We start from the raw sequence: 72089 nt of genomic DNA on the forward strand, positions 1-72089 counted from the left end.
AGCCGGGAGGACTCCATGCCCGAGAGGAGGCGGCCAAGAGGAGTTACCCTACGTCCGAGGTCAGGAGCAGCGGCCGAGAGTGCCAGGCTGCAACGGTGCAGGAACGACCGAGAGGAGCTACCCGACGTCCGAGGTCAGGGGCGGGAGCCGGGAGGACACTGCCATAAATTACTTCAAACTCAGCAGTTTAAAAGAAAAGAAATTTTAAATTTATTATCCAGGATCCTTGGTCAGAAGTGTATGTCAGGCTCTTTGTCTTACCAGACTGAAGTCACAATCTGAGGCTGTAATTCACATCAAAGGGGAAAGATCCTCTCCCAAGCTTGCTAGATGTTGGCAGAATTCATTTCTACCTACTCAGTTTTTCCCTCCATTCTGATAGTCCAGACTTTCTTGTGCTATCATTTCCTTTCCATATGAAAAAGCTCCTGTAGCCATTCTTTAAGCATGGTATTGCTACCAACATTTTCTTAGTTTTCCCTTGTCTAGAAATGTCTTTATTTCCCCTTAATTCCTGAAGGATAATTTTGCCAGATATAATCCATAATTGATAATTCTTTACTTTCAGCACTTGAAAAACATTGTGTCATTTGTGTCTGGCCTTTGTGGCTTCAAGTGACTAAGCCACAGTCATCTGTCATGTAATTTGATGCTTCCTTATTGGCTCAGGTGGTAAAGAGTCTGCCTGCAATGTGGGAGACCTGAGTTTGATCGCTGGGTCAGGAAGATCCCCTGGAGAAGGAAATGGTAACCCACACCAGTATTCTTGCCTGGAAAATCCCATGGACGGAGGAGTCTGGCAGGCAACAGTCAATGGCATCACAAAGAGTTTGACATGACTGAGTGACTTCACTTTTATCACCATGTATCACTTTTCTCTGGCTGGCTTTAAGACATTTTTCCCCTTGCATTTCACAAGCTTAATAATCCGTGTCTCTTGTTGTGAAATTCTTTTGGTTTATCCTATTTGGATTTTTCTCAGATTCTTTGAAACTGTAAGATTTTTATGTCTTTATTCAAATTTGGGAATTTTTCATCCATTATTTCTTGGAGTGCTTTTCAACCCTAGACTCTTTTTCCTCTCTCATGATTAAAATGTTAGATCTTTTGTTATTATTTAATAAGATTCAGGGTCTTTGTTTATATTTTTGATCTAGTTTCAGTCTATTGTTCAAATTGAGTAAATTCTATTCATCTATTCACAAGTTCACGGATTCTGTTCTCTGTCATCTCCAGTCATACACACATGTGAGAAGACTCTGATTTAACATCTTCCTTCCTTTCATATAAAAATCCCTCACATCCACTCAGAGTGGAGGCTGCATCAGAACCAGGGGATTTCCCAGTTCCTTCAGCCCCTTAGTACAAAGTCTTCAACAGGCAACTGAGGTGTCAACATAGGGGATTTTTCTGATTGGCCAAAACCTGACCCAGCCGAGTGTGGTTTGTGTGCTTTAGAGTTCCTTCTCAGGTCAGCCCTCATCATTGCTCTGCAACTCAGAACAGCAACTGCCAAGACTACCCTGAGTAGAGGATGGTCCTGAACAGAGCTCTGATTCTGGGAACCCTCGCCCTGACCACCATGATGAGCCCCAGTGGAGGTGAAGACATCGTGGGTGAGTGCACAGTTGAAGGATGTGGGGACTAGAGATGTGGAACAGGGAATCAGAGGAAAAATGAGATTGGCCTAGAAATAGTAGAGACTCCTAAAGTGTTCCCAATATTAAGTAAGTCTAAAAATTATAGTCATTCCTCGTTCAGGAAATCGGAGTCCAGATCCACTCTCTTTGCTATCCGTGCTGTTGCAGAGTTCACCAAGGTCATTACTCAGTTTCTGATATTGGATCCAGGGAATATGTCCTGGAGAGTTCTAAGGCATTCATTCACAATTGCCTCCAAGACTAGAGATATTTCCATAAGTAGATGCTTTGTTATGAAAAGTTCATGAACTGTTGCTCCTAAATATCTCTGAACAACTTTTGAAACTTTTTATATATTTCTCCCAGAGTTTATTTGAGGTAAATAGTTTCATGAATTATGAATACTGTGCAGATACAAAGAAGGGTGACCTTTTCTTAGTCTCAGATCTACATACGCTTCCATGCTGAAATCTGGCACAGGTAGGGAGGGGTAAGCGGGGCCAGCTGAGTGCCTTTACACAAGACATTTTACCACACAGTCATCATTTAATCTTAGTTTGCATATGTCACCTCACAAATAATCAAATAAAATAGGTGTATAGAAATGATTTCTAAGTATTGAAGACACATAAATATCAATGATTATTCTTATTTTTAAATTGCTAGTATCACAAGTGTATCTTCATATTTTTCTTTAACAAAGTAGAGAATATCTCTATTTTTATTTTAAAATTGAGAACTTTATGATGAAAACTTGGTGAATTAAATTATATTATTCTCAAATTGTCAACTCAAATTACTTATCTTTCAATTCTTCTAAGGAAGACCTGTAGGAGGGAAACTGATTAAGGACAAGTTAATTACATAGTCCCTTAGGCCCCTCTAGTCAAAGCTATGGTTTTTCCATGTCATGTATGGATGTGAGAGTTAGACTATAAAGAAAGCTGAGTGACGAAGAATTGATACTTTTGAACTATAGTGTTGGAGAAGATTCTTGAGAGTCCCTTGGACTGCAAGGAGATCAAAACAGTTCATCCTAAAGGAAATCAGTCTTGAATATTCATTGGAAGGACTGATGCTGAAACTGAAACTCCAATACTTTGGCCACCTGAAGCAAAGAACTGACTCTTTGGAAAAGACCCTGCTGCTGGGAAAGATTGAAGGCAAGAGGAGAAGGGGATGACAGAGGATGAGATGGTTGGATGGCATCACCGACTCGATGGATATGAGTTTGAGCAAGCTGGGGGAGTTGGTGATGGACAGGGACGCCTGGCGTGCTGCAGTCCATGCGGTCACAAAGAGTCAGACGCAACTGAGCCACTGAACTGACTTAGACCCCTCTGCCTTTGCTGTCTGCCTCTTTCCACCCTCTCTTCTTATATTCCTTTATCCTCCTTTCTTTCCAGGATCTATCCCTGGCTCATACCTCTGTTGTTTCATAGACAGGAAGAGTGGTTTTGTGAAAGACCAAAGTAAAAAGCTAGATAATTCAAAAGGAAAATGAAATGGAGTTTAATCTTCAACAACTTTATTAATCATGGCAGCTCCCATTCTAATTTTTGTGGTCGTGAAGGTTTCACCTGCTTCTCCAGAGCACTTCCGCATTTCCTCAGCATCACACAAAAGTGCCCTTGTCAGACTCAACTTACACTTTAGGCACAATAGGCACAGTGCCGAGAGCCTGCGTTGCTTGTAGGGCCCCATAAATTTATTTTTCTTTTAAAATTAGAAGAAAAAGCTTTAGGCTTGGGGGAAATATTTTAGTTTTTAATCCAACCTAAATTATATATTTTTTTTACCAGTATGGTTTTAAAACACATTTTTAATATTTGTATAAAAGTAGGGACTTACAAAAACAATAGTGCTTACAGCTCACAAATCATAAGGCCCCTCTGGTCCCCACTGATTCTGACTTTCTTATGGTTCGCTACTTTTATGTCTGTCAGATTTTCCTCAAATCTCTTTAATTCTTGAGAACATCATTTGATATTCAATACACATTTTTGAGCACACAGTTCAGCTCAGTTCAGTCACTCAGTCGTGTCTGACTCTTTGCGACCCCATGGATTGCATGCCAGCATGCCAGGATTCCCTGTCCATCACCAACTCCCAGAGCTAGCTCAAACTAATGTCCATCGAGTCGGTGATGCTATCCAACCATCTTATCCTCTGTCCCCTTCTCCTCTTGCCTTCAATCTTTCCCAGCAGCAGGGTCTTTTCCAATGAATCAGTTCTTCAGATCAGGTGGCCGAAGTATTGGAGCTTCAGCTTCAGCATCAGTCCTTCCAATGAATATTCAGGACTGATTTCCTTTAGAATGGACTGGTTGGATCTCCTTGCAGTCCAAGGGACTCTCAAGGGTCTTCTCCAACACCACAGTTCAAAAGTATCAATTCTTCAGTGCTCAGCTTTCTTTATGGTCCAACTCTCACCTCCATACATGACTAATAGAAAAGCCATAGCACAGAGCAAACTAAATTTGGGAGATTCAAAGATAAAAGATGCTTCCCTAGTGGCTCAGATGGTAAAGAATCTGCCGGCAATGCAATAGACCTGGGTTCAGTCCCCAGGTCAGGAAGATTCCCTGGAGAAGAGAATAGCAACCCATTCCAGTATTCTTGCCTGGAGAACTCCATGTACAGAGGAGCCTGGCGGGCTACAGTTCATGAGGTCACAGAGAGTCGGAAAAGACTGAGCTACTTTCACTTTCAAAGATAAAAGATGTGCTTTCTGTCCCCTACAGGGTGCACAGATTAGTGATAGAAAGAAATGGTGCAGGAAGCAGAAGGACCATTGCTGAGAAGGACAGTGGATCTATCTGAGGCTGAAACTAAAACTGACTTAGTTCCAGTTGACCCAGTGATGAGATGTTCTTTAACAACAGCTGGCAGCCCAGGACAAGTACCAGACAGAAAGGATATATGTTCATGCTCAGTCGCTCAGTCATGTCCAACTCTTTGCAACCCCATGGACTTCAGCCTGCTAGGACCCTCCATCCATGGGGATTCTCCAAGCAACAATACTGGAGTGGGTTGCCAGCCCTCCTCCAAGGGATCTTCCCAACCCATGGATTGAACCCAGGTCTCCCGCATTGCAGGTGGATTCTTTACTGTCTGAGCCACCTGGGAAGCCCATATTACATATATATTACTGTCTGCAAAAGGAGTCAAGAAGGTGAATTGCAGAGATAAGGAGGATTCATTGCAGGGCCTTTTAACTAAGTAAACAACTACCAACACTGAGCAGAGAGGAAGCAGGTGCTGGGAATTTTATCTAAAGAATGTGCCACAGATGAAGCCCACAGTGTTTTAAAGTCAATTTGTCATGTCACTTTGTTTAATAAGATTTTTTTCTCTCTGTTTTTCCACTTTCCTGCTCCTCACCCCGAATCAGCTGACCATGTTGGCATCTATGGCGTAAACATATATCAGTCTTATGGTCCCTCTGGCCAGTTCACCCATGAATTTGATGGAGATGAGCAGTTCTATGTGGACCTGGAGAAGAAGGAGACTGTCTGGAAGCTGCCCCTATTTAGCAGAATGTTAAGTTTTGACCCACAGTTTGCGCTGAGAAACATAGCTATCATGAAAGGTCACGTGGACTTCCTGACTAAATTCTCCAACTCTACTGCTGCTACCAATAGTATGTGTTCACCATTCTGCCCCTCTTTGTTGATCTACCACTTTATATCAGGCCTCACTCCCTTCTTCTTTAAGCATAGACACCCTTTACTACTTTATAAAACTCCTTTCCAAGGAGTCTCTAGATTTTCTCACAGTAATTGCTGAACCTCATCTTCTCCTATTTTACAAATCATTAGGTTGGCCAAAAGGTTCCTTCAGTTTTTTAAGTAAAAATAAAAGACATCTATTTCATTTTCACCAAAAACTTTATTGAATAACATGTTCTCCATTTTGTTGCACTACCTTCTGCCATTTTTCAGGCAAACTTCATAATTCCATCTTCCCAAAGCTTTTTATTTTTGAGCAAAGAACTGTTTCAAGTGCCTTTAACAGTCTTCCAGGGAACTGATATTTTTCCATTAAAAGAGTTTTGTAAAAACCGAAATAAATGGACATCTGAAGGCACAATGTCTGGTGAGTATGGCAGATGAATCAGAACTTCTAAGCCAAGCTGTAACAGTTTTTGCCTGGTCATCAAAGGAACATTCAGTCTTATGTTATCCTGATGGAAGATTATGCATTTTCTGTTGACTAATTTTGGTGTCTTTTCCTCGAATGCTGACTTCAGTTGATCTAGTTGGGAGCACTACTTGTTGGGATTAATTCTCTGGTTTTCCAGAAGGAGCTCATAATAGAGAACTATCTTCCAATCCCATTATATACAAAACATCACCTTCTTTGGATGAAGAGTGGCCTTTGGTGTGGTTGGTGATGGTTCATTTCACTTGTCCCACAACCTCTTCCATTCCACATTATTATACAGTACCCACTTTTCACTACCCATCACAATTTGTTTTAAAAACAGAATGTTTTCATTACATTTAGATAGAGAATCACTTGTGGAAATACGGTCAAGATTTTTTTTTGCTTATATGGAACCCAAACATGAAAAGCAACAAATGACATAACCAAGCTGGTGCAAATTATTTTCAAAGCTTGATTTGGATATTTCTAGTATATTGGTTATCTCTCAAATGGTATAATGTTGATTGTTCTCAATTAATATCTTGATTTGATCGCTATCAACTTCAACTGGTCTACCCAACTGTGGAACATTGTCTACTGAGAAATCTCTAGTACAAAACTTTGCAAACCACTTTTGACATGTTCAATCAGTCACAGCACCTTCTGCATATGCTGCACAAATATTTCAGTTGTATTTTTACCATTCTTGAAATAATCAAGCATAATACATTAAAAATGTTGCTTTTTCCCTTCCATCTTCATTATCAAAATGGCTACACAAAAATTCACCAATTTTGATAAGTTTTTTAAATGCACATTGATATGACAGCTCTTGAGAATCCCTTGGACAGTGAGAAGATCAAACCAGTAAATCCTAAAAGAAATCAACCCTGAATATTCATTTGAAGGATTGATGCTGAAGCTGAAGCTCCAATACTTTGGCCACCTGATGCAAAGACCTGACTCAGTGGAAAAGACCCTGATGCTGGGAAAGATTGAGGGCAGGAGGAGAAAGGGATGACAGAGGATGAGGTGGTGGGATGCCATCACCGACTCAATGGACATGGGTTTGAGCAAGCTCTGGGAGATGGTGAAGGACAGAGAAGCCTGGTGTGCTGCAGTCCACGGGATTGCAGAGTCGCATACAACTTAGGGACTGGACAACAACAATGACAGCTGTCACGATACAATCTAACAAAATTGTTTTGAATGAGACAACTGAGCACTACTAGAACCATGGTACAGAAAAAAATCAAATGAACCTTTTGGCCAGTGCAATATATATTCCTATGATCTCTACTCTTATAATGCAATCTTTGACTCTTTCAAAGAGAGGTCCCATAGAGTTTCTACCCCAGAAGCAGGTCCTCAAAAAGAAGAGGACAGGGATAAATCAGGGACAGTGCATACTGGCTCCAAGCAGAAGGGAAACAAGAACTCCTCCACTATCAGTCTGGGAAACATTAGTGGGAGGGCTCCCCCAGGATGCAATACAAAATCACATCAGAGCTATTCCTATTTCACATCTGTGCTGTTTCCTCACCATAGAGGTTCCTGAGGTGACTGTGTTTTCCAAGTCTCCCGTGATGCTGGGTCAGCCCAACACCCTCATCTGTCATGTGGACAACATCTTTCCCCCTGTGATCAACATCACATGGTTGAGGAACGGACACTCGGTCACAGAGGGAGTTTCTGAGACCAGTTTTCTCATCAAGAGTGATTATTCTTTCCTCAAGATCAAATATCTCACCTTTCTCCCTTCTGATGATGACATTTATGACTGCAAAGTGGAGCACTGGGGCCTGGATGAGCCACTTCTGAAACACTGGGGTATGTACAAGTTCCACCCCTTTTGGTACCTTCTTTTCTCTGTCAGGTCCAGAATATCATGTTTGTTATCCCCTAATCTTCATGGACTTAAACTTCTAGGGATTCTAAAGATAGACCTCACTCTCTTCCCTAAGCTCCATGCCCCAAGTCTGTAGAACCAACCCCTCTTCACCCCATCCCATATACACACACAGAAACACTGTATTGTGACTTCCACAAAACTTCACTTTTGCAGAGCCTGAGATTCCAGCCCCTATGTCAGAGCTGACAGAGACTGTGGTCTGTACCCTGGGGTTGACCGTGGGCCTCGTGGGCATTACGGTAGGCACCATCTTCATCATCCAAGGCCTGCGCTCAGGTGACCCTTCCAGACACCAGGGGCCCTTGTGAGTCACCCTCCAGAAGAACAGGTAAGAATTCAGATGTGTTAAGAACTGAAGACTGTACAGCAGGAAGGAAAGTGAGAGGAGGTTGTGGACACAAATGTGGTTGAAAAGTTGTAGAATAGGGAAAGGGCAAGATGATGGCACAGAAGCCACTTAGGACCCACAAATCTTGATCTTATGCCTGTCTTATTGCAGATGCACTGCCCATCTATGTGGATATGCCAGAAGACTGGATATGCCAGATGACCTAGAACTATTTTCGGGCCAAATTCATCATATACCTTCTCTCCTCCTACACTTCTCCTCCCACTTTTTTCCTCTGGGAGTTAAGATGCTATATCATCTCACATACCCTCAGAATTCTCTCCCTGACCTTCTAGTACTTTTTCTTTTTTCAATTATCACCTCCTATGGAATCTCTGAGATATCCCACTCAGCAGCCTAATTCTCCAATGGCCTTTAGCTAATGTATCTATGGAAGCAATAAATCTCTTTATGTGGTCTTTACCGGTGGTTTTTTTTTTTTCTGTCTCTCATCTCAGGGCTGACTAGGACCATGCCTCTTATGCTTTCAGTTCAGTTCAGTCACTCAGTCGTGTCCGACTCCTTGCAACCCCATGAATCGCAGCACGCCAGGCCTCCCTGTCCATCACCAACTCCCAGAGTTCACTCAGACTCACATCCATCGAGTCAGTGATGCCATCCAGCCATCTCATCCTCTGTCATCCCCTTCTCCTACTGCCCCCTCCCAACATCAGAGTCTTTTCCAATAAGTCAACTCTTCGCATGAGGTGGCCAAAGTACTGGAGCTTCAGCTGTAGCATCATTCCTTCCAAAGAAATCCCAGGGCTGATCTCCTTCAGAATAGGCTGGTTGGATCTCCTTGCAGTCCAAGGGACTCTCAAGAGTCTTCTCCAACACCACAGTTCAAAAGCAGCAATTCTTCGGTGCTCAGCTTTCTTCACAGTCCAACTCTCACATCCATACAGGACCACTGGAAAAACCATAGCCTTGACTAGACAGACCTTTGTTGGCAAAGTAACATCTCTGCTTTTCAATATACTATCTAGGTTGGTCATAACTTTCCTTCCAAGGAGTAAGCGTCTTTTAATTTCATGGCTGCAGTCACCATCTTCAGTGATTTTGGGGCCCAAAAACATAAAGTCTAACACTGTTTCCACTGTCCCCCCATCTATTTCCCATGAAGTGATGGGACCAGATGCCATGATCTTCATTTTCTGAATGTTGAGTTTTAAGCCAACTTTTTCACTCTCCTCTTTCACCTTCATCAAGAGGCTTTTTAGTTCCTCTTCACTTTCTGCTATAAGGGTGGTGTCATCTTCATATCTGAGGTTATTGATATTTCTCCCGGCAATCTTGATTCCAGCTTATGCTTCTTCCAGTCCAGCATTTCTCATGATGTACTCTGCATATAAATAAGTTAAATAATATCCCACTAAAAACCCTGCAAGTTAAATAAGCAGGGTGACAATACACAGCCTTGACATACTCCTTTCCCAATTTGGAACCAGTCTGTTTTTCCATGTCCAGTTCTAACTGTTGCTTCCTGACCTGCATACAAATTTCTCAAGAGGCAGGTCAGGTGGTCTGGTGTTCCCATCTCTTGAAGAATTTTCCACAGGTTATTGTGATCCACACAGTCAAAGGCTTTGGCATAGTCAATAAAGCAGAAATAGATGTTTTTCTGGAACTCTCTTGCTTTTTCGATGATCCAGCGGATGTTGGCAATTTGGTCTCTGGTTCCTCTGCCTTTTCTAAAACCAGCTTGAACAACTGGAAGTTCATGGTTCACGTATTGCTGAAGCCTGGCTTGGAGAATTTTGAGCATTACCTTGCTAGCAAGTGAGATGAGTGCAATTGTGCTGTAGTTTGAGCATTCTTTGGCATTGCCTTTCCTTGGGACTGGAATAAAAACTGACCTTTTCCAGTCCTGTGGCCACTGCTGAGTTTTCCAAATGTGCTGGCATATTGAGTGCAGCACTTTCACAGCATCATCTTTCAGGATTTGAAAGAGCTCAACTGGAATTCCATCACCTCCACTAACTTTGTTTGTAGTGATACTTTCTAAGGCCCACTTGACTTCACATTCCAGGATGTCTGGCTCTAGGTGAGTGATGCCACACCATTGTGATTACTTGGGTCATGAAGATCTTTTTTGTATAGTTCTTCTGTGTATTCTTGCCACCTCTTCTTAATATCTTCTGTTTCTGTTAGGTCCATACCATTTCTGTCCTTTATCGAGCCCATCTTTGCATGAAATCTTCCCTCTAATTTTCTTGAAGAGATCTCTAGTCTTTCCCATTCTGTTGTTTTCCTCTATTTCTTTACATTGATCACTGAGAAAGGCTTTCTTATCTCTTCTTGCTATTCTTTGGAACTCTGCATTCAGATGCTTATATCTTTCCTTTTCTCCTTTGCTTTTCACTTTTCTTCTTTTCACAGCTATTTGTAAGCCCTCCCCAGACACCATTTTGGTTTTTTGCATTTCTTTGCCATGGGGATGGTCTTTATCCCTGTCTCCTGTACAATGTCATGAACCTCTGTCCATAGTTCATCAGGCACTCTATCTATCAGATCTAGTCCCTTAAATCTATTTCTCACTTCCACTGTATAATCATAAGGGATTTGATTTAGGTCATACCTGAATGGTCTAGTGGTTTTCCCTACTTTCTTCAGTTTCAGTCTGAATTTGGCAATAAGGAGTTCATGGTCTGAGCCACAGTCAGCTCCTGGTCTTGTTTTTGTTGACTGTAAAGAGCTTCTTCATCTTTGGCTGCAAAGAATATAATCAATCTGATTTTGGTGTTGACCATCTGGTGATGTCCATGTGTAGAGTCTTCTCTTGTGTTGTTGGAAGAGGGTGTTTGCTATGACCAGTGCCTTTTCTTGGCAAAACTCCATTAGTCTTTGCCCTGCTTCATTCCGTATTCCAAGGCCAAATTTGCCTGTTACTCCAGGTGTTTCTTGACTTCCTACTTTTGCTTTCCATTCCCCTATAATGAAAAGGACATCTTTTTTGGGTGTTAGTTCTAAAATGTCTTGTAGGTCTTCATAGAACCGTTCAACTTCAGCTTCTTCAGCATTACTGGTTGGGGCATAGACTTGGATTACTGTGATATTGAATGGTTTGCCTTGGAAACAAACAGAGATCATTCTGTCATTTTTGAGATTGCATTCAAGTACTGCATTTTGAACTCTTTTGTTGACCATGATGGCTACTCCATTTCTTCTAAGGAATTCCTGCCCACAGTAGTAGATATAATGGTCATCGGAGTTAAATTCACCCATTCCAGTCCATTTCAGTTTGCTGATTCCTAGAATGTTGACATTCACTCTTGCCATCTCTTGTTTGACCACTTCCAATTCATGGACCTGACATTCCAGGTTCCTATGCAATATTGCTCTTTACAGCATCGGACCTTGCTTCTATCACCAGTCACAACCACAGCTGGGTATTGTTTTTGCTTTGGCTCCATCCCTTCATTCTTTCTGGAGTTATTTCTCCACTGATCTCCAGTAGCATATTGGGCACCTACTGACCTGGGGAGTTCCTCTTTCAGTATCCTATAATTTTGCCTTTTCATACTGTTCATGGGGTTCTCAAGGCAAGAATACTGAAGTGGTTTGCCATTCCCTTCTCCAGTGGAGCACATTCTGTCAGACCTCTCCACCATGACCCGCCCGTCTTGGGTGGCCCCATGGGCATGGCTTAGTTTCATTGAGTTAGACAAGGCTGTGGTCAGAAGGGGCGGTGGTGAGGAGATACCCCTCGTCCAAGGTTAAGGAGCAGCAGCTGTGCTTTGCTGGAGCAGCCGTGAAGAGATATCCCACGTCCAAGGTAAGAGAAACCCAAGTAAGACGGTGGGTGTTGCAAGAGGGCATCAGAGGGCAGACACACTGAAACCATAATCACAAAAAACTAGTCAATCTAATCACACTAGGACCACAGCCTTGTCTAACTCTTATGCTTTAAGTCTGTTTAATCTCTTTTCCCAGATTACGTTGCATACCCAGTAAGAGGAGTGACCTGTATAGACTGATATTTTCCTATCTTGTTGTTGTTGTTTAGTCACTAAGTCATGTCCAAATCTTTGCAACTCTATGTACCATGCTCTTCTGTCCATGGAATTTCCTAGGCAGGAATACTAGGGTGGGTTGCCATTTCCTTCTCCAGGGGATCTTCTCAATCCAGGAATTGAATTTGTGTCTCCTGCGTTGGCAGGTGAATTCTTTACTACTGAACCACCAGAGAAGCCCATTTTGCTGCCTTAGCTGAGGTAAATATTTCTGTCTTCCTTTTGTTCCCATTCTTGGTCACTGCCACCCACCCCCCAATTTGGGCATCGGTGAAAGTAATATATACCCTTTGCCTTTGGTGTAGATTTGTTCAAAATCAAAAACTATTAAGTTCATTTGTACTGATTTTAATATTACTTTTAAAGTTATGATAGAAGAATGTTAGGAGAAAGGAATCTTGAATCTCAAAAGTATCAAGAGTCAAAATTAGTTTCCAAAACTTTTAATTTTTAACTAATGAATAGTGATAGAAGAAGTTTTCTTCTCCCCTCCTCACACTTGAAAAGATAAGAATTATCTAGGCAGGCAAACAAATGCAAGTTTGTTAGGAAAACATTAGAATAAGACAATAAAGCAGGTATCTGAGAAGGACCAAATATATTGTCCTTAGTTAGGGTTAGTAACAACAGGAAAAGGGATGGGGTAGAAACCACAGACATATTTAAGAACACAGGTATAGTTTGCCTTATCTCTTACATGAATTCCTGCTAGAAAACCACATAGACTTCCTGACATGGCATGTGCAGGACAGTAGTGTGAATATGGCTGCAGAATGTTCCTAGGAAAATAAGCCTAAGCCTGGTTCACTGAATCTCTGTGCATTGCTTTGAACCTGAAGAACAACAAAACACCCCAATATCTCCAGCCCCTGCCCCTCACCCCTCCTGGCTGAGGGAAGCATAAACCTACAAGGGAGAAATCCCAGGAGGGACAATACAATTGAAGAAATGTAGCAGCGACTATGGGCACTGCATCCTCCTCTAGAGTCTCTGCCTCTTAGTGAAACTCCATTCTCTGACTCTCCTGCATGTGTCCAAGACCTCACTCTTGGGAGTGTATGTGACTTGGCTTGAAGTCATTTTTGCCCTTGAAAATGTTATAGGCACTTGCCTCAGTCTTTCCACTCTGCAGTTACTAATTTCATATTTTGCATTGCAGATGGTATTGTGAAACAGCTATGAAATGTATGAGACTGTATCTACCCATGTCATCTATATCAGTGAGCTTAAAATATAAATGGGAACTAAAGACACAATATGAACACAGTAATTGATACAGCAGAGTTTGGTACATGCTGCATGAGTACTAAGTTGCTTCAGTCATGTCCAACCCTTTGCGACCTGATAGACTGTAGTCCACCAGGTTCATCTGTCCATGGGATTCTCAAGGCAAGAATACTGGAGTGGGTTGCCATGTTCTCCTTCAGGGGATCTTCCCAACCCAGGGCCTGAACCCACTACTCCCTGCATTGACAGGTGGGTTCTTTACCACTAGTGCTACCTGAGAAGCCCAGAGCTTGAAGCAAAGAAACCTAAATCCAAACCCAGGACTCAGTGCTTTATAGCTAGTATTTAAAAACACTGGCAAAGTATCTAACATGAGTCTTATTTTTTCATATCCATAAGGTGAGAATGATAATACTGATACTTTCTTTGCAGAGTTATTAACAGGATTTAAATAATCTTGTTATGTAGGAAATCCTTTACACATAGTATACAAATACATTTTAAACATTGCTAGTTATAATTAATTTATTTAAAAGAATGGATTATATTACACGAAACGCATTTTTGTTTCTCCGAGTCCTTTAATGACTTATGAGATTCAAACATAGAATTAAAGATGAATTTCTTTTCATATGTTATTGGAGAATTTTTTCCTCTCCAGAATGAGGGAGGCTGAGAGAATAGATAGTGTATAGTGAGTGATCAGTGATATATCATTGGTCAAGGGGTTGTTAAAAGAACTCTTAGGGCAAGTTGTAATACTTTATTTTGAATTTTTACTCTCTAATAAAAGATACGTACTTTCCTTATGCTTATAAAGTTTTAGCCAAGCTATTTTATTTTATTATTTAGTTAAGCTATTTTATATGCTTTATAAAACAGATCTTTATCCATGCTTACTTTGAGAAGCAGGTGGAAGATTAAAAGCTTCCTGTGAGGTAGAAGCAAGAGAATAATTCAAAATACAGACCAAGAATTAGTAAACACAAGGAACGTGAACCAGAGGTCATCATGAAAATGTAGGTAAAAGAGCACAGAGGATTTTAGGACAGTGGAACTATTCTGCATGATACCACAGTGGTGGATCCATGTCATTATACATTTTTCCAAACCCATATAATGTACTATATCAAGAATGAACCCTAATGTAAACTATAGACTTTAAGTGATAATGATGTGTCAATGTAGGTCCATCAATTGTAACAAATATACCACATTCTCTGTTAGGAGATGTTGATAAGAGGGGAAGTTATGCATAGTAAAGGCAGGGGATATGTGGGAAATCTCTGTATCATCCATCTAATTTTGCTGTATACCTAAAACTGCTCTAAAATAAGTATATTTAAAATAATAATATAAAATATTATCAATCATGATCCTAAATGTATAAAATAAAAATTTTAGCATGAAATGAAAAAAATGTAGGTTACCTAAAAATACATAAATTTGCTGAGAATTATTTTGGCAATAGAATTTCAAATGTTATGTAAATGGAATGACTCATGAGGTAATAACCCATAATTTTGGAGACGGCATTGTATATTTATGTATGTGTGTTATAGTAATATAAAGTTATATTGAATATCACCAGTGTCCCAGAAATATACAAGTGCTGTCCTTCACAGATTCCTTCCCCAGAACATACTAAGAAAAGCAAATTTTTGGTAAGTGCATTTTATTAAAGAGATTTATTCAAGAAGTCTTTATGTAAGTTTTAAAATAACAAGAAAGAAAGTGAAAGTCACTCAGTCGTGTCTGACTCCTTGCAATCCCATAGACTGTAACCAATGGAATTCTCCAGGCCAGAATATTGGAATAGGTAGCCTTTCTCTTCTCCAGGGGATCTTCCCAACCCAGGGATCGAAGCCAAGTCTCTCGCATTGCAGGCAGATTCTTTACCAACTGAGCGTCCAGGGAAGCCCAAGAATTCTGGAGTGGGCAGCTTATCCCTTCTCCAACAGATCTTTCCAACCCAGGAATCAAACTAGGGTCTCCTTCATTGAAGGCAGATTATTTACCAACTGAGCTATCAAGGAAGCCCAAGTTTAAAATAGCAAAACTAAAACTAAGTCTAAAAAATAAGAGTAAATATTTAATTTTGTCAATCAAAAGTTAAAAGTGGTATCACCACATGACATTACTGTAAAAAAGCTCATAATCAGTCCTCATGGTTTAAATTTGTGATTTTTGAACAATCATATGATTTATTTAAATTATTTCAGATTGCATGCATGAAGTATGACTATTATTATTTAATATGCTTCTATTTTCAATTTACATAATTGAAAATTACATAAAATATCTCAGGTTTGTAGCTACTACATACAAAATAAGGATTTTGAAGGACTTAATTTTACAAATCAAGCACTTTACACACAGCCTGGCACAAAGTAAGCAGTCAGTGTGTGCATACTCAGTCGTGTTCAACTCTATGAGACCTCAAGGACTATAGACCACCAGTCTCCTCTGTCCATGGGATTTTCCAAGCAAGAATACTGCAGTGGGTTGCCATTTCCTCTTCCAGGGGATCTTCCCAACCCAGGAACAGAACTCATGACTCCAGTGTCTCTGCATTGGCAGGTAGATTCTTTACCACTGAGCCACCTGGGAAACCCAAGTAAGCAGTCAACAGATGCTAACAACTGGTGTTACTGCCATTTTCTAGAACCTAAACCACAAACCTCATGGTGAATTACATTACAGGGATGCAGCCCACAAAATCCTGCATAAGCGAAGTACAGCTGGACAAAAAACTGCACTTCTTTAGCAAATAATTAGAAAAGAAAAATTGAGATCAGAGAAACTATACATTAAAATAATAAAATATATCAACTAAATGCTAGGTTTTTTTCATATTCATATTCAAACAAAACAACTGTTAAAAAATTATTGTGAAACAGTCAGAAATGTTGAATACTGAACATATTAAGGAATTATTTATCTGATTTTAGGTGCAGTGATGACATTATTATAGTTGTGTTTCTAAAGTGTCATTATATTTCATATTTTCATAATAAAATATTATGAATGAAATGATAAAACTTTGAGATTATCTTCCAAATAATCCAGTTTGCATGTGAGATTAAGTAAATGGGTTTACAAAATTTCCCATGACTTGATAATTCTATTTACTTATTTTTGGGCTGCACTGGATCTTCACTGCTTTGGGTGAGCTTTCAGTAGTTGCAGCGAGTGGGGGCTCCCCTTCATTGCAGTGTTCAGGCTCTAAATGCTTGCACTTCAGTAGTTGCAGTATGAGGACTCAGTGGTTGCAGCTCCCAGGCTCTAGAGCATGGGCTCAGTAGTTGTGGCGCACTGGCTTTGCCTGGGCTTAATTGCTCCATGGCAAGTGGAATCTTCCTAGGTCAGGGATTGAACCCATGTCCCCTGAACTGGCAGGCAGGGAAGGCATGTCCCACTGCACCACCAGGGAAGTTCCTTGATAATTTTAAAACTGGACTATTGATACAGGATACTTTTCTCCCTTACCACTGAACAGAGTTGAAATTTTCCATAATACAAAGTTTTTTTTTTAATTATTTTGGGAAAGTTAAAAAAAATAAAAAGTAGGCCAAGAAGCACACTCTTTGAAGTTATATTGGCTTTTACAGTTTTCCTCAGGTTTACAACACTGAGGAAATCTTGAGTATACAAATGCTAATCCAAACTATAGGAAACTCTCAGAAATGTAACCCTAAAGAATATGTATGCAGTAAGGAATAATAGCAAAAGAAAGCAAAGTAACATTTCCTTTATTATTGGTTGGATTAATCCCCAAACTTTGTCAATATAATAATTAATTCAATAAATAATGCAAAATGGCCAAGTACAAGTGTTGCAATACATACCCCACTATGTTCTCAGTGTATTAAAATAATGTAAAAACAGACATATCCATTGTCTTCAAAGAATGTCCAGTCCACTGGGAGGAAATGTACACATATAAAATAATTCCACGAAGCCATAATCACAAGCTCTGAAGAATTTACAATGGAAAATAAAAAGATAACACAAGAGAGTATTCCACAGATACCAGGTTTAATTTGGTAGGGTTTAGGGAAGACTTTAAGAAATTTATCTTGAGATGAAATAAGATGATGGTGAACTATGGACGGAGGTCCGTGACATTGTACAGGAGACAGGGATCCAGACCATTTCCATGGGAAAGAAATGCAAAAAAGCAAAATGGCTGTCTGAGGAGGCCTTACAAATAGCTGTGGAAACAAGAGAAGTGAAAATCAAAGGAGAAAAGGAAAGATTTAAGCATCTGAATGCAGAGTTCCAAAGAATAGCAAGGAGAGATAAGAAAGGCTTCCTCAGGAATCAATGCAAAGAAATACAGGAAAACATCAGATTGGGAAAGACTAGTGATCTCTTCAAGAAAATTAGAGACACCAAGGGAACATTTCATGCAAAGATGGGCTTGATAAAGGACAGAAATGGTATGGACCTAACAGAAACAGAAGATATTAAGAAGAGGTGGCAAGAATACACAGAACTGTACAAAAAAGATCTTCACAACCCAGATAATCATGATGGTGTGATCACTCACCTAAAGCCAGACATCCTGGAATGTGAAGTCAAGTGGGCCTTAGGAAGCATCACTATGAACAAAGCTAGTGGAGGTGATGGAATTCCAGTTGAGCTATTTCAAATCCTGAAAGATGATGCTGTGAAAGTGCTGCACTCAATATGCCAGCACATTTGGAAAACTCAGCAGTGGCCACAGGACTGGAAAAGGTCAGTTTTCATTCCAATCCCAAAGAAAGGCAATGCCAAAGAATGCTCAAACTACCACACATTTCACTCATCTCACACGCTAGTAAAGTAATGCTCAAAATTCTCCAAGCCAGGCTTCAGCAATATGTGAACCATGACCTTGCTGATGTTCAAGCTGGTTTTAGAAAAGGCAGAGGAACCAGAGATCAAATTGCCAATATCCACTGGATCATCAAAAAAGCAAGAGAGTTCCAGAAAAACATCTGTTTCTGCTTTATTGACTATGCCAAAGCCTTTGAATGTGTGAATCACCACAAACTGTGGAAAATTCTGAAAGAGATGGGAATACCAGACCACCTGACCTGCCCTCCTGAGAAATCTGTATGCAGGTCAGGAAGCAACAGTTAGAACTGCACATGGAACAACAGACTGGTTCCAAATTGGGAAAGGAGTACATCAAGGCTGTATATTGTCACCCTGCTTATTTAACTTATATGCAGAGTACATCATAAGAACGCAGGGCTGGAAGAAGCACAAGCTGGAATCAAGATTGCCGGGAGAAATATAAAGAACCTCAGCTATGCAGATGACACCACCCTTATGGCAGAAAGTGAAGAGGAACTAAAAAGCCTCTTGATGAAGGTGAAAGAAGAGAGTGAAAAAGTTGGCTTAAAGCTCAACATTCAGAAAACTAACATCATGGCATCTGGTCCCATGAATTCATGAGAAACAGGTGGGGAAACAGTAGAAACAGTGTTAGACTTTATTTTGGGGGGCTCCAAAATCTCTGCAGATGGTGATTGCAGCCATGAAGTTAAAAGACGCTCACTCCTTGGAAGAAAAGTTATGACCAACCTAGATAGCATATTCAAAAGCAGAGACATTACTTTGCCAACAAAGGTCCGTCTAGTCAAGGCTATGGTTTTTCCAGTAGTCGTGTATGGATGTGAGAGTTGGACTGTGAAGAAAGCTGAGCACCAAAGAATTGCTGCTTTTGAACTGTGGTGTTGGAGAAGACTCTTGTGAGTCCCTTGGACTGCAAGGAGATCCAACCAGTCCATCCTAAAGGAGATCAGTCCTGGGTGTTCATTGGAAGGACTGATGTTGAAGCAGAAACTCCAGTACTTTGGCCACCTCATGCGAAGAGTTGACTCATTGGAAAAGACCCTGATGCTGGGAGGGGTTGGGGGCAGGAGGAGAAGGGAGGACAGGGGATGAGATGGCTGGATGGCATCACCAACTCGATGGACATGAGTTTGGGTGGACTCTGGGAGTTGGTGATGGACAGGGAAGCCTGGCATGCTGAGGTTCACGGAGTTGAAAGGAGTCAGACAAAACTGAGCGACTGAACTGACTGAACTGAACTGATAGTATATGGAGAACAAGGGTAAGGAGGACAGAGCAAATGTTTGAGAAAATCTTGCAATATGAAAGAGAAGATGAGAATGAAATGAAAATTATCATAGACTTAGTAGAGGAAGTTCGTGTAAGAGCAAATAAAGTTGTTTAAAACTTTAAAGTCTTTCTAATTAGAAGTATTAGAAGGGAAAATTATCGCATATATAAAAGCAATAATGATCGTTAAAATGAAAAAATTAGTAGAAAACTTAGAAAATTAAATTAAGACAATCTCTCTGAAATTCTTCTTAAAAAGTCAAAGAAATGTAATGTATGGTAGAAAAGATAAGACATAGAAAATAGACCCAGGAAATCTATTGTTGTTGTTACATCAAGTAACAAAGCTAGAGAGAGAAACAGAAAATTAAAAGGGAATATCACCAAAGCAAATAATAAGGGGAAATTTTTTAGATATAAAGGAATAAAGTCTTTACATGAAAGAGGACTGTCAGACATATAGCAAATTTAATGGGAAAAGAAAAAGAAAAAAACCTCTTTCCTAAATACATCATTAAAATTTTTTCAGAAGCTCAAGCTTTAACAGAAGACCATAAAATATCCTAGTGGAGGCAAAAAATTAAAACAAACTGGCAACAGACAAAAAGTCAGACTGCCAGATACTTCTATCATTAAAATAATGAGAAAAATCAGAAGGTTCTAATTGAAAATTATTTTCAATTAAAAATGTATACTTTTTTCAAAATCATAATAGGCATGAAGAAAGAATAAAAATACTGTTAGACATGAAAGGATATAAATTAACCTACCAATCATAATTTTACTGATGTTGATTAAAAATATGACTTAGTAAAGTGAAATTTTGGTTCAGGAAATAGAAAGGCGAGGAAACCAAGCAACAGTGGATTCAATCCAGGACGTTACTGAAAAGAGACCCTACTACCGCAACTCCACAGGAAACCCAAGATACTAGACCACATAAATGATTATAAAGTGATTAAAAAAAAAAAAAACTTGCAACTTTTAGGATTAAGCTAATAGCAAGGCCCAGAGATAATCATTGTTACCATAGAATGTCAATATTTTAGAAAGTGCAGACACCTTCATTTGACAAGTGGAAAAGTAAAGGAGGAGAAAGGAAGGATAGTTATGCCAATATCTTCATCTTTTAAGAAGGGGGATGAGAAACACTCTCCATATTGAAGGGAAGAAGATGCAAAAACAAATATATTTAAATTACAATAGAAACTGATAGAAGAATTACATGACTCATGATTTTAGAAGTTGGGCTGTTATACAGTCATAAAAATGTCCACAGTATAACCCACAAGGAGTTCTGACACTGCAAGAGCCCTCCAGAGTTGACCCAAGTTCTAGCAGGGCTCAGGAACTTTATAGTCCTGCAATGAGCAATCATTGAAGGTGAATTCCCCTGGGAAGTGGAATGAAACTGGATGAAACAGTTCTCCTCACCTTGAGTGAGTCAGTGTTAGTCACTCAGTCGTAGCCAACTCATTGTGATCCCATGGACTGTAGCCTGCCAGGCTTCTCTGTTCATGGAGTTCTCTAGAATACCGAAGTGGGTTGCCATTTCCCTCTCCAGGAGATCTTCCCGACCCAGGGATTGAACCCAGGTCTCCTGCATTGCAGGCAGTTTCTTTTACCATCTGAGCTACCAGGGAAGTTCTCCTCCCCTTAGGTAATTCCAAAGGAGAACGAACAACTGAGGGCTGTCAGACAGGAACATTCCCAACAACTGAAGCAACAAACTCTTCATTCCCAAAGGGAGGAGACTAGGTGGGTCAGGACAGCATGCCCTGCAGAAGCACTGTTCTAGTCATTGGGAATACTTATATTGTCAGGTGGAAGAAAACAAACAAATAAATAAACATTTTTAAAAATTCATCACCTCTTAATTTCCATTAACTCCACTGACTTGTCTTTCAACTTGTGAACTCTGTTCCTTCAGTTAAACATTTCAGTATAGTCAGGAAGGACAAGGTGATGTTGCAGTCAGATCTTCAGTTCAGTTCAGTTCAGTTGCTCAGTCATGTCCGATTCTTTGTGACCCCATGAACCACAGCACACCAGGCCTCCCTGTCCATCACCAACTGCCGGACTCTACCCAAACCCATGTCCATTGAGTCGGTGATGCCATCCAACCATCTCATCTTAAACTGCAGTAAAAGTTTAATCTCAGTGGCTTAACTCACTAAAGGCAACTCAGTTCCACAGTCATTCAAGAGATTCAGTTTATGGAGTTTCTAATACCTTGCAACACCATCATATCAACAATGGTTTCCAGGCTTGCAGTAGTAGGGAAAGCAGGCAGAGCTTATATTCACTTTTAAGTTTCATTGGCTGGTGCCAGTCACATGACTCCAACCCAACTTCAGAGGAGGCTGGGAAATATACAGAAGCTTATGGAATATTGGTGTACACCACTGTCCTTGGCTGATATGATCGAAGGTAAGATCAAGTGCTCATGACAAGCAAATTGTTTTCTAGTATACCCATACACTTTAAGGTACTTGGCTACTAAGACTTGAGGGTTTTGTGAGTACACTTGTTTATAAAAGATGTACTTGCTATTTTTAACTAAATTCTCAGTAAATGATTATATTTCCCAGTGAAATCTGGAGGCCCTGGAAGGATGGAAAGAAGACTTTAACTTCTCATTAATAAGGAATCTTTGAGCACTGGGTCTGTGAGACAATGTTGCACTATAAGAATGTCATAGAATATGCCTGACCTTTCACTCCTATAATGTCTTATATTTCAACTAGAAAAGTCAGATCTTAACGTCTCCCTAAACTCTGAACCTGGTTCAATCACCAGTCCTGCCTCTTGTCTTTGCAGGGTCAAAGTCAAAGAACTACATATAGAGGCAAGGGTTCCCTGGACACCCAGCACAAACCCTCCCAATTTCCCCATGATGTCATTCTCTCTTTACTCCTATTGTGAGTGGCAATGCCTACCTTGAGGAAAGTGACAAAGTCAGCACAAAACCTCTGACTCCATTCAGCATCTTGCTCTGGAGAGTTTCAGACTATGACCTTGGGGAGCAAAAACTGGAGTCCTCACACTGCACAACATCCCTGGATGATGACCTGTAGTACAGCCTGGGAGATAAAGGTCCCAAGAAAGCCTACTTCCTCAGGTTCAGTGTGTGGCTGAGAGAACAGGGAAAAGAGGATGCTTGCTCCTCGGTGGCATAGCCATCCATGACCTCAAAGATAAGCTCCCAGCCATTCATCTTAATGACAAATCCCAGAGACTGGGATGAAGACCATTTTTCTGGACTGGGTCAATGTCTAAGGAGTCATAATGTATAGTGATAATGTCCTTAACACCTGAGAAGAGAGTGTCATCATGAATCAATAGGTCATTATGTTCACAGACAAGAGGAGCTCCATCCTCTGAGAATTCCAGCTCAGTAATGCCATCAGGTGGCCACGCAGGAGACAAGGGTTGGGATGGTTGTGAGATGGCACCCTCAATGAGGGACCCTTAAGCCAGAGGGACCTTTGCCATTCATCCTTGTGAGGTTCACAAGAACAAACTGCCCTTTATGCCACTCCACACTGAGGGGTTCTGGAGGCTGGGATGCTCCATGTGACATCTCCATGCTGGGAATTCATTTTCAGTAACAAGGATCTGGGAAATCCAATCCCTGTTTCCAGTAAGGGGGTTGGGCAGATGCCAGATTTCTGCATGCCATGCTCAAGATGATGTTGCTGAGAGATGTGCATGTTACCCAGGCTGAGCCACTCAGAACCTTTCCTAAAATGATTAAAACTCTGGTAGACACTCTAGAAATATACAATAGAGATGGGATCATACACACAAACACACAGATAAGCTGTGAGGTAATGAGAAAGATGCAGAAAATAGAGATGCAAAAAAGAAGTGCAGAGAGTTAGAGATGCAGATAAACATTGACAAAGATGCAGATAGAGAAAAATTGATTTTATTTCTCTTCTATCCATGCTTACATGGCACACCATGATGCTTCTAGTATCCTTCAGGGAATAACTTCTCCTTCTAGTTGCCAATTGTCTGGGTCACCTTAAAATGTGTTCCTTCATTCTGCAGTGGTTTCCTACCTCCATGCATTTAAGGAGCTTAAGAATACAGGTAACTCATAATCATGTTTAATCATGATAAAAAATTCTATAGCCAGGCAAATTGTTTCAATGTGCTTCTCTCCCACAGTCTGCTCTGGAAAAATGTAAACAGAAAAACTCTTGGGGTCTGAGTAGATGCAGCTAGAAGAGGCTCCAGGGGTCAGTGCAAGAAGCAGCCAGATCATTGAGGCAGGGGTCACAGGAAGTGACCTGGTGACTGCGTCAGAGTCACTGTAGGACCTGATTTCAGTGGAACAGGATGGCAGGCAGCTGAGAATTCTGGACAAGAACAGGCAGCTATTACAGAAGAGCAAAACCAATCCCCATCAAAGCATCCTCGGGAGTCAGTGCACGAGCCCTGTAGAAGAGAGAGTGATCACACACAGCACCCTGAGAGACTACCCTCCCTCACCTCCTCTCAGATCCCTGCAGTATCAGAGAAAGCTGAGCTCCAGGGCATGTCATCAGCAGCTCCCCTAACATCCCTGTAAAGCTGAATCTGCTCAAAAGGACACAGCACTCCAGCCTGACACAGATGTGTGGGAAGCTGTGGAGTAGCTGTTATTCTTCTGGGAGATATGAAGATTTCAATCTTTTTAGTAAATTTAATGATAAATCACTTGCTTTCCACCACTAGTAGCTTATATCAGTCACTATAAATGCCCACAGGCAGTAGCCACCAACATGTGGCACAAAGTGGGTGCCTGCTGTCTACAACCAAGATGTGGTTCCAAGTTTCACAGAAAGATGCCACCAAAGCTGTGGTCTGGTTCTGGGGAACAACTTCAGGAGCTTCTGACAGAAACTGGGTAATCTCTTTCCCCTAACTCTTGATCCCATTGAGAGAGTTAATTCTTAGGTAGATTGATAAGGAGTCTGGGGCCCTAAGGAGGAGAAATGGGTCTGGGGCTCTCAAGGAGGAGAAAAGGACAGATGTTTTTTCCTACATTGCTTTGTCTATGACACATAAGTCATTTTCTTTAAGCCCAGAGCTTATGATCACACAACAAAACAATTCCTCTTGCTCAAAGGGTTTGTCTTTCCTTAAATTCTGTACCAATGATTATATAACAACAATGTATCTTGCTCAAGGACATGTTTTTCCTTAACAAGAACCTTCTGGCTAATCTTGTTATCTTAAGATACCAACCATCTCATCCTCTGTCATCCCCTTCTCTTCCTGCCTTCAGTCTTTCCCAGCCTCAGTGTCGTTTCCAGTGAGTCAGCTCTTCCCATCCATCAGGTGGCCAAGGTACTGGAACTTCAGCATCAGTCCTTCCAATGAATATTCAGGACTGATTTCATTTAAGATTGACTGGTTTGATCTCCTTGCTGTCCAAGGGACTCTCAAAAGTCTTCTCCAGCACTGCAGTTCGAAAGCATCAGTTCTTCGGTTGTGGGAGTGGGTCTGGTAAGACCTTTCTATTGTTAGTTCTGATCTTGTTAATTTAAGATATATGTTGTGGGAGCGAGTCTGGTAAAAGTATGTAAGGCCCTGATAAGACTAGTGAGGGAGGCACTCTCCATCCCCCTTCTGATGTCTATATCAGAAGCATTCTCTGTCCTTTTTCACTGTAATAAAACTGCCACACAAAAGCTCTTGAGTGATCAAGCCTGGTCCCTGATCCTGAGCTAAGTCTTCTTCGGACATCACAAATCTGACATCGTTCACCGTACGCTATCACCATAACCAGAAATAAGGCATGAATGAGGCCACTGTGGTCAGTCACACTCACTTTGCACCCCTTTCCTTTTTTACCTGTTCCCATAACCTCCAATGACACAGAGCAGAAATATAGCACCTGGTGCAGAGGCCCACTACAAAAGCTCCTACAAAAGGTCTCATAACGCAAACAGCCAGTGCCTCACTCACCCTAAAGGGAAATGGGATACACAACTTAATGGGAAATATATTTCCTCTATATGCATTGGCCACAATGCACTAATTGCTGTTCAGTCTCTCAGTCATGTCCAACTCTTTGTGACCCCATGGACTGCAGCACACCAGGCTTCCCTGTCCTTCACTATTTCCCAGAGTTAGCTCAAACTCATGCGTGTCCATCAAATCAGTGATGCCATCCAACCTTCTCATCCTCTCCAATCCCCTTCTCTTCCTGCCTTCAATCTTTCCCAGCATCAGTGTCATTTCCAGTGAGTCGGCTCTTCCCATCAGGTGGCCAAAGTACTGGAGCTTCAGCTTCAGCATCAGTCTTTCCAATGAATATTCAGGATTGATTTCATTGAAGATTGACTGGTTTGATCTCCTTGCTGTCCAGGGGACTCTCAAGAGTCTTCTCCAGTACCTCAGTTTGAAAGCATCAGCTCTTCAGTGCTCAGCCTTTTTTATGGTTCAGCTCTCACATCTGTACATGACTACTGGAAAAACCATAGCTTTGACTTGACGGATCTTTGTTGGCAAAGTGATGTCTCTGCTTTTTAATACGCTATTTAGGTTTGCCATATCTTTTCTTCCAAGGAGCAAGCATCTTTGGAAGAAAGACTTGGCTGCAGTCACTGTCTGCAGTGATTTTAGAGCCCAAAAATATAAAGAACTATATCTAGAGACAGAGGTCACTAACTGCTCTAAGCTAAAATCCCCCCAAATGAATGAAACTGTTGCTAGAAGGAAAGGAAGCAAATGCTCTGACCCTCTTAATGGAGGAAGCTCTTGGAAAGGAGCCCCTGAGACAAAGATGAATTATAAGGAACCCCTAAAATAAATTCAACCTGTCACCTCTGTGGCAGGGCTACCTTTCAACCAGTAAAATCAGACTCCAATGTCTCCCTAGATTGTTCCATTTCCTCCCAGCACCAGTCTCACCTCTTTCCTTTCAATGTCAGGAGGAAAGAGCTACATCTAGAGACAGAAGCCTCCCTGAACCGAGGTCTCAGTCACAGCTCATTTTCCCATTTCCCCAGAGTTCCTTACCCTTCTGACTCCTGCGACGGATGATGAGGCCCAGCCCAAGGAAGATCAGACCCAGCACAAAGCCACCAACACCACTCAGCATCTTGCTCTGGGCAGATTCAGACTGAGCCCCTGGGGAGCAGAACCTGAATGTTAGTGTTTATCCCCACAAACCACAGTGTCTCTTTGAGTAGCCTGAAGTCCAGTCTGAGATACAGGATGTGGAGGCACCAGGGGAATCTGGTTATCCATTCTGACCACACTCAGGGGAGGGACACACCAATAGGTCCTTGGACACAGTGGGCAAGTGGGAGAAGGGAAAAGTGGATCCTTGCTCCTCGGGGACATTTCTGTAACCCTAGACCTTAAGACTCTGGTCATTAGTCAATCCTAAAGAGCTACCAGGGCTGGGCTCTGGGACCATGATGTATAGAGTGAACACAGGAAGCTCTGTCTGCCCTGTCCTGTAGGGCCTGCAGTGAAAGGAAACCAAGTGCCCTTACGCCACTCCACCGAGATGGGGCTCTGGAGGCTGGGGTGCTCCACGTGGCAGGTGTAGACATCTCCTCGCTTGGGGGTCATCTCCAGCATCACAAGGATCTGGAAGGTCCAGTCCCCATTCCTAATAAGAGGGGTGGACACAATGCCGGCTGTCTCTTCCTTGCCATTCTGGAACCACCGAACCTTGATCTGGCCTGGATAGAAATCTGTCACCGAGCAGACCAGCAGGTTGTGGTGGTTTAGAGCCTCTGTTCTGGACAGGGAGATGGTCACTGTAGGTTCCACTGAGGGAGAAACAGACAGGAAAAGACACAGTGAGATGTGAGACCACACAGCACATCTCCTCATAAGGAAGAGACCTTCCTTGGTTCTAGAGTGGAAAGATCCCTAGATTCCAAGTCTTGGATTTATTGGCCACTTTATTTGCTTGAATAAATAAATTAGTCAGTTTACTCTTCAGAATCTCAAGAGATAATTCTAATCATTCTATGAGAGCTATTCTGTTTATATTAATTGATAAAAATGAAGTATTTAAAAATTATAAATTGCTATATTTACACTGTATAGGTACAGTCTGATGTTATAAAAAACAATATTGCATAGGAATCTGGAATGCTAGGTCCATGAATCAAGGTAAATTGGATGTGATGAAGCAGGAGATGCAAGAGTGAACATCAACAGCTTCAGTTCAGTTCAGTCGCTCAGTCCTGTCCGACTCTTTGGGACCCCATGAATTGCAGCACACCAGGCCTCCCTGTCCATCACCATCATCTTAGGAATCAGTAAACTATTTAAAAAGTAGGTAAGAGCTGGTGAATTTAATTCAGATGATCATTATATGTCTACTATTGTGGGCAAGAATCCCTTAGAAGAAATAAAGTAGCCCTCATAGTCCACAAAATAGTCTGAAGTGCAGTACTTGGGTGTAATCTCAAAAATGACAGAATGATCATGGTTCATTTCCAAGACAAACCATTCAACATCACAGTTACCCAAGTCTATGGGCCAACCACCAATGCCCAAGAAGCTGAAGTTGACCAGTTCTATGAAGACTTGTAAGACCTTCTAGAACTAACACTCCAAAAAAAGATGTCTTATTCATTGTAGGGGACTGGAATGCAAAAGTAGGAAGTCAAGAGATATGTGGAGTAACAGACAAGTTTGGCCTTGGAGTACAAAATGAAGCAGAGCAAAGGCTAACAGTTTTGCCAAGAGAACGCACTGGTCATAGCAAACACCCTCTTCCAACAATACAAGAGACAACTATACACATTGACATCACAAGATGGTCAATACTGAAATCAGATTGATTACATTCTTTGCAGCTAAGGGTGGAGAAGCTGTGTACAGTCAGCAAAAACACCTGGAGCTGAAAGTGGCTCAGATAATTAGCTCCTATTGCAAAATTCAGGCTAAAATTGAAGAAAGTAGGGAAAATCACTAAGCCATTTAGGTATGTGCTTAGTAGCTCAGTCATGTCCAACTCTTTGCAACCTCATGTTTGTAGTCTGCCAGGCCCTTCTGTCCATGGGGATTCTCCAGACAAGAATACTAGAGTGGGTTGCCATGCCCCCCTCCATGGGATCTTCCCACCCCAGGGATCAAACTCAGGTCTTCTGCAATGTAGGTGGATTCTTTACCATCTGAGCCATCAAGGAAGTCCAATTCAGGTATGACATAAATCAAATCCTTATGATTATACAGTGGAGGTGACAAATAGATTCAAGGGATTAGATCTGGTAGAAACAGTGCCTGAAGAATTACAGACAAAGGTTCATAACACTGTATAGAAGGCAGTAACCAAAATCACGCCAAAGAAAAAGAAATGCAAGAAAGTAAAGTGGTTATTTGAGGAGGCTTCACAAATAACTGAGAAAAGAAGAGAAAGTAGGGCAAGGAGGGAAAGGAAAGATATACCCAACTGAATGCAGAGTTCCAGAGAATAATAAGGAGAGATAAGAAGGTCTTCTTAAGTGAATAATGCAAAGAAATAAAGGTAAACAATGAACTGGGAAAGAACAGAAAATTGGAGACGACGAGAGAACATTTCATGCAAGGATGGCACAATAAAGGACAGAAACAGTAAAGATCTAACAGAAGCAGAAGAGATTAAGAAGCAGGATGAATACACAGAAGAACTATACTCAAGAGGTCTTAATGACCCGGATAACCATGATGATGTGGTCACTCACCTAAAGCCAGGCATACTGGAGTGTGAAGTCAAATGGGCCTTAGGAAGCATTACTGCAAACAAAGCTAGTGAAAGTGATGGAATTCCAGCTGAACTATTTCAAATCCTGAAAGATGATGCTGTTAAAGTGCTGCACTCAGTACGCCAGTAAATTTGGAAAACTCAGCAGTGGCCACAGGACTGGAAAAGGTTAGTTTTCATTCCAATCCCAAATAAGGGCAATGTCAAAGAATGATCAGCCTACCAAATAATTGTGCTTATTTCGCATGTTATCAAGGTTATGCTCAAAATCCTTCAAGCTAGGCTTTAGTAGTATGTGAACCAAGAACTGTCAGATGTTCAAGCTGGATTTAGAAAAGGCAGAGGAACTAGAGATTAAATTGCCAACATTCTCTGGATCATGGAGAAAGCAAGAGAACTCCAAAAAAATCTACTTCTGCTTCATTGACTACACTAAAGCCTTTGACTATGTGCGTGGATTACAACAAATGGTGGAAAATTCTTAAAGAGATGGAAAGATGGACAACCTTACCCATCTCCTGAGAAACCTGTATGCAAGTCAAGAAGCAACAGTTAAAACCAGACATGGAACAACAGAGTATTTCAAAATTGGGAAAGGAGTATGACAAGGCTGTATATCATTACCCTGCTTATTTAACTCCTATGCAGAGTACATCATGTGAAATACTGGGCTGGATGAATCACAAGCTGCAATTAAGATTGCTGAGAGAAATATCAACAATCTCAGATATGTAGATAATATCAGTCTAATGGCAGAAAGTGAAGAGGAACTAAAGAGCCTTTTAATGAGGGTGAAAGAGGAGAGTTAAAAAGCTTGCTTAAAGCTCAACATTCGGAAAACTAAGATAAAGCATCTGGTGCCATCACTTCATGGCAAATAGGAGGGAAAGTGGCAACAGTGACAGATTTTATTTTCCTGGGCTCCAAAATCACTGTGGATGGTGACTGCAGCCATGAAATTAAAAGACTCTTACTCCTTGGAGGGAAAGCTACAACAAACCTAGACAGAGTATTAAAAAGCAGAGACTTCACTTTGCCAACAATGATTCATATAGTCAAAACTATGGTTTTTCCAGTAGTCATGTACGAATGTGAGAGTTGGACCATAAAGAAGGCTGAGAGCTAAAGAATTGAAGCTTTCAAACTGTGGTGTTGAAGAAGACTCTTGAGAGTCCCTTCAACTGCAAGGAGATCAAACCAATCAATCCTAAAGGAAATTATCCCTGAATATTCACTGGAAGAACTGATGCTGAAGCTGAAGCTCTAGTACTTTGGCCACCTGATGGGAAGAGTCAACTCATTGGAAAAGATCCTGATGCTGGGAAAGATTGAAGGCAAGAGGAAAAGGGGGCAGCAAAGGATGAGATGGTTAGACAGTATAACCAACTCAGTGGACATGAGTTTGGGCAAACTCTGAGAGACAGTGAAAGACAGGGAAGCTTGGTCTGCTGCTGTCCATGGAGCTGCAAGGAGTCAGATATGACTTAGCCACAGAACAACAACAATTACCTTATACAGAGGACTTCCCTGGCAATTCAGTGGTAAAGAATCCACCTGCCAATGCGGATTGACACTAGTTCAATCCCTGGTTTGGGAAGACCCCTTGGAGAAGGAAATGGCAACCCACTCCAGTATTCTTGCCTGGGAAATCCCATGAACAGAGGAGCCTGGTGGGCTACAGTCCATGGGGTCGCAAAAGAGTCAGACAGGACTTAGCGACTAAAAGAACAACAAATTTCTATACAGGCCACTATTCACAAAAATTTTTTAATAAAAATATTAAACCTGGACTTGTCCTCCCCGTACCACCCAGCTATTTATGGGAACCATCAGGATCAGCTCTGGTGACTCATGCTAGGATAGTGACACTGTTTCCAATTAGCCCCAGTTCTCCCCAAGAGAAAATCCAGCTGTTTTGATTCCCACCTGCTGGCTATGAGATGGTCAACACTAGTTATGTCCCCATGAATAGTAACATGGATTGAGAATTAAGAATGTATAGGCATTTCTATGTCCAATAAAAATAGAACAGTGACCATTCTTCCTACAAAGCCAAGTTTCTCAAACAGGCTATATCTATAATCCTCTGTAATACAGAATTATTACATACTTTTAATACAGAATTTGCTAGCAAGAGCACTCCTCACAGGTTGCTAGTGAACAAAGCATCTCTCTCAGCTTTTAGCCTAACTTTAGTTCAGAAGCCATAATACAGAGAACTCACCACAAAATTTTATATTATTAAATGCATAAATTTCTAACTCCACATTATACATGTACCTATATTTTATTTATTCATTGATTCATTTGTTCATTGATTCAGCAAATGAAAATTTGACAAAAACTGGGGATACAAAGATAAACAATAGACTGTGGCCTTGCATTTACAGCACTTGCAATCTAGTAACAGAGACAAAAAAAAAGAAATGCTATTTCAAAGTTTGCAATTTCTGAAGGAAAATAAAGGAAACCTTGAGAACAATACTGATAAAATATGCTTGTCTGTGCCTCAATTTCTTTATCCTCTAAGATTGCTACTCATGGTCAAATACAATACACCTCCTGACCTATTTCACACATCTTACCCTTTATCTCTGCAGCCATTTTGCCACATATCCCTCATTCCCTAAGTATGAAACTATAGTAAATATTTCCTGTATATATTTTATTTGATAATATATCATTATATATTCTCATTTTCCTTTTTCTCCTAATTTTCTTTTGACATTCAAATGAGTTTAACTACTAGTTGCTAACCCTACTTCATCCCCTTGCTATTTAGAATAACAGTTTTGTTCTGAAATTAAACATTATTATCACATATGTTCTCTATAGAAAATATTCTGAGATTCTTACAGAAGTTGGCCTGGGTTAGTGAGTGTGCCATTTGAACAAAAAGCATAACTGGGACTTGCTGAAGTCAGCAGACAGTCTTGTCACCCCAATAGCATGGCATTCATGACCCATCATCTGGAAAGAATCATGTTTTTAATTTGGACTTTTAACTATTTGTCAGGTTCTCCATAGTGTTTCCCTGGTGGCTCAGACAGTAAAGAATCTGCCTGCAGTGCAGGAGACCAGGTTTGATCCCTATATTGGGAAGATCCCCTGGAGAAGGGAATGGCTATCCACTCCAGTATTCTTGCCTGGAGAATTCCATGAACAGAGCAGCCTGGTGGGCTACAGTCCATGGGGTCACAAAGAATCAGACATGACTGAGCGACCAGCACTTTCACTTTCAGGTTCTCCTTCCTGGACTCTGATTGAAGTCACGGTCAGTTTTGAGGACTTATAAAATCTGTTCATCTCAAACAAACTGGAAATGAAAACGGAGGTCACAAGTTCAAGAAAGCAATATTAGAATAATGTTTATGAAAAAGAATTGTATATACTTGGTGGCATTAGGATGAAGAAGGATGGAGAGAGTGCAAAGTAAGCTAAAAGTTATATAAACCTGTAGAGATAATACTGGGGTCAGACTAAGGGTTAATCAGTGAGTTTTCTATCCATTGAATGTATCATTTCATCCCACCAACACTGAAGATAGGCAGGAAGAGACTGATATTGCTACTTCTTGTCATAACTAGCTTTAAAGAGGCTTTGCTTCCGTTAAACTTTACATGTTGTAAAGCATATGATGACTGTTGTGTATTTGGAGTAGGCTTCAGAACAGTGAAAAACTGAAACTGTTCATTATGCATGTATGAAGCAGTGGTGTTAATTTCCAAAACACAGGGTAATTGTGAAATTAAGTGACATAATACAGATAATATTTGGTAAGATAACTGTCCACAAATAGGTACTCATCAAATGGGTGTAATTAGCTTTCAGAATGTCTACCTCTGACATGGATGGTGATAATTAGGGGAAAGGGACAGGGGAGAGAGGATAGGCAAGGTTTAGGCCAAAAGATGACACCACCCTTATGGCAGAAAGCGAAGGAAAACTAAAGAGCCTCTTGATGAAAGTGAAAGAGGAAAGTGAAAAAGTTGGCTTAAAACTCAACATTCAGAAAACTAACATCATGGCATCCGGTCCCATCACTTCATGGCAAATAGATGGGGAAACAGTGGAAACAGTGGCTGACTATTTTGGGGGCTCCAAAATCACTGTAGATGGGGACTGCAGCCATGAAATTAAAAAAACACTTACTCCTTGGAAGAAAAGTTATGACCAACCTAGATAGCCAATTAAAAAGCAGAGACATTACTTTGCCAACAAAGCTCCGTCTAGTCAAGGCTATGGTTTTTCCAGTAGTCATGCCCATGGATGTGAGAGTTGGACTATAAAGAAAGCTGAGCACCAAAGAATTGATGCTTTTGAACTGTGGTGTTGGAGAAGACTCTTGAGAATCCCTTAGACTGCAAGGAGATCCAACCAGTCCATCCTAAAGGAAATAAGTCCTGAATACTCACTGGAAGGACTGATGTTGAAGCTGGAAACTCCAATACTTTGGCCACCTGATTTGAAGAACTGACTCATTGGAAAAGACCTTGATACTGGGAAAGATTGAAAGTGGGTGGAGAAGGGGATGACAGAGGATGAGATGGTTGGATGGTATCACTGACTCAATGGACATGAGTTTGAGTAAACTCCAGGAGTTGGTGATGGATAGGGAGGCCTGGTGTGCTGCAGTCCATGGGGTCGCAAAGAGTCAGACACGACTGATTGACTGAACCAAACTGAACTGAGGCCGAAAGAAACCTGAAATAAGTTTTAATAAAAAATTGAATGACATCAACTGATTTACTCCCAAACTTCAGTTCTATTATGCCAGTTCTATTATTTGTTGAGCTTTTCTAAGAAATTAAAACTCTCCCTTACAACATCATTCAAATATTTTTAATTTTAGCAAGCACTTTTCCCCTCAAACTTTGCATTCACAAAATCTAAATTGTTAAGATCCAAATCACTGAGTTTACTTTAAAGGGTTAAGCAAAATAGTAAAGAGTAACTAATAAAGTCAGTTTGTAAGGCCCTACCTTTCTGTTTTCTCCTAAGCTTAAGTGGATGGGCAACCAAGTACACTTATTTATTGATTTAACAAAGGTTTATGGAGCTCATACTACCTGCCCAGGTGTCAGGTACCAGGCACACTGTGGTAATAAAGACAGCCCCTTGGCTGAAAGAGATGCAGGACAAGTGATATAGTGATATCCATTTAAGAAAGAAGGATTGAGACAAATAATGATTTGAAACCAAAAAGTGAAAATATATTCTTTCATGCTATAATTTATCTTCACATGTGCAGGGTGCCCTGAGCCATGGAGCAGCCCTAACCAGGCAGAGCTGTCAAACTTCAGAAAGTAAACACACTGAAGGCACGACGCGGGGCGGATGGTGCCTAGTTGAAACAACAGCCTGGGACCAGTCCACCAGGGTGGGACCACTGTGTGGGACACCCTGCCTGGCTGTCCCCTCCATGAACCTGGGGATCCCACCCTGGTGGACCCTCGCCCCCTCCCCACTCGGAATCTGGGGTGGAGGGCCGATCCATCAGAGGGCAACAGGCACTCACCTTGGCGCTGCAAGGACGTGATGACCTCCAGCTGGTAATTGTGTCTGCACACCGTGTCCAGCTCCGCCTGTGTCCGCTCCAGGATATCTTTCTGGCTGTTCCAGTACTCAGCCAAAGTCCGCCCTAGTTGGGTCACAGCCCGGTACTCTCCCACGTTGCTGTCATAGTACACAGTCTCCTCCTGGTTGTAGATGTATCTGGTCACGAGCCGCACCTGCTCCGTGCCATTAGTGAAGTAACACTGACCCATAAAGTGGACCACAGTATCCTCTGTGGAGAGACAGTCGCTCAGTCAGGCCTCAGCTCCATAGTTTCACACAGCTGCCGCCAGGCAGGCGGGGCAGGAAGCTGTCCGCCTGCACCAGTTGGCCAGGGTGCTAAGTCCTGTCCAACTCTTTGTAACCCCATGGACTGTAGCCTGCCAGGCTCCTCTGTCCATGGGGATTCTCCAGTCAAGAATACTGGAGTGGGTTGCCATTCTCCTCTCCAGGGGATATTCCTGACCCAGGGATGGAACCCACGTTTCCTGTGTCTCCTGCTTTGGCAGGTGAATTCTTTACCACTGAGCCACCTGGGAAGATCGCCAGTTGGGTAAAAAAAAACCCTGAAACCCGCCACTTAATCTCGGGTTCCTAGCCCAGCCCGGCCCTGCACCCCCTACTCCAGCCCATGACCCTCCAGATAGCTCTTCCCCACACCTCCCACCCCCTCTGAGGGCTTCCAGGACGGCCTTCCAGTAAGGGGATCTGTCACTGAGGTGGCCCTGTGATCCCTGCTGAGACTAAGAAACAAGTAAGGAGGGCAGTCTGATTAGTTTTACATGCATGTCTGTACTTAGAGGTTCTCATCAGAAATCTCATCACCACCCCCCCACCCCATCCCCGAAATCCTGGGAACTTCAGAGACAAACGAGTATCCACATAAGCACAAGACTTCAAGGGAACAAGGAAACAGGTGGAGAATGAAGCTTGTCCTCATCCTGACAGGCATATTCTCTTGGTCCCTGATAAAATGCCTTTCTTCCCATGCCTGGGTTTACTCTGAGTTTCTGCCACCCCTGCACCACCTTGGTGTTAGAAGAACCAGCACCACCCCAGTCCTAAAAAGGACAGTTTATTCATGGAAAGATTACAGACTTTCAAATTAGATTCCAGTTAAACTGGAACAATTACCAGCTTAACAGAGTATCTGTATCTTAAGTATAATCATGTAAAAAGAAAGTCATTATACCTAAACATGTGGCTTTTAGGAAGACTGAGAGAGAATTTATATAAAGATACTAATCATGTGTCTGAAATAAATGCGCTCTCTCTCTATATATATATATATATATAAAAGAAGGGCTATATCGCTTCTTATGTTCTCCTTTACTCCTAAATCCAGTCCATCCTCAACTCAAGTCTCTGAGTCCCACTCAAGTCATTATTTGACCATAAATCTTGAGGTTAAGATTCTGTAGTTACCCAGGGAACTCCACTCAAATACCAAGGTTTTGCTTCCTCGAACCCTTGACTCAGAGTCAGGAATGTAAAGTTTTTTTCTTCAAATTCTGAGATACAGAGACCACTGCTGCCCTATACATCCCCAACCCAGGGTCCCATAGCATTTAGTCCAGACAAGATCTTGGGGAATCTTGAAATGACAGAAATCCTACTGTATCATCTTTGGAGAAATTCACATCTTTAAAAAAAATACCCATTCTCACTTTGTCCCAGCACTTGTAGTAGATACACACTATGTCTCCTCCTCCCTGTTATTACATTCCCAGGCTTAAACTTGTGGGAGAAGAATTGTCCTCACCTTGTCATTAGAAATGAGAATGCAACATAGCTCTTATTCCCAAAGGGAAAGGGAGGAAATGTGTGATAAAAGACAGTATTCTGAGATCACACCCCAGCTCAAAGGTCCCTCAGAGCCTGCTCCCCAGAGTGGTGGCTCCAGGGAGCAGCTGCCCTGCACTTACTTGGCGAGTCTCTGCCCTCGGCCCCTGGGGTGCTCAGCACCACCACGGTCACCATCACAGCTGCCGTCCAGAGGCCTCTGGGGATCTGCAGAGCCACCATCCCAGACATAATAGAGAACAAAGGAAGAAGTAATGGTAGTCAACACAGCTCAAACACAGTGGATCTGGTGAGCCCATTTCACAGAATAAAAGCCAATGAGAGCTCCCACGTATGGCAGGATTGGAGAGTCCCTAGGAAAGAAACCAATCAGCTGACAGGAACCAATCAGCTGAAGTGCCTCATCTGTTTCTGGGCAGATTTTTTTTTTTGAAGGTTCTTAATCTAATGCCTGGCACTATGCCCTCATCAAATTACACTGGATTGGGGTGAATATTTTCTCTCAGTTATAAAAGATCTGAAGATTGAATACCTTAGATGTTTAAAGAACAAAAAGAAAAAATGTATTCAAGAGTAGACATCTCTATGATATTTATTTAAAATCTATTATTCTTGAAATTAGGGTAGGGGAAAATAAATGGGGATTATATTTCAAAGAGAAAAAATTATTGTCACAGAACTATTCACTTTTGTTATCTTAGACACTCTGAGGATCCTTACATTGTGGTGGAGAGAGCAGAATTCTTGAGGGAAATGGTTTTAGCATTGATGCACTTTATGAGAGTCAACAAAATACAGAACCTATTTGCCTCAGACTTTCTTTATAAAATGTGAATCATATTTCATGCATTTTATATCTAGACCTTCATATATACAAATTCAAGAGTAATAAGACTTATTTAATATTGCAAAATATTCTTCAGCTGCCATGTGCAACAGTTGCCAATAACAGGATAATATATGAAACAAGAAAACAAGCCAAAAAAAAAAAAAATTGACAACCAGGACTAACCTGGCAGTCCAATGATTAAGACTCTGCCCTTCTACTGCAGAAAATGTAGATTCAATCCCTGATTGGGAAACTAGAATTCTGCATGCCACGAGGCATGACCAAAAAAAATTTTTTTTACTATTTTTTAATTGACAAACAGCTGCTGGCAAGTGATTTTTCATTACACAAGAATCGGTGGCATGTATGCTCTTTGAATGAAAATATTTGGACAGTTTTGACTTTTCTCTTAAAATCCCTTCAGTTGCTCAAATCCCCCCTGAACCATCTAATGTCAGCAAAGGCACAATCCACAAGCGTTAATAGCATTCAAAGGTAGTCACCTTCAGTTTTGAGAACAGAGAGCAAAAGGTGTGGAAAAGCACCTCCTGGGGCTTGGATAGTGTTAATGATGAAACAGATGCTTAGAGTGCTGCGCCAGCCCTAAGAATCAAGTCCCCAGTGGCAGAACTATCAATGTGTTTTATTAATAAATGTATTATTTATCAGGCTCCTCTTGCCCATGACTAGGGGCAGTATAGATGTTTACAGAGCAATTAGACAGTGCCTGGAAAACATTGATAAACAAGACAGTAAGTATCTCTCCCTCTAATCTCACTCTTCCCTAAATTTTAGGTTACTCTTTCTAAACAGAGAACAGGAACTAAAAGCAGAACATCAAGAGTTTACCAGGTAAAACAAAATAAGGAAGAGACAACAGCAAGAGGTTTCTGTTAGTGGCACATGAAGGCAGTAAGTTATTTCAATATTCTTAATTAGGTGCATAGTTCCAGAGCACCTAAGACTGGGAATCTGTCACTGGGCTTCCACCTGCAGTGGTGCACTCAGGTCCAGGGTAGCTCCAGAGCTAGGATGGTTTCCAGGGTGGATGAAAACATAAAGGAAAAACAGCAAACTCAAACCAGTAATTAGGCTGAAGGGGAAACAAAGAAAGTCAGAGAGGGATTTTGAAGGTGCCTCAGTTCCCTCAGACTACATCTCAGGGTCCCTGGAATTAAACAGTGGCTTCTGGCCCTTCCCCTCCTTCTTGTCCAAAGGGGAAATTCCCTCTGCTCTGTTTGGGGCTGTGCAGTGGAGGCTGTGTCAGACCAGGGGATTGTCTGGTCTCATGGGCCTCTTTACACAGACTTTTCTACTAGCAACAATAGTGTCAGCTTAAAATCCTTTTTCTGATTGGCTAAAACCTCATCCGCAAGGCTGTGGTTTGAACTTCTGCCCGCTGCTTCTCCCAAGCCAGGTAGCATTCTCTACATGTTCTAGAGTTCTCTGCACTGTCCCATCTCTGCTTAGTTACTCAGGGCAGTCACTGCTGCCTGGCCTGAGAAGAGAGAACACAGACAAACATTCTGATTCCAGGTATTTACATGAATCACCCTGTGGAGGCAAGAAGCTTAGCATGAGGGCAGGATGTACTCCATGTGAGTAGGTGCTGGAATCAAGAAACAGTCATTGACAGGGTCAGGGTCACTCTAGGAAGACTGCCTTGGTTCATCCTCTGTTCCCTCAGAGTAGGAGACAAAAGCTGTGTGCTACTTCCTGTGGAAATTTAGGGAGAAATCATCTTCCCTGGTCAGCATGCCATGGAATCTGTACTTAGTCACTGGGGTTAACTGTGAATCTGTACTTGGTCAGTGGGGTTAACTGTGAAATCATTAACAAAATGATTTTTTTGTCACCATAAGAGACATCCAGGACCCTATTCTGCATTCAATTCAAGAAACAAAATATTAACACATTGCATATTTTGAAAGGTTCCATGACGTCCTTAATACCAGTAGCAGTATAATTAGAAATAATTCTCCAGAATATTATTTCCCTTTAATAAGAATTTATCAAGCCATCATTCCTAAGGTTTTTCAAATCCTTTTAAACCTACTTGTATATGTTCCCTATATGATCACTTAAGTAACTAGTTATTTGAATTTTTCATGATATATATAAAGTAAGTCCTTTCTCTTTGCACAAAGTTATCTCTTTAAAATCACATTTTACAGACTCTGAAGAGTCAAATTAGTAACAGAGTGACCATGTATAAGCCATTTTAGTTCTGAAAGACTTAATTTTGCTTCTTCTGTAGAAAAAAGTTCACACATCATAGGACCACTTCATGAACACAGGTAAGATTTGTAAAAGTCAACTGCATTCTATGATGAGTTACATACACATTAGCTTTTAATATAATAGTAGTAGGTTCATCTTTCTTACCTTTTAATTGTGTTCATGGGGTTCTCAAGGCAAGATAATACCACTTTAATAGCAGAAAATGGAGAAGAACTAAAGAGCTTCTTGATGAAGGTGAAAGAGGAGAGTGAAAACACTGGCTTAAAATTTAGCTCTCAAAAAACAAAGATCATGGCATCCAGTCCCATCACTTCATGGCAAATAGATGGGGAAAAAGTGGAAACAGTGACAGATTTTATTTTCTTGGGCTCCAAAATCACTGTGGACGGTGACTTCAGCCATGAAATTGGAAGAAAAGTTATGACCAACCTAGACAGCATATTTAAAAGCAGAGATATCATTTTGCCAGCAAAGGTCCATATAGTCAAAGCTATGATTTTCCCAGTAGTCATGTACAAATGTGACAGCTGACCATAAAGAAGGCCGAGTGCCAAAGAATTGATGCCTTCGAATTGTGGTGCTGGAGAAGACTCTTGAGAATTCCTTGGACAGCAAGAAAATCAAACCAGTCAATCCTTAAGGTAATCAACCCTGAATATTCATTGGAAGGACCGATGCTAAAGCTTAAGTTCCAATATTTTGGCCACCTGATGCGAAGAGCTGATTCATTGGAAAAGATCCTGATGCTGGGAAAGATTGAAGGCAGAAGGAGAAAGGGAGGGGCAGAGAATGAGATGGTTGGATGGCATCACCGACTCAATGCACATGAGTTTAAGCCGACTCTGACAGACAGTGAAGGACAGGGAAGCCTGGTGTGCAGCAGTCCACGGGGTCGCAAAGAGTCAGATGTGACTTAGCAACTGAACAAAAACAATAACATCTTTTCTGACATCATTAATGAAGAAAGTTCATCTTGCCATTTCCCATTTCTGTTCAGATGATGAAGTCATCCTGGTTTCCAATCCCTAATTCTTACTTCATTATGGAGAGACAGAGAGGAGGAAGCACGTTAGGAGTATTTGATCATGAATCCGCTGTATTCTCCCTCTCTGAATCACCTGACTGCCCTTGCACAGAATTGCCATTTTAATCAAAATTTCAGATCTCAGAAATTTCAGGTCCTCTTCTTTGTGGACTCACAAATGTGGAAATCTGAGTGCAAATAGAGTCTAATACAAATTGATGAAAGTAGAGAAAGTGAATGCAGCTTTGAGGCTTCAGAGATGTTTTAGCAGAGAGTTCAGGATAATATATCACATATATTTATTTGATTTAGAGGAAAAAGGGCTGGCCACTTCTTGTTGTAACTTCTGCCAAATGTCTAAAAGCCCTGTTCTATGGCACATACTTGCATTCCTCACCCTCAATATCAGGGGTCCTCCATGTTGGATCTCTGACATACATATGCGATTTGCTTTGCACTAATTTTGTCCCCCTTTCCCAACAGACCCTGGATGATGGTTACTGTCAGTTACCAATATTTTTATACACCTCCAAAATTAAAGTCCTGAGTTCCAGAAATGAAAATACACAGATCATGCCTTCTAGGATTCCACACATTGAAGGGAAGAAACACATGGCGAAAAATAAAAGAGACAAAAGTTTGCAGCAGCCACTAAAGAGGATGTCAGATACTATTGACTAAAGACAAGACTGCGGTGTTCAAAGTTCAGGAGACATTTAAAACTATAAACTGATAATGATACGCATTGGTTCAGTTATTTTCTCTTCCTTTGGAAAGGGTTGGCAACACAGACCTAGGAGGTGATGATTATTTGTGAGTTAATTCATAAATAATAATTTTTCAAGATGATGAGGATGGGGAGTTAATGGTATAGAGGTCATGACATGGCTGAAAGAAAGGCTTTTCGGATGCAGCTCTCAGGGGAAATGTTGGCTCAGAAGATAGGCTATGATCATTTCAGGCAAAGACACACACCTGAGTGCAGACACAGAAGTTTGGCAAGACTGGGACTGGGAATACAGGGACCATTCACAACCTGTGGTTTTGTATGATTCAGTTCAGTTCAGTCGCTCAGTCGTGGCCGACTCTTTGCGACCCCATGAATCGCAGCACACCAGGCCTCCCTGTCCATCATCAACTCCCGGAGTTCACTCAGACTCACGTCCATCGAGTCAGTGATGCCATCCAGCCATCTCATCCTCTGTCATCCCCTTCTCCTCCTTCCCCCAATCCCTCCCAGCATCAGAGTCTTTTCCAATGAGTCAACTCTTCACATGAGGTGGCCAGAGTACTGGACTTTCAGCTTTAGCATCATTAGAGGATGGGATTCAACTACCGGATGCTCTGTGAGATTTGATCATGGTACCATTGGAAGTTGCCTGGATTTTTATCAGCTTAACAAGAAAAACAAAAGGAACTTAGGCAGCAGAGTGCCATGACATGCTTTTCCATTCATGAAGCCACCTTGGATGCAGTGTGAAGGAGACCTTTTCAGAAGGACTGTAGATTACTTTCTGTGATCCAGACATGATCCAGAAAAGATCCAGGTTAATGTGATGAACCCAATCCACCAACATCTAGTTTACAGAGGAACCAATGTACCAATGATCAATTTGGTAAATTTGCCAAGATTAATGTAGCCTAAACTCTCTTCATTTTTTTTTCTGTTCCTGATGTTTGCATAAGTTCATACTTGGAAGTGTATTAGAGGCCAGAGAATCATAGACCTCCAAATGTCTGGGGCCCTCCTGCTCTCCCATGGGCCCTATTCTCTTGCTCCCTAGAACTCCACTCTTTCTGTCAACAAACAGCTCAAATTTCCATGAAGCTTTATATCAAATGCATTTGTAAAGACAAAATTAAAACAGGCCAATTAAACTTCACAGATAACTTCAAAAGTTGTTTTAAATGTTTTTAATATAAATTGACTTCCTTGGTGGCTCAGATGGTAAAAAATCTGCCTGCAATGAAGAAGACTTGGGTTCAATCCATGGGTCAGGAAAATACCCTGGAGAAGAAGAGAATGGCAACCCATTCTGGTATTCGTACCTGGAAAATCCCATGGACAGAGGCACCTAGACAGTCCATGGAGTCTCAAAGAGTCAGACATGACTGAGTGACTAACATTTTCAATATAGAGTGGAAAAAACATCATAAATAGTTTTAAAACATTTTGCTTGAATTTTGTAAATTTTATAAATTGATCCTCCAGAGAAATTAGCAAAAAAGCCCTTAAAATACTAAAATCTTGACTAAACAAAATGTAATTTTAAAAGGATTTGAGAGCCAATATAAACTGAAAACTTTCTATGTGAAAAGATGACATTATTTTAATGTTCATGTTCTACACAAGGCCAACACTTCAAGACTGGAAGAGGTGGCTATTTCAGCTAATGCATAGAAACCAATATAGAAATTCAAGCAAAATGAAGAAATAGAGGAATGTTTTGCAAATGAAAGAACAAGAAAAAAATCTCAAAAAAAAAAAAAAGATAATGCTCATTTAAAAAAAAAAAAGAGAAATCCTACAAGGAATATGGAAAGACACTTTCACATCTTAAAGTACACTTTTTAAAAAAGATGTTCATAAACTTGGAAGTAAAATATATGATCATAGTAAGAACTTCAACAAAAAGATAAAATATATATATAAGAAAATTGAATGGAACACACAGAGCTGAAATACAATACCTAAGCTGAAAAATGCATAGAAGAGGTTCAGCAGCAGAACAGATGAAGCAGAAGAAAGAAACTGTGAACTGTGAGAAAGGCCAGAGCAACTCTCCTAATCAGAGAAGCAAAAAGAGGAAAAGGAAAAAAGGGAAGACAGCTTAATGAACTTACAGGACAACCTCAGGTGGACTAACATTTGCATCTAGGAGTCCTGGAAGAGAGAAAGAGAGAATGTGACAGAAACTTTATTTGAAGAAAAAATAGCTCAAAACTTCCTTGACCTGGGGGAAAAGCTGACATCCAGATCCAGAAAGCTGGTAGTTTAAATAAATCAATTCTAAGAGACTCATATCAAAGCACATTATAGTTAAAATGTTAAAAGTTAAAGACAAGGAGAGAATCACAGAAGCAGTAAGGAACAAAAAGAGAAAGAGTTATATTCAAAGCAGCCCCCATAAGACAATCAGATTTTTTTAGCACTAACTTTCTAGAAGTTAAGTTATTTGAAGTGCTGAAAGAAAAAAAAAAAATTCAACCAAGAATGCTTTACCTGGCCATTGTCATTCAGGATTGAAGAGTGATAAAGAGTTTTCCAGACAAGTAAAGCCAAAGGATTTCATTAGAACTAAACTTGCTTTACACACAAATATATATTAAATAGGGACTTCTTTAAGTTAAAAGCAATGGATGCTAACTGCTGCTGCTAAGTCACTTCAGTCGTGTCCGACTCTGTGTGACCCCATAGATGGCAGCTCACCAGGCTCCTCTGTCCCTGGGATTCTCCAGGCAAGAATACTGGAGTGGGTTGCCAGTTCCTTCTCCAGGATGCTAACTAGTAACAAGAAAACAAGTGTAAATTTATAAGTGTAAATCTCAACGGTAAAGGCAAATATACAGTAAAAGTAGTTGATTCACCACTCAAAAAGCCAGAAAGATTAAAAGATAAAGGTAGTAAAAATGATTAACTACAGCAATTAGTTGAGAAATCAGAGATGAAAACATGTAAAATGTCACATCAAACATAAAACATAGGGGGGATAAAAAGATACAGCTTTAGAATACATTCAGATTTAAGTTGTTATCAAATTAAAATAGGCTGTTATAAGTTGTTACATATAAGCTTCCTAGTAACCCAAAAGCAAAAACCTATAGAAAATATCAAAAAGATAGAAAGAAATGAATTTTGGCATACTACTAAAGAAAGTCATCAATCAAAATGAATGAAAAACAAGAGAAGAGTGAAACAGAGAAACTAAAAACAATCAGAAACAAACCATTTTTGCTGGTCACAATGATATAAAACTAGAAATCAATCACAAGAAGAAAACTGGGAGAAAAAAGTATGTATGTGGAGATTAAAAAATATGATAGTGAACAGCCAATGGGTCAATGAGGAAATCAAAAATAAAATTTTTTAAACTTTCAAATAAATGAAACTGGAAGTAAAATATACCAAAATGTATGGGATACAGCAGAAGAAGTTTTAAGAGGCAAGTTAGTTGTCATTTTTACTGCACACCTCAAGAAAAAAGAAAAATCTAAACAACCTAGCTTTATATCTCAAGGAACTCGAAAAAGAATAAACAAAGCTCAAAGGTGCTAGAAAAAAAGAAAATAACACGGATCAGAGCAGAAATAAAGAAAATAGAGACTAAATGGCAATAGAAAGATCAACAAAACTAAAAGCTATTTCCTTGAAATAATAAACAAAACTGACAAACCTTTAGCTAGACTCAGAGAAAAAGAAAGAAGTCTCAAATAAAATCAGAAAAGAAAAAGAAATTATAATTGATACCAAGAATATAAAGGATGATAAGAGAATACTACAATTTTATGCCAATGAATAGGACAATATAGAAAAAAGGGATAAATTCATAGAAATGGACAACCTTCCAAGCCTGAATCATGAAGGATTTAAAAACATGAAAAACTAATTAGTAATAAATAGATTAGCTCAGTAATTTAAAACCTCCCAACAAAAAAAGTCCAGGACTGGATGTCCACTGATGAATTTCACTAAACATTCAAGGAAGAATCTGTATTACTTCTATTAGAACTCTTTCAAAAAATAGAAGAGAGAACACTTCCAAAACATTTTATAAGACCACCATTACACTGATACTAAAGCTAGACAGTGCATTTTCTTGGCAAAACTCTATTAGTCTTTGCCCTGCTTCATTCCGTATTCCAAGGCCAAATTTGCCTGTTACTCCAGAGTTTCTTGACTTCCTACTTTTGCATTCCAGTCCCCTATAATGAAAAGGACATTTTTTTGGGTGTTAGTTCTAAAATGTCTTGTAGGTCTTCATAGAACCGTTCAACTTCAGCTTCTTCAGCATTACTGGTTGGGGCATAGACTTGGATTACTGTGATATTGAATGGTTTGCCTTGGAAACGAACAAAGCTCATTCTGTCGTTTTTGAGATTGCATCCAAGTACTGCATTTCAGACTCTTTTGTTGACCATGATGGCTACTCCATTTCTTCTAAGGAATTCCTGCCCACAGTAGTAGATATAATGGTCATCGGAGTTAAATTCACCCATTCCAGTCCATTTCAGTTTGCTGATTCCTAGAATGTTGACATTCACTCTTGCCATCTCCTGTTTGACCACTTCCACTTTGCCTTGATTCATGGACCTGACATTCCAGGTTCCTATGCAATATTGCTCTTTACAGCATCGGACCTTGCTTCTATCACCAGTCACATCCACAACTGGGTATAGTTTTTGCTTTGGCTCCATCCCTTCATTCTTTCTGGAGTTATTTCTCCACTGATCTCCAGTAGCATACTGGGCACCTACTGAGTTCCTCTTTCAGTATCCTATAATTTTGCCTCTTCATACTGTTCATGGGGTTCTCAAGGCAAGAATACTGAAGCAGTTTGTCATTCCCTTCTCCAGTGGACCACATTCTGTCAGACCTCTCCACCATGACCCGCCCATCTTGGGTGGCCCCATGGGAATGGCTTAGTTTCATTGAGTTAGACAAGGCTGTGGTCCTAGTGTGATTAGATTGACTAGTTTTCTGTGATTATGGTTTCAGTGTATCTGCCCTCTGATGCCCTCTTGCAACACCTACCGTCTTACTTGGGTTTCTCTCACTTTAGACGTGGGGTATCTCTTCACGGCTGCTCCAGCAAAGCACCACCGCTGCTCCTTACCTTGGACGAGGGATATCTCCTCACCACCGCCCCTCCTGACCTTGAACGTGGAATAGCTCCTCTAGGCCCTCCTGCGCCCACACAGCCACCGCTCCTTGGATGTGGGGTTGCTCCTCCCGGCAGCCGCCCCTGGCTTCTGGTGGCGGGTAGCTCCTCCTGGCCGCCACCCCTGACCTTGGACATGGGGTAGCTCCTCTCAGGCCGCTCCTGCGCCGTCGCAGCCTGGCACTCTCAGCGGCTGCCCCTGACCTCGGACGTGGGGTAGCTCCTCTAAGCTGATCCTGTGCTGTCACAGCCTGGCACTCTTGGCCACCGCCCCTGACCTCGGACTTGGGGTAACTCCTCTTGGCCGGGCTCTGTACGCCGTTGCAGCCGCCCGCACTCTATACAGTCAACAAAAACAAGACCAGGAGCTGACTGTGGCTCAGATCATGAACTCCTTATTGCCAAATTCAGACTGAAATTGAAGAAAGTAGGAAAAACCACTAGACCATTCAGGTATGACCTAAATCAAATCCTTTATGATTATAGAGTGGAAGTGAGAAATAGATTTAAGGGACTAGATCTGATAGATAGAGTGTCTGATGAACTATGGACGGAGGTTCATGACATTGTACAGGAGACAGGGATAAAGACCATCCCCATGGAAAAGAAATGCAAAAAAAGCAAAATGGCTGTCTGGGGAGGCCTTACAAATAGCTGTGAAAAGAAGAGAAGCGAAAAGCAAAGGAGAAAAGGAAAGATATAAGCATCTGAATGCAGAGTTCCAAAGAATAGCAAGGAGAGAGAAGAAAGCCTTCCTCAGTGATCAATGCAAAGAAATAGAGGGAAACAACAAAAATGGGAAAGACTAGAGATCTCTTCAAGAAAATCATAGATACCAAAGATGGGCTCGATAAAGGACAGAAATGGTATGGACCTAACAGAAACAGAAGATATTATGAAGAGGTGGCAGGAATACACAGAAAAACTGTACAAAAAAGATCTTCACGCCCAAGATAATCACGATGGTGTGATCACTCACCTAGAGCCAGACATCCTGGAATGTGAAGTCAAGTGGGCCTTAGAAAGCATCACTACAAACAAAGCTAGTGGAGGTGATGGAATTCCAGTTGAGCTCTTTCAAATCCTGAAAGATGATGCTGTGAAAGTGCTGCACTCAATATGCCAGCACATTTGGAAAACTCAGCAGTGGCCACAGGACTGGAAAAGATCAATTTTCATTCCAATCCCAAAGAAAGGCAATGCCAAAGAATGCTCAAACTACAGCACAATTGCACTCATCTCACATGCTAGCAAGGTAATGCTCAAAATTTTCCAAGCCAGGCTTCAGCAATACGTGAACCGTGAATTTCCAGATGTTCAAGCTGGTTTTAGAAAAGGCAGAGGAACCAGAGATCAAATTGCCAACATCTGCTGGATCATCAAAAAAGCAATAGAGTTCCAGAAAAACATCTATTTCTGCTTTATTGTTTATGCCAAAGCCTTTGACTGTGTGGATCACAATAAACTGTGGAAAATTCTGAAAGAGATGGGAATACCAGACCACCTGACCTGCCTCTTGAGAAACCTGTATGCAGGTCAGGAAGCAACAGTTAGAACTGGACATGCAACAACAGGCTGGTTCCAAATAGGAAAAGGAGTACGTCAAGGCTGTATATTGTCACCCTGCTTATTTAACTTATATGCAGAGTACATCATGAAAAACGCTGGGCTGGAAGAAGCACAAGCTGGAATCAAGATTGCCAGGACAAAAATCAATAACCTCAGATATGCAGATGATACCACCCTTATGGCAGAAAGTGAAGAGGAACTCAAAAGCCTCTTGATGAAAGTGAAAGAGGAGAGTGGAAAAGTTGGCTTAAAGCTCAACATTCAGAAGACGAAGATCATGGCATCCGGTCCCATCACTTCATGGGAAATAGATGGGGAAACAGTGTAAACAGTGTCAGACTTTATTTTTGGGGGCTCCAAAATCACTGCAGATGGTGATTGCAGCCATGAAATTAAAAGACTCTTACTCCTTGGAAGAAAAGCTATGACCAACCTAGATAGCATATTCAAAAGCAGAGACATTACTTTGCCAACAAAGGTCCATCTAGTCAAGGCTATGGTTTTTCCAGTGGTCATGTATGGATGTGAGAGTTGGACTGTAAAGAAAGCTGAGCGCCGAAGAATTGATGCTTTTGAGCTGTGGTGTTGGAGAAGACTCTTGAGAGTCCCTTGCACTGCAAGGAGATCCAACCAGTCCATTCTGAAGGAGATCAGCCCTGGGATTTCTTTGGAAGGAATGATGCTAAAGCTGAAACTCCAGTACTTTGGCCACCTCATGTGAAGAGTTGACTCATTGGAAAAGACTCTGATGCTGGGAGAGGTTGGGGGCAGGAGGAGAAGGGGATGACAGAGGATGAGATGGCTGGATGGCATCACTGACTCGATGGAGGTGAGTCTAAGTGAACTCCGGGAGTTGGTGATGGACAGGGAGGCCTGGCTTGCTGCAATTCATGGGATCGCGAAGAGTCGAACACAACTGAGCGACTGAACTGAACTGAACTGAACTGAAGTCTATATGGATCAAATCAAGGTTTTTATTATTTTGAAAGCATCTTATAGAAAGACAATTTTGTTGAAAGTTATATTTGAATCTGGGCAGTCTGTCCTATGCTCTTGCACTGATATTACTTCAAAAATATATATATATATATATATATATATATATATATTCTTCTCACTTGTGGGAAATTATTATACTGTAGATCAGCTTGAAATAGTTGTGAATCAAAAGTTACTGTATGAAGTTGAGAGAAAGGCTTTAGTTAGCATCCCAGAAAGGCTTTAGACTAGCAGCCCAGACACTCAGGACAAGAAAAATGATAACTAAGTGACCATGGGGGACTCTTTTTTAATCACATGCATAGCTCTTGGAGCAGAGGAAGGTGTCCTTGGTGGCAAAGAGTGGTTACTTGACCATAGAGTAACCAAATATAGACTGTTGCTTTAAAAAAAATTACAGAAGTTGTGTTTTAGTTAAGCCATTAAATACTTTCCTCTCCAGCTAATAAGGCAACATCACTTGTCTCTGGCAGACTAAGCCACTAAGTTTGGTCTAGAAAACAAGTCATTTAGAAGAGCAATAAATGTACAAAATATCAAAGTAATAAACTCTACCAGCCATTTCTAGAATCCAAAGGACAGAACAGGAGTTGAACAGAAAGTAGCTTAATAAATAAAGAAAGAAAGATACCATGTTCTGGAACAGGAGAGCTTTTGTCAATTTCCCAAACAAGAATTAGATTTGGAGTTATTTTAATCTAAATATCAATAAGATAGATTTTTAGTAAAATGTTTTTAATTTTTTCAGTAATAATTAATGTACAAAAATAGCTATTAATGAGAAAAGCCGGATGAGTTTCTCTGTGCTCAGTTGTTCAGTCATGTACAGTCATGGGACTGTAACCCACCAGGCTCCTCTGTACATGGAATTTTGCAGGCAAGAATATTGGAGTGGGTTGTGGTTTCGTACTCCAGGGGACCTTCCTTACCCAGGCATCAAACCCATATCTCTTGAATCTCGTGCACTGGCAGGCAGATTTCTAACCACTGTGCCATCTGGGAACCCCAAGTTTTTCTGTAGATGTGTACAAGTGATTATAAAGTTAAACAATTAAAGTATGTTTGTACAGCTACAAAAAAGACAACTGTGGAATAAAATTGACTGCATTGCATTACGTTAAGATTAATGAGATTGAGAAATTTATTTTGGTAAATTATTTTATTTATTTTATTATTGCTAAGAAGCAATTAGTCCTGTGAGAAATTTTTAAGATGGGAAACAGAAACTTTCACATTATAAGCTGTGTTCTCCACTTTTTCATGGTACAAAAGGACCCACTCCACAGCTCTGTAATCAATCCTGGTCTGTGAGGTAAAGAGCAAGTACCTCATGGAAACTAGAAGCTAGTGGGGTATGAGAGGTCAGGAGACAAGTCTTTTGAGAGACTTTTGAGATATGCTTGATCATCATGACACCTAGAGGTGGAATGGAAATGAAAGCAGCATGGTGGTGAGGAAATTGTGGTGAGTGAAGAAATTCTAGTGTGAGATTTTAGGGAAAGACAATATTTGAAAAGAACTTAAAGTCATGCTTCTTGGTGTTAGAAATGCAATTAAAATTTGACATTCCTCAAGAGACTAGAATAAAGATTTGAACTGTTTTTTAATTATATCCAAGGAGATTTACTCTTGCCTATTTAAAAGAATTCTACACTGGGAACTACTTTCAAGGCAGAACAAGTTATCCTACCTTTATGTTGGATACATTCAGAAAGTAGTATATACCTAATAAAAGTAAATTTTTTTAATTCAGTGGAGTGAGGGAAATGTGCTAAAAATGGCATGGTGTCAATGGGCTTGTTACTTGAAAGTAAAAAGAGACTATAGGTGAACATACACATGGTTGGTATTAAGATGGATTAAAAGTTCAAATGTAAAATAAGAAGGAACTCAAAATATAGAAAAAATGTGTATAAGTTAATATTTTGTAAGTGGTAAGATAATTTTAAATTTAAAAAAGAAAGAAACTATAGAGAAAATAATGTTCAACTCTATGCTTAAAACTTTGTATTTCTACCTTAAAAAGTCAAAATCTGAAAAAGAGTGGATATATGTATACATATGACTGGTTCACTTTGCTGTACAGCAAGAAACTAACAAAATATTGTGAAGTAACTACAGTCTAATAAAAATTAATTAAAAATAGTTTCTGAGAGAAAAAAAGTCATCATAAACATGACCACAAGTTGCATGAAAAATCAGGAATTACTATATGAAGCACATATCAATCATTAAGCTTTCTAGTTATGCTTTTTAAAAAAGTACTTAAGCCATAATGGAAAAGAATATGTGTGTGTGTATGTATAACTGAATCACTTTGCAGTACAGTAGGAATAACACAACACTGTAAATCAACTACACTTCAATTAAATAATTCTTTTTGAAGTGCTTGAGATGCAGTATGTAAAACATAAATGAGCAAGAGATGTTGTATTTATTTTCAGCCAGTGCCATAAATTAACTCAAACTCAGCAGTTTAAAAGAACACCCATATATTATCCAGTGTTCTTGATCAGAAGTGTTTGCCAGACTCTCTGTTTAAGGTCTCACCAGATTGAAGTCACAAACTGAGGTTGCAGGTCTCATCTAAATTGTAGGGTCCTCCCCAAAACTTGTTGATTGTTGGCAGAATTCATTCCTACCCATTCACTCGTTCCCTCTGTTCTGAAATTCCAAACTTTCTTCTGTTATCATTTTCTTTCTGTTTGGAGAACTTCCCTCCAAAAGGAGAGATTTTCTACCAACATTTTCTTAGTTTTCTTTTATCTAGAAATGTCTTTATTTCCCCTTAATTCCTAAAGGATAGTCTTGGCAGATACAGGATAATTCATGATTGACAGTTCTTTTACTTTCAGCACTTGAAAAATGTTGTGTCACATCTGTCTGGCCATTGTGGCTTCAGGTGACAAATCCATGGTCATCTGTCATGTAATTTGGTGTTCCCTTATCAAAATGTATCATTTTTCTCTGACAGATTTTAAGACTTTTTTTCCATTTAATTTCAGGAGTTTAATAATCCATATCTCTTGGTATGAATTTCTTTAGGTATAACCTATTTGAGTTTTGCTTAGATTCTTGAATCTGTAGGATTCTTATGTCTTTATCCAAATTTAGGGATTTTTCCACCATTATTTCTTTGAATACTTGTCAACACTACACCTTTTCCTTCTCTTGGACTCTGATGATAAAAATGTTAGGTATTCTGCTATTACTCCATAAGTTGCAGAGTCTCTGTTCATATTTTTTAGTCTGTTTTCTCTCTATGGCTCAAATTGAGTAAATTCTATTAATCTGTCTTCAGGTTCACTGATTCTATTCTCTGTTGTCTCCAGTCTACTATTGAATCTTTTTGACAATTATTTTATTTATTTTTTAGTTCTGTAATTTCTACTTGGTTCTTTTTTATAACTTTTATTTCTTTACTTAAATTTTCTATTATTTTCATTTGTTTTTTAGATAATTTATAATTGCGATCAAAGCATTTTGTGATGGATGTTTTAAATTTCCTCTCAGACACTTCCAACATCTGACCTGTCTTGGTATCAGTTGATTGTTGTTTCTCATTCAAGGTTCTCTTCCTGATTCTTGGTATGACAAGAGTGATATTTTATTACATCCTGGACATTTTGGCTATTATGTTAAGAAACTCTGGATCCTGGTCAAATACCTTATTTTAGCTGGTAGTCACCCAATTCTAAAGAAATCAACCCTGAATACTCATTGGAAGGACTGATGCTGAAGCTGAAGCGCCAATATTTTGGCCACTTGATGTGAAGAGTCAACTCATTGGAAAAGACCCTCATGCTGGCAAAGATTGAAGGCAAGAGGAGAAAGGGAGGGGCAGAGGATGAGATGGTTAGATAGCATCACTGACTCAATGGACATGAATTTGAGCAAACTCCAGGAGACAGTGGAAGACAGAGGAGCCTGCAGTGCTGCAGTTCATGGGGTCACAAAGAATCAGACACGACTTAGTGACTGAACAACAACAGCAACTTGATCTTCGTGACATAGTAAGCTTCTTTTATTCAAAGCTTCACTGTTTCAAAGATGTCTACTACTTCAGGTGCTCCCTCATAATGAGAAATGTTAATTCTCTGGTGTTGATTTGTGGAAGAAATAAGCACAAGACCGAGTCTCAGGTAAATAATGTCCACAAGTCTGGATCACTCTAAGAGTTGAGGAATCAGTCTCCAATAGGTATGGATGTGTCAGTTTGGACTATATTAAGAGATCCCTTGCATGTCACAACACCTAGGGTGTGGCTGGAATTCAGGTGAACTCTGATTTTTTTTTATCAGGAGACTAATGGCAGCTGGAGTGCGTTGGGGGTGGATGAGTAGGGTGAGTGAGTTCAAGAGACATGAACTTGGACAAACTTTGGGAGATGGTGAGGGACAGGAAGCCTGGTGTGCAGCCTGGTGTGCACAGATTGCAAAGAGTCGGACACAACTTGGAGACTGAACAACACTCTTCTTGATCTTGGCACTTATTCCTGGCCTAATTTTCAAGGTGTGGTTCTGAAGGCAGTTTTGTTTTAGGAGCCCCTTCACTGCTATTCTGGTCTGCTTCATTTATGTTATACCACTGGGGCTTCCATTCAGACTAAGCCTGTGTCATCCACGGTGGCAGAAAGCACTTCCAGGACCGACCAACCAGTGCTGCTGGGTGGAGGATAGGCAAAGGTATTTCTTGGCTGCCACTAACAGAATTCCCCTGGGTCATCTCAATATTTAGAGAATTCCATATGCACTATGGAAGCAAAGAGAAAGACAGTTAACCTACATATGGATGCACTGAGCTTCCCTGGTAGCTCAGCTGGTAAAGAATCCACCTGCATTGCAGGAGACTCTGGTTTGATTCCTGGGTGGGGAAGATCCCCTGAGGAAGGCATAGGCTATCCACTCCAGCATTCCTGGTCTTCCATGGTAGCTCAGCTGTAAAGAATCTGCCTGCAATGTGGGAGACCTGGGTTTGATCCCTGGATTGGGAAGATTCCCCAGAGGAGAGCATGACAATCAACTCCAGTATTCTTGTCTGGAGAATCCTAATGGACAGAGGAGTCTGGTGGGCTATAGTCCACAGGATCTCAAAGAGTCAGACATGACTGAGAGATTAAGCACAGCACAGCATTGAGGCAGGGGAAAGGGGAGGTGACAGGGCCTCCCAGGGAGGGGACCAACTCAAGGGAGAGTTCTGGGGAGTTGTAATCCAGAAAATCCTGTTGGAGCACGTTTACACACATGTGAAAAGACTCTGATTTAATATCCTCCCTCCTTTCATAGGAAGATCTCTCTGGTCCACTCTGAGTGGAGGCCACATCAGAACCAGGGGATTTTCCAGTCCCTTTCAGACCTCTTAGTACAAAGTCTTCATCTAGTAACTGAGGAGTCATCAAAGGGGATTTTTCTGATTGGCCGCAACCTGACCTGGCAGAGTATGGTTTGAGTGTCTTCAAAGTTCCTTCTTAACTCAGCCCTCATCATTGCTCTGCAACTCAGAACAGCCACTGCTGAGTCCACCTTGAGAAGAGGATGGTCCTGAACAGAGCTCTGATTCTGGGGGCCCTCGCCCTGACCACCATGATGAGCCCCTGTGGAGGTGAAGACATTGTGGGCGAGTGCACAGTTGAGGGATGTAGTGATTAGAATTGGGGAACAGGGATTCAGAGGGAAAATCAAGAAAGATTGGCCTAGAAATAGTAGAGACCCTCACACCTTTCTCCATATTCAGTCAGTTCAGTAGCTCAGTTGTGTCCGACACTTTGTGACCCTAGGTACTGCAGCACGCCAGGCTTCCCTGTCCATCACCAACTCCCAGACCCTACTCAAATTCATGTCCATTGAGTCAGTGATGCCATCCAGCCATCTCATCCTCTGTTGTCCCCTTCTCCTCCTGCCCTCAATCTTTCCCAGCATCAGGGTCTTTTCCAGTGAGTCAGCTCTTCACATCAGGTGGCCAAAGTATTGGAGCTTCAGCTTCAGCATCTGTCCTTGCAATGAATATTCAGGACTGATTTCCTTTAGGATGGACTGGTTTGATCTCCTTGCAGTCCAAGGGACTCTTGAGAGTCTTCTCAATATTAGGCAGATCTAAAAATTACAGTTGTTCCTCCTTCGGGAAAACAGAGTCCAGACACACTCACTTTATTACCGGTACTGTTGCAAAGTTCACCAAGGTCATCACTCAGTTTCTGATATTGGAGCCAGTGAATATGTTCTGGAGGGCTCTAGGGCAATCAGTTCATTTTTGATTGCCTCAAAGATTAGCAATGTTTTCACAAGTAGACGTCTTGTTACAAAAAATTCCATGAACTATCACTCCCAAACTTATCTGAACAACTTTGGAAGCTTTTTATATATTTCTTCTAAAGTTTATCTTGGGGTGAATAGTTCCATGAATTATGAATACTGTGTGGATATGAAGCAGGTTGACCTTTTCTTAGTCTCAGATCTACATACATTTCCATGCTGGCATCTGGCACAGGATGAGCAAGCCCAGTCGAGTACCTTTATATAAAGCACTTTGCCACACAGTCATCACTTGATCTCAGTTGCTTCATATATGTCACCTCACAAATAAAGTTGTGTAGGACTGCTTTCTAAGTAATTAAGATACATAAATGTCAAAGATTACTCTTATTTTTTAGTATTACCATTATAAGTGTAGCTTTGATTTTTTTTCTTTAGCAAAGTAAAAATCTTCCTTATTTTTATTTTAAAATTGAGAACTTTATGATTAAAAAAAACTTTCTGAATTAAATTATATTGTTTTCAAATTGTCAGTCCAAATTACCTGTTCTTCACCCCATCTATAGAAGTCCTTCAAGAAGAATGGGTAAGCACAGGTTACTTATTTGGTCCCTTAGGCCCTTCTGCCTTTGCTGTCCCCCTCTTTCTACCCTCTGTTCATATATTCCTTCATCTTCCTTTCCTTCCAAGATCTATCCCTTGCCCACATCTCTGTTGTTTATGGAAAAGAAGAGTGAGTTTGTAAAACCAAAGTAGAATGGCCGGATAGTTCAAAGGGGAAGAGAAAAGGAGGTTACTCTAATCTTCAGCAACTTTATTAGCCGTGGCTGCTCCCATTCTAATTTTGTGTGATAGAAAGTTTCACCTGCTTCTCCAGCACACTTCCACATTTTCTTTCTTCAACATCACACCAGAGTGTCCTAGTCAAGCTCAACTTACCCATTAGGCACAGTGGGCACAGTGCTGAGGGCCTGAATGCTTATAAGGCCCCATGAAAGTACTTTATCATTTTAATTAGAAAAAGTGAAAATTTATGGTAGAAGAAAATGTTTTAATTTTAATTTAGCCTGTATTATTTTTTTTAATTTTATTGTATTTAACTTTACAATATTGTATTGGTTTGCCATATATCAAAATGAATCTGCCACAGGTCTTTATACCAATATGGTCATAAAATATGACCTTTAGTATTTTTATGGAGGTGGGCCCGCCTGAGAAACAGTGCTTAAGGCTCACAAGTCATAATGCTTCCCTGGTCACTGCTGATTCTGACCGTCATATAGTTCTGCTACCTCTGTGTCTTTAAGTCTTCCTCAAAGTTTCTTTGATCCTCAAGAATAGTAACTGACATTTTGTACACAATTTTGAGCACATAGCAAGCTAAGTTTTGGGGGATTCAAAAATGAAAAGACATGCTATCTGCCTCATTCAGGGTGCTAGGATTAGTCATGCTAAGAAAATGGTGTAGAAAAGCAGGAGTATTGCTGAGCAGGGCAATGGACCCAGCTAAGGCTGAAGCTATAAAAGTGATTAGTTCCAGTTGGCACAGCAGTGTGATGTGGTTCACTGTGGGCAACCCAGGACAAGGACCAGATGAAAAGGAATAATTGCATATATTCATGTTTGAAAAGGAGTCAAGAATATTCATCACAAGGATAAAGAAGTTTTGTTAGAAGACCTTTAATTATAACTGATCCCTAAAGGGGGTAAGGATGAGCAATAGACTAACTTGAAAGCAGGATATTGGAATGGGGAGATTGGAGATTATAATGCAATTTAAAAACAATGTGTAATGAGAGAACTTGGTTAAAACAGTTAGTAACTAAGTAGAAACTTCAGGAATGAGCTAGAGGTGTCCAGGAAATCTTAAAAGATCATTTCATTCCAGGAGCTAAAAACAGACCCCTGAAAAGACCAAGGAACGTGAAAGGAAAATCTCATTTGTTTTCATTGACAGATGAGGTAAGATGAGGGCGTAGGATATACCTGTTACAGAACTGATCAGTACACAGCACTTCGTCCTTTTCTCACCTGACTCTCCCATTGCTCAACAGACTCCTTGTTGACAGAGACCATGCCTGATTGATGTTTTATTGTTTGTCTCTCCCAATGTCTGAAACCCTGTTGATATTCATGAAATGAGGAAGTGGAGAAAGAGAAAATATTAAAAGACTCATATGTGTCTGGACAAAATTGTCCATACTTGGGCAGAGTCAAACTGAGTTGGTTGCCACTGTGCTTTAGCATCCTCAGAAAAGTACATTGTCCATTTGAAGAAAAGGGTTATAATTCACTCTTAGTCCTCAGAATGGGACTTTGAAATTTTTGAATCAGAAAAAGGAGAAGTTTAGTTACCTTCTTAAAGAAAAAAAATGGTCTTCCTGATGGCTCAGACGGTAAACAAGTCACCTGCAATGCAGCAGACCTGGGTTTGATCCCTGGGTTGGGAAGATCCCCTGGAGAAGGAAATGGATACCCACTCCAGTATTCTTGCCTGGATAATCCCATGGACAGAGGAGCCCAGCAGGCTAAAGTCCATGGGATCGCAAGGAGTCAGACACGACTGAGTGACTTTCACATTAAAGAAAGAAATAGGGGAAGGAAATGTCAGAAATCCAAAATAAAGCTTCCATTTTTTTATTTCAGAAGGAATCAGGCATTCTTCTTTAAGAATCACTACGGTTAACAAAATGGACACCTTAGAAGCATTGTTTATTCTTTATATGCTTTATTATGTTGTCCCTGTCCTTGTCATACTGTTTCTTATACCTTATAAAAGAGGAATCTCTTTTAAAATAGTAGGATCATGTGTGGTTTTCCTTGGTTTAAAAAAAAAAAAAAAAAGAAGGAATCCCTATGCAGAAAATGTTCTGCTCTGAGTCAGCCCTGAGGGGAAAAGAATCACAATGAATGTGTTATTAGCTGATAAAAAATTAAGTGAGAGAAAAAACTTTTGAAGAAAAGGGAAGAAAGCTAATACCAGGAAAATTCATTCATTCCCTTCTTTCTTCTCTCTTTCCATTATAATCTTTATTACAGACCTACAATGTGCCAGGCACTGAGCTGGGCAGGCAGGAAATAGCGGTAAACAAAGCCTGTAAAATCCTGCCTTTGTGAGCATACTAAAGTGAAAGTTGCTCAGTCGTGTCGGACTCTCAACCCCATGCACTGTAGTCCATGGAATTCTCCAGGCCAGCATACTGGAGTGGGTAGCCTTTCCCTTCTCCAGGGGATCTTCCCAACCCAGGGATGGAACCCAGGTCTCCTGTACTGCAGGCAGATTCTTTATCAGCCAAGCCACAAGGGACGCTCAAGAATCACACATGTTACAGTGCAAAAGCAGCCTGGGTTCTAACAGGACAGCTACCAACACTGAGGGTGAAGGAAGCAAGTGCTGGCACTTTGCTTAGAGACATTGTGCCAAAGGTGAAGCCCACCATGTTTGAAAGTTAGTTTCTTCAGCTACTTTGTTTAATATGGCCTTTTCTCTCCATTTTCCACCTTCCTGCTCTCCTCACCCTCACTTATCAGCTGACCACATTGGCTCCTATGGCACAGAGATCTACCAATCTCATGGTCCCTCTGGCCAGTACACCCAGGAATTTGATGGAGATGAGCTGTTTTATGTGGACCTGGGGAAGGAGACTGTCTGGAGGCTGCCTATGTTTAGCCAGTTTGCAGGTTTTGACCCACAGGCTGCACTGAGTGAAATAGCTAAAGCAAAACACAACTTGGATGTCCTGACTAAACGCTCCAACTTTACCCCTGTTATCAATGGTAAGTGTCCACCATTCTACTTCTTTTCACTGAATCTATTCTTTAATATCAGGCTTCACGCCCTTCTTCTCTACGGAGAGATATCCTTCACCATGCTATGAAACTTTCCCAAGTGTCCCCAGATTTCATAGTAATTACTGAACACATCCTCTCCATCTCAAAGATCACACATTTCCATGTAATATAAGGACCCTTACTCCCATAACATATTCCTTGAATCCCTCAAGGAGGAGTCCCACAGACCTCCTCCTTAACAAGCATGCCCACAGACAGCACGGGGATAAAGCGTGGGCAGTGCATAGCATCTCCCAGCAGAAGATGAACAAGAGCTCCTCCACTGTCAGACTGGGAACGTTGGAGGGAGGGCTCCCCCAGGAGGCAGTGCAGAATCAGCGCCAAGCTTTTCCCTTTTCACATCTGTGCTGTTTCCTCACCATAGAGGTTCCTGAGGTGACTGTGTTTTCCAAGTCTCCCATGGTGCTAGGTCAGCCCAATATTCTCATCTGTCACATGGACAACATTTTTCCCCCTGTGATCAACATTACATGGCTGAAGAATGGACATGCAGTCATAGAGGGTGTTTCTGAGACCAGCTTCCTCCCTAAGGATGATCATTCCTTCCTCAAGATTGGTTCTCTCACCTTCCTGCCTTCTGATGATGACGTTTATGACTGCGAAGTGGAGCACTGGGGCCTGGATGAGCCACTGCTCAAACACTAGGGTATGTACAAGTTCCACCCCTTTTGGTACTCTCTCTTTTTCTACCAAGCACAAAACACTCTGAGTTTTGGTCCCTCAATCTCACAGTCCAAAGCTTGTTTTCCACACTTCAAGGTTTCTAAAATTATAGAAACCTTCATTCGCTTCCCTAAGCCTGGTGCCCTGAGTTTTTGTAGCATGAACACCACACCTCCTGCCCACCCTCATACACAGGCACATAAACCAACACTCTGTACTCTGACTTTCACAACTTCATTTTTCCAGAGCCTCAGGTTCCAGCCCCTATGTCAGAGCTGACAGAGACTGTGGTCTGTGCCCTGGGGTTGACCGTGAGCCTCGTGGGCATACTGGTGGGCTCCATCTTCATCATCCAAGGCCTGCACTCAGGTGGGGCCTCCAGACACCAGGGTCCCTTGTGAGTCGCACCCTAGAAAGGAAGGTAAGGATTCATATTTGTCAGTGCCACAGACACACTTCAGGAGAAAGCGAAGTGGGAAGAAGTTGTAGACACAAACGTGGTTGAAAAGTGGGAGAATTGGGAACCAGCATGACTACGGCACAGAAGCTCCCTAGGACTCATCAGTCTCATGTCTTTCCTGTTGCAGGTGCTCTGCCAATCTATGAGAGCAGAAGAGTGGACGTGCTAGACGACCTAGAACTAGTTTCTGGCTAAGTTCATCATATACTCTCTCTTCCCCGACACTCTGCCCCTCCTCTCTTCTCTGGGACTTAAGATACTGTATCATCTCAGAGCTCACATATATCTCAGAGTTCTCCCCTAATTTTCTGATATTGTTTTCTGTTCTCAGTAGCTGCTACCATGAGATCACGGGGTATTCCACCCAGTTACCTACTCCCTAGTGACCCTGACCCCATATCACAATGGAAGCAATAAACTCCCCTTTAATAGAAATTTTTCCTGTCTTTCATCTCAGAGCTGATCAAGATCATGTTCTCTTATGATTTAGACCCCTTAATTTCATTTCTCAGATCATCTTTCATGCCAAAGAACATAAGAGCAACTTGTATAAACTCATAATATTTCAGTATGTTCACTATGGTTAATATTTCTCTCTTCCTACTGTTTCCATTCTTGGCTCTTGGCACTGCCATCCACCCCTTAATTCAGGCATCAGTGAAAGTAATATATACCTTTTTTCCTTGGTTTAGATTTGTTATAGCAGAAATACAAAAACCAAGAGAGAAGTCTGTACTCATCTTTTTTTTTTTCCTTTGGCTGCACTGTCCAGCTTGTGAGATCTTAGTTCTCCAACCTGGGATCAAACTCAGAACCACAGCAAAGAAAGCTGGGTGTTAACCACTGGAATGCCAGGGAATTCTCAATTCTGTACCCATTTTAATACAGCTTTTTAAAGCTATGACAGAAAAATAAGAGAAAAGAATTTTTGAACTCAAAAATACCAAAAGTCAAATTTTTGGTATTTGACATTTGACAAATGTCAAAATTTGTTTCCAATACTTTAAATTTGTGAAAAATACTTTATAACAGTAAAAGCATTATCTCCTCTCCTCACCCTTAAGGAGATAAGAATTCTCTAGATATAGAAAGAACTGAAAGTCAATTAGGAGAGGATTAGTGTAAGATAATAATGCAGATATTTGAGGACCAAAAACTTGTCCTTACTTAGGGTTAGTAACCCCAATGGGAATGGGGATGGAGTAGAAATCACAGACATACTTAGGGTCCCTAGAACACAGGTGTACTTTGTCTCACCTGCTAGATGAATTCCTGCTATATAAGCACATGACATGGCCTGTGAGGAACAGTAGAGTGAATATGGCTGCAGGGTGTCTCCAGACAGATAAGCCTAAGCCAGGCACACTGGATTCCTGTGCATATCTGTTTGCCCTGGAAATAGCAAAATACCCAATATCCCCAGCCCACTGCCCATGACCCTCCTGGCTAAGGAAAGCATGAATCAATGAGAGAGAAATCCCAGGAGGGACAACATCATTGAGGTAATGTAGGAGCATCTATGAGTGCGATGTTCTCCTCTAGATTCACTGTCTCCAGTGGAAATCCATGTGGAGGAAGTGGATCAACAGATGGATCCTCTGGCTTTCCTGACCGTGTCCAAGACGTCACTCTTGAGAGTGTGTGATGGAGTTATTGTGCCTTTGAGAATGTTTTAGGCACGTTGCCTCAGACTTTCCACTCTGCAATTATTGAGTCCATGCATTGCATCTTGGATGGTATTATGGAATAGCTATGAAATGTATGAGACTGTCCCTGCCCATACCTCTATCAGGGAGTTCAAAATATAATTGGAAAAAAAGACACAATATTAACACAATATTGTACAGCTTCAGTTCAGTCACTCAGTGGTGTCTGACTCCTTGCGACCCCATGAATCACAGCACGCCAGGCCTCCCTGTCCATCACCAACTCCCGGAATTCACTCAAACTCATGTCCATGGAGTCGGTGATGCCATCCAGCCATCTCATCCTCTTTCATCCCCTTCTCCTCCTGCCCCCAATCCTTCCCAGCATCAGGGTCTTTTCCAATGAGTCAACTCTTCGCATGAGGTGGCCAAAGTACTGGAGTTTCAGCTTTAGCATCATTCCTTCCAAAGAAATGTTCTCACAGGAAATCTCAGGATGTTCTCAGGATGTTCTCACAGGAAATCTCAGTTTCCCTTGAACTACTGAGAACCTCAGAGGCGAAGTAGTGTCAACGTAAATGCAAGAGTTCAGGGAATGACAAAAGAGGCGGAGAAAAGAAGTTTGTCCTCAGCCTGAAAGAAAGTGAAATCAAATCGTTCAGTCGTGTCTGACTTTTTGCGACTCCATGGACTGCAGCCCACCACGCTCCTCCATCCATGGAATTTTCAAGGCAAGAGTACTGGAGTGGGTTGCCGTTTCCTTCTCCAGGGGATCTTCCTGACCCAGGGATCGAACAAGGGTCTCCCGTATTGCAGGCACTTTACCATCTGAGCCACCAGGGAATCAGCCTGACGGGCATACATATTCTCTTTGTCCCCGGCAAAGTGTCTTCCTTACAACACCTGGATTTACTCCTAGTTTCTGCCACCCCCACCAACACCTGTGTGGTTAGAAGGAAACAACAACTTCCCAGTCATAGAAAGGAATATCTTATTCATGGAAAGAGCACAGACTTTCAAATGAGATAAATTGGATTCCAATTAAACTGACATACATACCAGCTTGGGCAGGTTCCTTAACAGAGTATCTATATCATAAGTATAATTGTTGAAAAAGTCATTATACCTACATGTAGGGCTTTTAGGAAGATCAAGAGAGAATTTATATTAAGATATCAATCCTGTGTCTGAAGTGAATGGTTTCTCAATATTTATATCATTCTGTTCTTACATTCTCTTTGCTCCTAAATCCAGTCCATCCCCACTTAAGTCTCTGAATCCCCCTCAAGTCACTGCTGCTGCTGCTGCTAAGTCGCTTCAGTCGTGCCGGACTCTCTGTGACCCCATAGACGGCAGCCCACCAGGCTCCACCATCACTGGGGTTCTCCAGGCAAGAACACTGGAGTGGCTTGCCATTTCCTTCTCCAGTGCATGAAAGTGAAAAGTGAAAGTGAAGTCGTTCAGCCGTGTCCGACTCTTCGCAACCTCATGGACTGCAGCCCACCAGGTTCCTCTGTCCATGGGATTTTCCAGGCAAGAATACTGGAGTGGAGTGCGATTGCTTTCTCTACTCAAGTCACTACTTGACCATAAATCAGTGAAACTTGAGGCTAAGGTTCTGTCTGTGGTCACCCAGGGAGCTCCTCCAATACCAGGAGTTGCTTTCATAAACCCTCCACTCAGAGTCAGGACTGTAGAGTCTTTTCCTCAAGTTCTGAACCTACAAAGACTACTTCTGCCCTACATTTCCCGCCAACCCAGGATCCCACAGTATTTAGTCCAGACAAGATCTTAGGGGACCCTGGAATGACAAATTCTGCTGTGTCTTCTTTGGAGAAATTGGTATCTTCTAAAAAAGGCGGGGGGGAGATGCCCATGCTCACTTTGTCCTAGCGCTTATAGTAGATACACACTTTGTCTCCTCCCTGTTACACCCAGGCTCAAACCTGTAAGAGGGAGATTGTCCTTATCTTGTCCTTAGAGGGTGGAAATGAGAATATAACATAGCCCTCATTCCCAAAGGGAGGAAATGTGTCATGAAAGACAGTATCCTGAGATCATACCCCAGCCCAAGTGTCCCTCAGAGCCTGCTCCCCAGAGTGGTGGCTCCAGGGAGCAGCTGCCCTGCATTTATGCGGCGAGTCTCTGCCCTCAGCCCCTGGGGTGCTCAGCACCGCCAGGGTCACCATCACGGCTGCTGTCCAGAGGCCTCTGGGGATCCGAAGAGCCACCATCCCAGACATAATAGAGAACAAAGGAAGAAGTAATGGCAGTCAACACAGCTCAAACACAGTGGATCTGGTGAACTCACTTCACAGAATAAAAGTCTATGGGAGCTCCCATGTATGGCAGGATTGGAGAGTCCCTCGGAAAGGAACCAATCAGCACTGGAGCTGAAATACCTCATCTATCCCTGGGCAGACATTATTTTTGAAGGTTCTCAGTCTAATGCCTGGCACTGTCTTCATCAAATTACACTGAATAAACATTTCAGGTGAAGATTTTCTCTCAGTTATAAAAGATCTGAAGATTGAATGCCTCAGGAGTTTAAAGAATGAAAAGAAAAAAAGTGATTCAGAAGTAGACATGTCTGTGATATTTACTTAAAACCTATTGTTGTTGGGTTTTGGGGTAGGGGAAAATAAGTGGAGATCACATTTCAAGGAGATAAAATTATTGTCACAAAGATGCTCACCTTATTAGCTTAGACACTCTGAGAGGTCTTAAGATTCCATGGGAAGAACAGAGCTCTTGAAGGAAATGGTTTTGGGCTGCAGTTCTACCACTGATATGCTTTATGGCAATCAGCAAAATATTGAACCTTTTTGCCTCAGACTTCTCTATGTAAAATGTGAATCCGGCTTCATTTTATATCTAGGCCTTCATATATACAAACTTAAGAATGATGTTGTTGTTGTTCATTCGCTAAGATGTGTCCAACTCTTTGCGGCCACATGGACTGCAGCCTGCCAGGCTTCCTTTTCTTTCACTGTCTCCCAAATTTGCTCAAACTTATGTCCATTGAATCAGTGATGCCATCCAGCCATCTCATCCTGTGTCACCTCCTTCTCATTCTGCCTATAATCTTAGCCAGCATCAGGGCCTTTTCCAAAGCGTCAGCTCTTCGCATCAGGTAGTCAAAGTATTGGAGCTTCAGCTTCAGCATCTGTCCTTCCAATGAATATTAAGGACTGATTTCTTTAGGATTGACTGGTTTGATCTCCTTGCAGTCCAGGGGACTCTCATGAGTCTTCTCCAGCAACACAATTTGAAAGCATCAATTCTATGGTGCTCTGCTTTCTTTATGGTCCAACCCTCATGTCTGTACATGACTACTAGAAAAACCATCTCTTTGACTATCTGGACCTTTATCAGCAAAGTGATGTCTCTGCTTTTTAATATGCTGTCTATGTTTATCATAGCTTTTCCTCCAAGGAGCAAGCATCTTTTAATTTCATGGCTGCAGTCACTATCCACAGTAATTTTGGAGCCCAGGAAAATAAAATCTGTCACTGTTTCTACTTTTTCCCCATCTATTTGCCATGAAATTATGGGAGCAGATGCCATGATCTTAGTTTTTGAATGTTGAGTTTTAAGCCAGCTTTTTCACTCTCTTCTTTCACCCTTATCAAGAAGTTCTTTAGTTCCTCTTAGTTTCTGCCATTAAAGTGGTATCATCTTGCTGAGGTTGTTGCTATTTCTCCCAGTAACCTTGATTCCAGCTTGTGATTCATCCCTCTGTACTTAGAGCAATAAAACCCAGCGTTTCACATGATAAACTCTACATATAAATTAAATAAGCAAGGTGACAATATACAGCCTTGAGATATGCCTTTCCCAATTTTGAACCAGTGTGTTGCTACATGTCTGGTTCTAACTGTTGCTTCTTGACCTGCATAGAAGTTTCTTAGGAAGCAGGTAAGGTAATCTGTTATTACCATCTCTTTAAGAATTTTCCAGTTTGTTGTGATCCACACAAAGGCTTTAACATAATTAGTGAAGAGGTAGATGTTTTTCTGGAATTCCCTTGCTTTTTCCATGATCCAACGGATTTGGCAGTTTGATCTCTGGTTCTTCGCTTCTTCTAAATCCTACTTGTACCTCTGAAAGTTCTCAGTTCACATACTGCTGAAGCCTAGCTTGAAGGACTTTGAGCATTACATTGCTAGCATCTGATATGACTTGTTTAATATTGTAAAATGTTCCTCATCTACCATGGGGTTGATATGTGGAACAAGAAAACAAACAAAATTTGTCAACCGGTCCTGTTGGCAAGTGATTATTTATTATACAAGAATGCATTGCGTTCTTTTCTTTGAATGAAAATATTTGGAAAATTAAGTTGACTTTTCTCTTAAAAATTTCTTCAGCTATTCAGATCCTCCCTGAACCATCTGATGTCAGCAAAGACACAATCCACAAACATTAACACCATTCAGACACAGAAGACAGTAAAAGTTGTGGAGAAGCATTTCCTGGAGCTTCAATAGTCTTAATGAGGGAGTGGATGCTTGTAGATACAGATTGAATTGTGCCAGGCCTAAGCATCAAATCTCCAGTCGGAGAAATATCAATTGTGGGGTTTTTTTTAATAATTTTTTTCATTTATCAGATGCATCTTACCCATGATTAGGGGCAGTATTAAAAGATTATAGAGCAATTAGAGCAGTACCTGGAAAAATTAATAAGACAATAAATGTCTTCTTTCTCTCTTTTCCTGAATTTTAGGGTCTCCTTTCAAAACAGTGTGCTGCTGCTGCTAAGTCGCTTCAGTCATGTCTGACTCTGTGCGATCCCATAGATGGCAGCCCACCAGGCTCCCCCGTCCCTGGGATTCTCCAGGCAAGAACACTGGAGTGGGTTGCCATTTCCTTCTCCAATGCGTGAAAGTGAAAAGTGAAAGTGAAGTCGCTCAGTTGTGTCCGACTCTTAGCGACCCCTTGGACTGCAGCCTACCAGGCTCCTCCATCCATGGGATTTTCCAGGCGAGAGTACTGGAGTGGGTTGCCATTGCCTTCTCCAAAAACAGTGTGAACAGGATCTTTAAAAAAAAAAAAAAATATATATATATATATATATATATATATATATATATAGTTAACCAGGTAAAAAGAAATAGGGAAAAAGCAACATCAAGAAGTTTCCTTTAGTGGTACATGAAGACAATGAGTTATTTCAATATTCTGAATTATGTGCATAATCCTAGAGCACCTGAGACTTAGAACCTGTCACTGGGCTTCCACAACTGCAGTGGTGCACTCAGAACCAGAGTAGCTCCAGGCTAGGAGGGTTTCCAGGGTGGGACAGAAGCATAAAGGGGGAACATCAAACTGAGACCAGTAATAGGGTTGAAGGGGGCAACCAAGAAAGTCAGAGAGGGATTCTGAAGGTGCCTCAGTCCCCTCAGGCTCCACTTCAAGGTCTCTCAGAATAAACAGAGGCTTCTGGCCCATCCCCTCCCCACTGTCATAAGGGGGAAGTGGCCTCCGCTATTCTGGGGCTGTACAGTGGAGGCTGCCACACATCTGGGAATTGCTGCATCTCACAGGCCTCTTCACGCAATATTTCTACTAGCAACAAGGGTGTCAGCTTAAAACCCTTTTTCTGATTGGCTAAAACCTCATCTGCAAAGCTGTGGTTTGGGCTTCTGCCTACTGCTTCCCCCTAAGCCAGACTGCATTCTCTACATTTTCTAGAGTTCTCTGCACCATCCTTATCTCTGCTGAGTTACTTAGGGCAGTCACAGCTGGCCTGGCCTGTGAGAAGGCAAAATGGACAAGCATTCTGATTCCAGGTATTCACCTGAATCACCCTACAGGGAGCTTAGGATGAGGGAAGTGTGTACTTCATGTGGGTAGATGATGGGATCAAAAAACTAAATGAATACAGTGAGAACTTCAACAGAGAGAGAAAATATAAGAAAATTAAAACAGAACACACAGAGTTGAAATACAATAACTAAACTGAAAAATACATGAGTGAGGTTCAAACACATGAATAAATGAGGCAGAAGAAGAATCAGTGAACTTGGAGAAAGACCAGAGCAAATAACATGTTTAATCAGAGCAGAAAAAAAAAAAAAAGCAAAAAAGGTGGGGAAGTGGGGGATGGGAATAAAAGTAAAGCTTAAGGAACTTACAGGACAACCTCAAGCAACTTGAGGTTGTCAAACTAACTTGCTTGATTTCCCTGATGGCTCAGAGGGTAAAGTGTCTGCCTGCAATGCAGGAGACCTGGGTTCAATCCCCAGGGTTGGGAAGATCCCCTGGAAAAGGGAATGGCAGCCCACTCCAGTACTCTTGCCTGGAAAATTCCATGAACAGAGGAGCCTGTAGGCTACAGTCCATGGGATCACAAAGAGTCGCACAGTACTGAGCAACTTCACTAAAAGTCCTAGAGGAGAAGAAAGAGAGAATGGGGCAGAAATTTTATTTGAATAAATAATGGCTAAACCCTTCCTTAACCTGGGGAAAGAAATAGACATCCAGATCCAGGAAGCTGAGAGTTTAAATAATAATCCAAAGGATCCATACCAAGATACATTATAACTAAAATGTTAAAAATTAAAGACAACCAGAAACCACCATAAACTAGAAGAGACAAGGATGAATATTTCCCTAGAGCATTCAGAGGGATCATAACCCTGCTGACACCTTGGTTTCAGATTTCTAACCTCTAGAACTACGAGAGAAAACATTTCTGTCGTTTTGAACCTCCTTGTTAGTTGTACTGTTACAGCAGCCTTAGGAAAGTAATCAGAAAGAGTTGAAACTTGGTGATTACTGGATGAAGCATATCTCTGTATTTTCAAAGTTCACCTACCTTTTGGAACACCTATTATTTTTCTGGGGGCTTCCCTGGTGTCTCAGTAAAGAATTTGCTTGTGATCGGCTTTGATCCCTGGATCGGGAAGATCCCCTGGAGAAAGGAATGGCAACCCAATCCAGTATTCTTGCCTGGGAAATCCCATGGACAGAGGAGCCTGGCAGGCTGCAGTCCATGGGGTTGCAAAGAATCAGACACAACTTAAAGACTAATCAACATTACTTACCTACTCTCTCCTAGTCTGAGCCCCCCAGTTGATTGGCCAATCAGAAATGATTGACATGTGCTAAGCATCTTCAATGATCTAGCCAGGCCACCAGCCCCTCTCAGTGTTCTAGAATGTTCTGTGATGACTCATTATTAAGATATACAGGAGAGGGGAAAGACCTTTCCCAATCTTCTTTGATTCTGTTCTTATCCCTAAATAATATTAAAATATGAAACAATAGGATATATGTTTACTTTAACAACAGGATATATGTTTACTTTTATAACTGGGGCAGCTTGAACAACGCCTGTCATATAGAAGGTACTCCAAAAATTTTGGTAACAGAAATGAGGGAACACATAATTTCCACAGAAGGAGGCAAGCTCTATTTCATCACACCTCTCTACTACCACTCACTGCAGAGGTTTTCCTGCATCAGATTAAGCACTCCTCTAAAATCATGTCTTTCTTTGTAGGCAAAGAGAGCAAAAGCACAGTATCCAATCTCCACTCTCAGAAGTGAATGGCTCTTTGCCCGTTCCACCCAACCTTAGGCCCCTCACCTGATCTTTGAGAATGAGTACTTGGCCAAAAGGTGACCAAGGCAGAGACTCAGCTTCCATTAAGATAGGGGGAAATAAGTTCAAATCAGTTCAATAAGTTTTTAGCCCCTTCTGGGAAAAAACAGCACGGTAGTGGAGGGACATGCAAAGATGAGTATATAACTGCTGACCACAAGGAGTTTACACCTTAGAGACTTCACAGAGATATGGAAATAACTGAAACACAAAATTCTGCCTTGATTCCTTTCTGTGTGAAGGCAGGATAGAAATGCAAAATATATGTTGCATGAGAGATGCAAAGATAGAATTTTAGAGTTCAAGGGAAATAGATTGCATCATCTGATGGATTGAGCACCATGGGGCTATGGAGTGAGGAACAGTAAGTAAGTAAGGGTTGCTTACAGGGCACCAGACTTCTTGGGAATGATGCCTTTTAAAGACTGTGGACTTTCAAAGGAGAAGTGAGGAAAGAGCTCTGTGTAGAGGAAATCGAGAAAGGCAGGGCGGTGGGGAGTGGTTTATGCGTTCCTGAGTCAGAAAATTGTCAAGTAGAGTGAAGGCATGTGGTGGAAATGGTGAAAAGTAAATTTTAAAACTTAAGTTGAAGCCACATTAGGGTAGGTCTTAAGAAAGACACTGATACCTTCTTCTCCTCTGTATTACCTGGTCAATTCTAGCCTCTGTGCCCCTGCTCGGCCACCTCTCTCAGGTGAATTGGAAGCTAGGGTGCGTTAAGCAGTGGGTGGCATCCAGGAGGCCAGATGCTGGTGGCAGCCTGCATCCTTTGTCTGCAGGTCTCTCCGGAAACATCACCTAACTGACACCAGAAAGTAAGAAAGAGGAATAGGTGGAGCCAGGGAGGAAATGAAAGGGACATTTAGGGATGCCCTCATATATGCAAGGGCCTTCCCTTGTGACCCAGCTGGTAAAGAATCTGCCTTCAATGCAAGAGACCTGGGTTCGATCCCTGGGTTGGGAAGATCCCCTGGGGAAGGGAAAGGCTACCCACTCCAGTATTCTGGCCTGGAGAACTTCATGGACTGTATAGTCCATGGGATCGCAGAGTCGGACACGACTGAGTGACTGTCACTTCACTCATATGTGCAAGACACCATTCTTGTTTACACATTCTCTCCTTGCATCCTCACAGGTTGCACTTGGCTTCTGTGAGGATGAAATGCAATGTTTCTTACAAACTAAAAGGAATATAAAATGATGCATATTATTGCCCCAAACCTTTGGCCTGGGAGACTTCACTGCCGCATTCAAAAAGTCATTCCCCCACCCAACCCAACCTCCACCTCCCACCTTCAGCTCCTTCTCACATAATGGAAAAACAACGAAAGCTTGATCTGGTTGTGTGCCAGCTTTGATTACAGTAATTTAGAAGAGTGACAAAGAGCAGTATCTTATATTGCTTACAGGGCCCATTTCTATCCTTAACACAATTGTTTTACCTTTCAAATAAGAAAGCTGCCCGTATATACTTAAGGGGCCCTTCATTTCCTCTATAGTCATGTTGACCAAGCGAATCACCCTAGACTGAGAGGTCAGAGATCATGGACTTGCCCTGTAGGAGAGGCCCGCACATGGAAAGGATACATGAGTCCTGGAATGGAATGTATGACTGGGGGCAGGCCCAGGAGTGGGGAAAGGATTGAAGCAGAAATCAAGCATGCAGGCAGGGAGCAGTTGGCAGGAAAGGAAAATTACAGGGACCAACTTCAGAGTGATACAGCAAGAGGTAAGGAGAGGAGGATTGTAGTAAGATAACCACTCTCATTTAACAGGAGCCTTCCATGTGCTGGGAGGAACATTGCTTATCTTACGTAATTATTGAGTGGTAGGAGTCAGGATCCCCATTTTTCATGAATGGGCATAGTGGTTATGGAAATAATTTAACTGTAGCTCAGAGAAGTAAGAATTGTGACAATAAGGAGTGTGGTGATGAGATAGGGGAACCTGGGATCTGGACCTTTTGCTGCAGTACTTGCACCTGGATAAACATCTCCAGCAACAGAATAGAAAGAAACTGTTAAGGGACTAACGATAACTATATGCATAGTTGGGGTAAATTATGAACAAAACACAAAAAGACCAAAACTCAGCTGCCACTTCTGGGGTGCAGAGAGCAAAAGCAAAAGCAGAGAGCAAAGATCTGATAGACAGAGTGCCTGAAAAACTATGGACGGAGGTTCGTGACATTGTACAGGAGGCAGGGATCAAGACCATTCCCAGGGAAAGGAAACACAAAAAGGCAAAATGGTTGTCTGAGAAGGCCTTACAAATAGTTGTGAGAAGAAGAGAAGCTAAAAGCAAAGAAGAAAAGGAAAAATACACCCATTTGAATGCAGAGTTCCAAAGAATAGCAAGGAGAGATAAGAGAGCCTTCCTCAGTAATCAATGCAAAGAAATAGAGGAAAACAATAGACTGGGAAAGACGAGCAATCTCTTCAAGAGAATTAGAGACACCAAAGTGCAAAGATGGGCACAATAAGGGACAGAAATAATATGGACCTAACAGAAGCAGAAGATATTAAGAAGAGGTGGCAAGAATACACAAAAAAAAA

The 72089-nt window shown here is 41.2% G+C and overlaps 3 protein-coding genes across 4 annotated transcripts; 2 read left to right on the forward strand and 1 right to left on the reverse strand.

The window, feature by feature from the left end:
• Window positions 1-1483: 1483 nt before the first annotated feature.
• Window positions 1484-8503, forward strand: LOC129647556 (HLA class II histocompatibility antigen, DQ alpha 2 chain-like). Of its 2 annotated transcripts, none has more exons than XM_055574637.1 (5): window positions 1484-1616; window positions 5034-5282; window positions 7337-7618; window positions 7854-8028; window positions 8200-8503. In XM_055574637.1, exons 1-4 carry the CDS (start codon window positions 1535-1537, stop codon window positions 8006-8008), a joined length of 768 nt encoding a protein of 255 aa, XP_055430612.1. In that variant the 5' UTR covers window positions 1484-1534; the 3' UTR covers window positions 8009-8028; window positions 8200-8503. The 2 variants fall into 2 exon arrangements, with proteins under 2 accessions (XP_055430612.1, XP_055430613.1); XM_055574638.1 differs by having other exon boundaries at window positions 1484-1601.
• An 11747-nt stretch (window positions 8504-20250) lies between these two features.
• LOC129645794 (boLa class II histocompatibility antigen, DQB*0101 beta chain-like) lies at window positions 20251-36809 on the reverse strand. Its single transcript, XM_055571200.1, has 5 exons — window positions 36633-36809; window positions 34670-34939; window positions 26942-27223; window positions 26460-26570; window positions 20251-23888 (listed from the first exon to the last, which is right to left on the reverse strand). Exons 1-5 carry the CDS (start codon window positions 36739-36741, stop codon window positions 23875-23877), a joined length of 786 nt encoding a protein of 261 aa, XP_055427175.1. The 5' UTR covers window positions 36742-36809; the 3' UTR covers window positions 20251-23874.
• A 17776-nt stretch (window positions 36810-54585) lies between these two features.
• LOC129647557 (SLA class II histocompatibility antigen, DQ haplotype D alpha chain-like) lies at window positions 54586-60218 on the forward strand. The gene is given in 4 exon segments (XM_055574639.1): window positions 54586-54667; window positions 58834-59079; window positions 59519-59800; window positions 60064-60218. Coding segments are annotated over 4 exon segments (765 nt in total).
• The last annotated feature ends 11871 nt before the right edge of the window (window positions 60219-72089 follow it).

This window comes from Bubalus kerabau, chromosome 3 (assembly GCF_029407905.1).
Source record: "Bubalus kerabau isolate K-KA32 ecotype Philippines breed swamp buffalo chromosome 3, PCC_UOA_SB_1v2, whole genome shotgun sequence".
NCBI classification, from domain to species: Eukaryota; Metazoa; Chordata; class Mammalia; order Artiodactyla; family Bovidae; genus Bubalus; species Bubalus kerabau.

Excerpts from the sequence above, each read along its gene's own strand:
- LOC129645794 (XM_055571200.1), bottom strand. The coding sequence starts at position 36,741 with ATGTCTGGGATGGTGGCTCTGCAGATCCCCAGAGGCCTCTGGACGGCA. Across the intron at positions 34,940-36,632 it reads CGAGGGCAGAGACTCGCCAA|AGGATACTGTGGTCCACTTT; the intron begins GTAAGTGCAGGG and ends GTCTCTCCACAG. Across the intron at positions 26,571-26,941 it reads CCCCATCTCGGTGGAGTGGC|GGGCTCAGTCTGAATCTGCC; the intron begins GTAAGGGCACTT and ends TCTGCTCCCCAG.
- LOC129647556 (XM_055574637.1), top strand. The coding sequence starts at position 1,535 with ATGGTCCTGAACAGAGCTCTGATTCTGGGAACCCTCGCCCTGACCACC. Across the intron at positions 1,617-5,033 it reads TGGAGGTGAAGACATCGTGG|CTGACCATGTTGGCATCTAT; the intron begins GTGAGTGCACAG and ends ACCCCGAATCAG. Across the intron at positions 7,619-7,853 it reads GCCACTTCTGAAACACTGGG|AGCCTGAGATTCCAGCCCCT; the intron begins GTATGTACAAGT and ends TCACTTTTGCAG.